General features: G+C 39.0%; 1 protein-coding gene across 1 annotated transcript; it reads left to right on the forward strand.

The window, feature by feature from the left end:
• The first annotated feature begins 4,875 nt into the window (after positions 1–4,875).
• On the forward strand, positions 4,876–54,973 carry LOC149149802 (heavy metal-associated isoprenylated plant protein 12-like). Its single transcript, XM_089442596.1, has 4 exons — positions 4,876–5,026; positions 5,112–5,221; positions 54,530–54,605; positions 54,690–54,973. Exons 1-4 carry the CDS (start codon positions 4,876–4,878, stop codon positions 54,971–54,973), a joined length of 621 nt encoding a protein of 206 aa, XP_089298722.1.
• The last annotated feature ends 17,116 nt before the right edge of the window (positions 54,974–72,089 follow it).

Consider the following 72,089-nt stretch of genomic DNA (forward strand, 5'->3'; position numbering starts at 1 on the left):
TCATATCACTCATTCCGGCATCGGAAAGAGAGTGGAATTCACTCCAGATGCAGTGAACATATATGACCTACATAGCAGCTCCAAAATTGCAATGGGTGAGGGAAACAATGGAGCCAGACTATATACATTTTCTGAATATATTGAATCTGAATCCTCCTTATTGCTTACACATGCTGATGATAGAAATAGGCTTTGGCACGAGAGGTTTGGTCACTTAAATTACAAGTATATGCAGTAGCTAAGCAAGAATGAGATGGCGGAAGGCTTGCCAAATATCAGTTTCTCCAAAGGAGTTTGTGAAGGGTGTGTCCTTGGCAAACATCCTAGAGAAAAGTTTGACACCGGCAAGACTCACAGAGCATCCTCTCCTCTAGATCTGACCCATAGTGATCTCATGGGGCCTTTTCTGCATCTTTCCATCAACAAAGCAAGGTATGTGCTTACATTTATTGATGATTTCTCACGGTATACTTGGGTGTATCTTCTCAGGGCCAAATCAGAAGTTTTTGCGCACTTTGAATATTTCAAAGCACTAGTTGAGACACAGTTAGAGAGAAAGATCAAAGCCTTCCATACAGACAATGGGGGGGAATATGTTAACACAACACTTCGGAACCTTTGCCTTCAGTCTGGCATAGAGTTGCAGTACACAGTTCCATACACTCCGCAACAGAACGGAGTTGCCGAGAGAAAGAACCGATCTCTCAAAGAGATGGCTTCCTGCATGTTGCATGCTAAGTCACTGCCTCATAAGCTGTGGGCTAAAGAACTTAATTGTGCTAACTACATCCAGAATAGATCTCCTCATAGGTCTGTCAAGGATCAGACCCCCTTTGAGGCGTGGAGCGGCACTAAACTAGAGGTCACCCACTTCCGTGTTTTCGGCTCTCAAGCATGGGCCATGATCCCCTTTGAAAAGAGGAAAGATCTTGATCCACAGAGCATTGAGTGCATCTTTGTTGGATACCCTGATGGTGTGAAGGGATACTGACTCCTGATTCCCACTATGGACAAGCTCATCATTGAGCAAAGTGTCAAATTTGAGGAAAGTCTCTCTCATGCACCTCAATTGCCTCATGCAGACACCTTTTATCTACCTCATGTCCGAGATGATGACTCAATACACTCAGATGCAGATACAGAGCATGTGAATGCTGAGGTAGAGCATGCAGATGCAGTGACAGAGTCTTCAGATACAAATCTAGTGCATGCAAATGATTATCCACATCCAAGCCCAGATCGGGCTTCCAACAGTGAATCATATTCCCCTGTCATAAATTAGAGAACGAGGATCTTACATGAGATATATGCACAAGACCACCCAGCTGCTAGAAATGGTCTTGTGGGGGATAATTCTGATCTGCAGAGGACTAGCTCAGAGTTTATTGAGCCTCCTCTTGTCCTCACTGCCACTGAACCATCACCATCTTGGCATTGTCATTTGGTTCAGTCTTCTGATCCACAATCTTATGCTGAGGCTATTGGGCATCCATCTTGGGAGTCTGCCACGGAGGAGGAGTATAACTCCCTCCTCGGGAACCATACCTGGGATCTGGTCCCCCTTCCTTCAGGAAGGAAACTTGTCCGATGCAAATGGGTCTACAGGACTAGAGTGCTACAGATGGGCAAATCACTAGATGGAAAGCAAGGCTAGTAGCCAAAGGCTTCCAACAAGTGCATGGCATTGATTATGATGAGACCTTTGCTCCAGCAGCAAAGATGGATTCCATACGCTTTATACTTGCCATTGCGGCTGCCCAGGGGTGGAAAGTACATCAGATGGATGTGAAGAATGCCTTTCTTCACGGAGACCTATCTGAGGAGATCTACATGGAGCAGCGACATGGTTTCATTCAAGATTCATCCTTGATCTACAGACTAAAGAAATCTCTCTATGGACTTAAGCAGGCCCGAGAGCTTGGTATGCAAAGATTGATTCTTTTCTCTTATAACAAAACTTTGAAAGATGTAAGTCTGAATCGAATGTTTACATGCTCAGGACACATGATTCTCTTCTTATCTTAGTTTTGTATGTGGATGATCTCCTAATAACTGGCAGCTCGACTTCAGCCATTGCTACAGTCAAGAGGGCCTTGCATGATAGGTTATTGATGACGGACATGGGTCCATTACAATTCTTTCTTGGTCTTGAGATCAGCCAGGATGCCACAGGCATCAAACTCTCTCAGGCTAAGTATGCACAGGATCTCCTTGAGAGATTTCGCATGATTGACTACAAGCCAACACCGACTCCTTTTTTGTCTGGGGTTTGCCTTGAGGATGGAGGTGACACTCCATTAGTTAACAGCACTCTCTACCGACAGCTAGTGGGGAGCTTATTGTACGTCACCCACTCCAGACCAGATCTCTCATATGCAGTAGGGGCAGTTTCCAAATACATGCAGGAGCCGCTTGAGCTACACTAGAATGCTGCCAAGTGCATCCTCCAATATGTGCAGGGCACCATCACCTTCAAGATTCACTATGCAGCAGGCACTGCATTGAACCTCCTTGGCTTCACAGATTCTGATTGGGTGGGAGACAACATTGATCGCAAGTCCACCTTCGGATATTCACTCAGTCTAGGATTTGGCCCTATTTGTGGTCGAGCAAGAGGCAAGCTGCTATTGCTCTCTCTTCAGCTGAGGCCAAGTATAGAGGAGTAGTCAACATCATTGTTCAGGCTCTGTGGCTACAACACTTCCTCACTGAGTTGGGCGTCCAGTTCCACCAGCCAATTGTCATCTGGTGTGACAACCAGAGCACTCTCAAATTTTGCAGGGATATAGTACAGCAGCAACGGACGAAGCACATAGAGATCCATATGCACTACATCAGAGACTTAGTACATGATTGGGTCATTGATTCGCAGTTTTGTCCTTCAGCAGAACAGACTGCAGACATCTTCACCAAGACATTCACTGAGCAGAAGTTTCATTCTCTGCGCGATCGTCTTGGCGTGAAGGACACAGTTGCTTAGCAATTGCCTTTTCTTTCTCTTTTCTTTTGATTACATTGTACTTTGAGGGGGGGTTTTCTCCCATGAGGTTTTCCCTCTTTCCTCAATTTTAGTACAAGTTTCACTGTGTTTTGGGTGACCTTTGGCCTTAGTTTCCAAGGTCCATTTTCTATTTTTCCCCATAGTGGTGTTCAGGGAGGTGTTGGAACTACTACACACCTACATGCGGACTCTTAGTTAAGGCATGGGACTACATGCGAGATTCCTTCTGCATGATTTACTCCTTGATTGGCTACTTCTTTAACTCCGCAACTAGTTAGTTCTTCTGCATGATTTACTCCCTGATTTGCTCCTTCTTTTACTCCGCAACTGGCTAGTTCTCTCCGGAACTTGTTGTAGGTATTGAGTCTTCTCATTGATCACCACTATGGTGCATTACCTTGGGATCTTCACCCAGTGATGCTATATCATGAGCATTGTAACCTATTTTCTAATGAATCATTCTTTTGTTCTTTCGATTTTCTTTTAGTGTTTTTGCTTTGCAAAGTTGTGTGTTCAACCTTTACTAGCTAGATTCATCTGTGCAGGTTTTATAACACATTTACAAATACAAAGTGATATTAAATTCAGTAACTAGACTGTAGCCTGACTAGACCGTAGCATGAGATGGTGGAGAACCCGCTTAATTATACGCTGCCGTGGTGGTGGAGAAGGACAGGGCATAAATGCTACTAAAATAATCACTGAATCATAATATAAATCCAAATTAAATGACAATAGGCCTACTGCGAATTCAGCTATGAACCTATTGTTGCCGTACTTAACATTTCACAAGCATGGATAAAGCATTGTTTATGGAGACAGAGGAATGGTTTATGGAATCAGAAGAATTAAATGATCAAAATAGTTAAAATTATTTAGTTAATTTTTTTTTTTAAATTAGGTTTGAATCATATTTTTCATAGTAAAAATAAATTAACATTATTAAAAAAATTTAGAGTATCTAAAATCTTAAAATTTGATAACTATAACTTAAATTTACAAATATCTCTATATAATTTTAATAAAATCTATCCTTTTAGAGAGAACGATAAAAACTCTAAAACCGAGTATAATGAATGGGTGCACATGTTGACTGAATGTCTTTTTTAGTAAAAAATAATTCAATTCGAAATTTTATTCCAATTTTGTCTTAACGACCTCGTCTCGTTTTGGAGTTTTTATTTTACTTAACGTCATCGAGCTCTCGTGCTAAAAGTCCAAAAAATACCAATTTGCTGTCGTTGCTCTAAAAGTCTCGAACTGGCATCGTCTCGTATGGGGAGAACCAAATTTAAATGTCTCGTTGACTTAAACTAATTGGACGAGGACAATCGAAATTTACACGTTTCGTTGATCGACATGCATTATTGGAGCAAAGACGAATGTTTTATATAAATTCAATAAAAAATTTTATTATTAACAAATGTGCTTGGAGTATGTTGAGCACGTTTCATGCAGGGATGTGTGGAGAGTAGAATAAACTCCGACTTCGAGGACTACATCCATAATTCCAACCAGCTCTATATGTTTGTTAAATGTTCACTATTCAACACCAAGGCTACTGTTAGCGTCAGGCTAATCCGATGATGGCGTTCCAAGACAAGTTGGCATGTGATATTGTTGCCGTGCGGAAGAAGCACGGAAAGGAAAATCCCTCCAGCAAGACGAGACCGCGTCTCCCGTATGCGAGAGGGTGAATATTCTAAATATTCGATTGCAATGGAGGGAAACTCCATATCCGAATCGTTCGGCAGGGCTATTTTTTAATTTGCCGATTATGTAATATATATACTCCTCCTGTTCTGTTGGAAGCCAGAGAAGGTTCTCCGTCGAAAAAATTCCCGACGCTATTACTCTCCAGAGGGCTCTGAAAAATGTCTAAGGTAAGCAACAGTTATCGATCTTTCGTTTTATTTCTTAAGCGGTCATGTGACGGGAACTCTGTGCAGAAAATGGTGCTGAAACTGGGTCTACATTGTGAAAAATGCAAACGGAGGGCAATGAAGACGGTCGCAGGGATTGAAGGTAAATTCTCGGTTTATTAATAATTTGGTCGACCGAGGCTGCAATAACTTGTATTAAAGTTTTGCATCTCTGTGCATCTTTGCAGGCGTGGAATCTATAAAGATTAATGCTGAGAATAATACGATCAGTGTAACTGGAGATGCGGATCCAGTAAGGGTCACGGCTAGTCTCAGAAAGTATGGATTCACGGAATTGGTCAGCGTCAAACCATGTAATGAGCGCTGTAATGAGCCCGATAAGTACTTATGTCACCAGATCTTATATCCCGAGAATTTAAGTTATGTCATCCCTACAAGAAGCTATTACCAGGACAGCAGCTACACTCATTACTGGAGTGATGAGAGCCCCAGCACCTGCACTATCTCTTGAATTCAATTTTAACAATTCTGTGAATTTCTTGCTCAAATTAATAATTTTATTGAATAATATTCTACACTGAATTAGAAGTTGGTGCTCGCCTGATCTACATACTAATAAACATGCATACTAATAAACATGCGATGCAAGAAATCCGATTATGCAGAAAGGTTTTCACGTGTATCGTCTAGCACATGCTGCGTATTGGGTAGGGTTTGGCAATTATTTACTGAGAAAAATGTATGGGAAATATTCATGCCGGATCCGTTTCCTTCTGGGAAATATTTACACAATTTGTTTGCTTCTGATGGTCAAGAAGAGATGTTAACTGTGCTATCAATGTAGATGACCCCATCATCTCTAATAACTGTAGGTGCTTGAATATTTCATATTTATTTGAATAATGGTTGTCCACAGTTTCTTTAGCATTGGTCAAACCACCTATTTTCATGCTTTTAGAATTATCATACAGTTTACAGTTAAATGAATTAACAATCCTGAAGGTGCACGTTTATCTCATTATCGTGTACATATATTTTCCTGTAATTGGTGAATGAATTCATACGGAAAAACTTGCACATTTATCACCTTGTCATTTATGTCGAAAACTGTACAGTTCATTTATGTCGAAACTGTACCATATTTTTGGTAATAAAATTGTCCTAGCTTTTCTGAAAGAGTTAACATGTTTCATTTAAGAGTTAACTTCGCTAGATATATTGACTCATTAAATCGCACACTGATTATCGAAGAATGATGTTATCAAAGATAATAGAGTCGATATGATTAGGTTAATCTGAATCAGAAGAAATCCATCGATACATGTATATGTTACATTTAAAAATTATATTTAAATTATATTTTATATTGATTTCATAATTTCTAATAATTATAATTATATTGAGTAGTTTTAGATATATGTCATTTATGCTATAAGGAATAGTAGTAACTAACTAATTTTTCATCATTTTTAAATAGTTCACTTAACACTCATTACATTGAATAATATTCAAAAAATAAATATTTAATAATTTTATTTACTTTTATTTATTCTTTTTCATTTAAAAAAATTGAGCTTAAAGCAACTATCATTCCTCCATTGTTACGTCTTTAACTAAAATTAGACCATAAAACCTTTTAAACTAAACTCCCCATTTAACGGTTACACCGCATCCTCTTGACTAAAAATAATCTTATTTATTTATAATAAAAATATTGTAAGAGTCCTACTCAAATTTATATAATCTCATTCATCAATGTTGTCCATAGCAATATTTCGGCATGCCCCCATTAACGCCAATCAGCATTTTCAAATAAACAAATCGAGGAAGCCAATTATTTCTAATGAAGACTTTAGTGCTTTCTAATGAAAAGTTAAGGCAGCAAGGTTTGTCTTTAATATGAAATTTAACTAATATGTTTAATGCGAATTTTAATTGATAATAGGTATTGACCTTTTATTTTTCGTAAAGATAGCGCTGAACATGTGATAACTTTTATTACTTAAAATAATAATAAAAGATTATGACATGAAAGATGAGAATATATTGGAGAAAGTAGTTTTCAATTTTAATGAAGATATACATGGAAAAAAGAATTGGGCGAGATTCTCATCTAACGTAATAGGACGAAAGAGAATTTTGGTATGAATTTTATTTGTTTTATTCATATTTAATTTATGAACATATGTATCTATTTCCTCTTTAAAATCTTTGTTTTTTTTTTCTTTAAATTAAAAAGGTGTAAGATTTTGTATGGAAATATACAAAGAAGAAAATAAATACATTGAGGACATATAATGGGAGAAAAAATTATAAAACAAGGGTTGGAGGCAGCGGTATTCCCTGCCGGGGAACCGAAGGTTCTGTCAGTTATAATATATAAAATTTGCATCGACCACACTTGCCTTACCACGACAGCAAAGGAGCTGGATAAAATTCGATGGCAAGCAGTTTTATTGAGCAAGTTGAGCGACCTCTGAGCTTCCAACAACTCAGAAAATGAACCATTTGGGGTTTAAGATGCATACTGCTACCATTTTACCCCTATTTATGTATTATTTGTTTGCAAATTTAGCTATCATCTCTCCGGATGTTCTCATCCTTTTACTGTGTTTTATTTGTTTGCAAATTTAGCTGTCATTTCTGTGTATGTTCTCATCTTTTTATTGCGTTTTTAAAACTAGCCCATTGTCAGAATCATGGTACTCATCAACAGAAGAGTTTTACTATTCATTCATATGTTGTGTAGACGTTTGAGGTATGAAGGACACCACCGAGGTTAAGAAATTTATTAGCCAAGTCTTGGGGTCCTTAAGCTTCGTTTTGAGGGTTTAATGGCAGCTTGCAAATAGTAATACAGTTTTACTATTCATTTTGATGGTGTGTAGACCTTTGAGATTAGAATAACACCACAGAGCTTAAGAAATTGATTTTCCAAGTCTTGGGATGCTTAAGCTCCGTTTTGAGGGTTTACTGGCAGCTTACAAAATTAGTAATATTGAAAATATTAACATAGAAGGTGAAGTAAGAAACCCCTTTGCTGTTGCGTTTTCAGCCATGCAGGAAGAATGTTGAGTTTCTAAAGCTTAGAGATACTCCTTTACCATTAACTATACATTTAGCTTGTGTCTGAATGTCGAAAGCTTGGTGAGAAACGAAGAAGGGATTGAGAAGAATGTGTTTTGCATTTATGGGGAATAGAAGAATGAGAAGAATAATGCTGAAATGCTTGTCTATTTGAATTTCCAACCCATGGACAGTTTGACCATGGTGAGTTTGATTTCATATTGATTGCTGGTTGTTGAGAAATTGCTTCAATTCTTACATTAATTGTTTTAATAGAGATTGTAAATTGATTGATGAAGCCAAAATTATCTTTGAATTGCCTCACTGCCGTGCCGTGATGTAGCTCCACTCCATAAGTTAGGTTTTCAAGAGATTCGATCTTGGAAACCCATAAGAAATACGTAAGTTAAGTTTCCAAGAGATTCGATCTTGGAAACCCGTAAGTAAATGCCTAGGAGGCAAAGCGCCCATAGATTAAGCCCCCAGGTTGGCTGTTGAAAGATGTCTAGATTTATCTTGAGCCTTTCCTAATAGCCAGGCAAGTGTATTGCATGCAATAGTTTCTCTAGCATTAGAGAGGGCAGGATGCTTGGTGTAGAAATCGCTTGACTCATAGTAAAATAGCTCTGCTGAATGCAGGGGCTCTCGATCTCGATTTGCTACTGATGAACTGGTCCCACTACGGGTGCAATCAGAGGAAATTTACGAGGTTATTTTTCAAATTAAAAATGTAACACTGGCGAGCCTCCAGCGATACAATGAAAAAACAAGCTAACGCCACCCATGGTTAAGATCCTTGTGCTCTACTAACTGAGGTAGCGCTCTACTAACTGAGCTAGATGGGTTGGTGCCAGTGTCACGAATTCTTTGTGTAGCTGGTGCTAGTGTCACGATTTCTTTTTAAAACTCCAAGGAAACGTAAGTTGTGACAATTAAATTTTCCATGAAAACAAGGTCATCTGTTTATTTAAGATAATAATAAATAGAATCAGTTTACAAATTTAAAATTTACCTGTCTTTCACATATTTAAGTGTTGTGGCACGTTACTTGAAAAGGTATGAAGTATGGTTTGTGGAGGAGATGTATTAAAGTCCAGTGATAAATAAAGAAACAAAGCTGAAACACTAATATTGCACGTAACAACGGGGAGGATAATTAACTGGACATGCTTTGTTAAAGAATGGTGGAACACTCATATATTTCACATAAAGGTGTATGCCTTAATACACACAATTTACATTCATAAATTACTCTATAATATAGAGTTTGTGAGATCTAACTTATTGCTAATTTAATAGAGTTTGTGAGATCTAACTTATTGCTAATTTAGAAGGAGAGGTTGAGAGAATTTCTCAACCATCACCCACAGCTCATAAGCCAACATTACAAATATAAGATGTAAGCATTAACTTCAACTTCCCGTCTTAATGCTTACATTACATAAATTTATTGAAACCAACCATAAACAACAAAATACACAATCATTCTTTAACTGGTTTACAATTTATGAGTATAGGCTCCATCAAGTTGCCTCACAACCTTTGTAAAGGTGTAGTTAGCAAGTTGGATTCGAGTTGCACTCGGGAACTCCCAAATCACAAATTTCCCGAAGTCAATTACTGAACAACGTACCAAACCATCGCATAACCTCATTAGAAGACCACTCCCATGTCTTCAACGAATGAGGGATCTTTCTCTAGATCCACAACTGTCATACTATCTCAACAACCATCCATGTTGTGCCTTTTCACTGAAATGTAATTGTTATAAAAGAGTTTGAAAGGTTCAAATTGGTCATTCACTTCATCATCATTTTACTAACATAGATAACTAAATTTTCCCAACTGATTCAACTGCACCATCACTAGAACTTATTAATTATCCTTTGAACAAAATTATACATAACCGGCTAAAAAACATATTGACAAGCTCACTCCCACTAAATTAATGGACCCTTCAAAGATTTACTCCATGACCTGTCATTCATAAGTGCAACACAACATAGTCCACAACAACGAACTAAAGGAGAACACGACACAAACTTTAAGGTTTACCGTGGTCGTTAATAACATTGTAAGGAAGGATATGTCTGTGTCCGAATTCCAATCAGAATGTTGCAGAATCCGTAGGAATTTCTCACCTACACAAGCCTTTAGAAACACCCAAAGAAGCACCCGCGAATTCACAAGGATGTGATACAGGACTACTATTCTTCACCCCCAAATCCACTTGTCTTAATACCCTCGAAACAATCGATTTCCTTCCATGCTCGATACAACAGTCTGCGGTTCTCTGTGCGGCAAGAAACCATCCTGAGTCTAAAAAAATCTTCACAGAAAAGGTCAGAGAAAGCTATTGCGATATTTCATTAATGATGGTCTTTTTGCAATTAAAAAAAGCTTCAACTTCTTTGTGAAAAATCGCATGCTTTGAAATTCGAACAATCAAAGAAAATTCGTGTGCTTGATCTACGTCCTTCCACCTAAAAAACTTTCTCCACCAATGGATCCACAGTCGCTAGAAGTAAAGCGAAAGGAAACTTTAGACTCGGCTCAAGAAATTAAAAAACCATGTCGCTGCTCCACGTTGGTTTGCAGTTTGACCGTCACTGCTGCAATCCATATGTGGTGAATTTATCACTAGTCTTTACAACAATCAACGCTCAAAAAACCATGTCGCTGATCCACGTTGCTTTGCGGTTTGACCGTCACAGCTCCAATCCATATGTGGTGAATTTATCACTTGTCTTTACAACAATCAACGCTCAAAAAACCATGTCGCTGCTCCACGTTGGTTTGCGGTTTGACCGTCACAGCTCCAATCCATATGTGGTGAACTTATCACTAGTCTTTACAATAATCAACGCTCAATGCAATCACAGAAACATATTCACAAGAACATGCATAGCCAACTTTTCCACTAGTCTTCACAACAGCCTTTGACGTCATTGATTTTCATTGATATGTTCACGTCGATGCTCCACGGTGACCTCCACAGCACACTAGTCTCCAACGCAGCCTCATCAAACATAACTTTCCAATCTCCTACAGCTGACAACGAACATCAATGTTCACAATACGCACAGTACACTGTTCGCGCAACCTCTTTCACAATCCCAACACCACCCACCTTGTGCTCTGATGCCATGTTAAAAGAATTCATATATTTCGCACAAAAGTGTATATGTCAACACACATCTTAGATTCAAATATTACTCTATAATATAGATTTGGCGAGATCTAACTTATTCTTAATTTTAAAAAAAAATTGAGAGAATTTCTCAACTATCACTATCAGCTCATAAACCAACATTACACATATAAGATGTAAGCATTAACTCCAAATTGCTTTGGATTAAATATGAAAGATAGCTGTGACCGCCAAAAGTTACATTCAAATAAAAATGAAGAGCTTGGCAGAGCTTTCAATCATAGCGGGAATTTGGAAGCAATCCGAGTTAGAAATTGTAAACAGTTACAGCTTGGAAGAGCTTTCAATCATAGTGGGAATTTGGAAGCAATTTGGGTTAGAAATTGTAAACCATTACACCTCTTCATTTGGCCGATGGTTTTGGGATGATACTAATTAGAGAATAAGGGAAATGATTAAGTTGTATTTGACTATTGAAATCTTTTGCGGAAAACCATTTAGCTAACCCATTCATTCAAATTCTATCATTGTAATATTAATGGAGACTACACTAACAATAGCCCTTCTTGTAGTCCATTAATGCTATCTTACTTAGGAGAAATAAAATAATCCGAACATTAATGCTATCTTACTTGGAGAAATAAAATAATCATAACACTCTAGGACCGTAGTATTTAAATGGTTGGAATCAAATATCTCTATGACCATTGACGTGGTATTTAAGAAATACTCACAAAATCAAATATTTCTATTAACATTGTTTTGATATTTAAGCAATAAAAATATGTTAGAAGTTGCTAAGTATTTCTCTATATTTTTTTGGATAATAGCTAATATGGGCTGTTCTGGCCTGGTTTATTTTCTTAATCTAAGTTTTTTTGAAAAAAATTATAAAAGGAACTTTTTTGTTTTATGTAAAAAGTTTCTTATATCGCTTTAAAAGTTGTAGATGTATTTAGAAAATATGTGACAAGTTTCTATGTAAAAAATTGTGTCAATTTATGTGTTTGATTATTCCCTTATCTTGTTTATTTGCCATTATTTTATGCAATTTCAATTTATTTGCAGGCTATGCTTTTGCTGCTCAACAAAACAAGTTCTATTAGATCTTTTGGGAAAATTATGTGTTAATGAAGAAGATGCAAAGTGTGAAGTTTGAAATTAAAAAGATCAATGGTAGTAATAGCTTTGACCTATGGAAGGTTAAGATGCAGGATATGCTCGTGTAGCAAGGAGTGGCAAAGTTGTTGTTGGGAAGGGAAAACAAACCAGTGGGCATGGATAATGATGATTGGGACGACATGGATGCAAGAGCCCTCAGTGTTATTCATTTGTGTTTGGCAGATGATGTGTTTTTTAACGTCGTTGGAGAGAAAACAGTTTTAGGCTTATAGACCACGTTAGAAAGCCTTTATACAGTGAAGTTCTTAATAAACAAAGTCTACTTGAAGTGACAATTATACAATTTGCGGATGAAGGAAGGTACAAATATCTATGATCATTTATCTTTCAATACTCTTTTATGTCAGTTGTCTAGTATAGATGTAAATATTGAAGGGGAAGAGAAAGAAATTACACTATTGTGTTCTCAGCCTGAGCCTTGGGATCACTTTGTAACCTCTATTAGTTTTAGTTATACCGATAGAATTGATTTTGATGTTATTGTGGGAGCCTTTTTTTTTTAGGAAACTCTGCAGAAATTTAGCCTTGAAACCTCAACATTAGAAGCAATGGTGGCAAAAGGTCGATTAAAAGAAAAAGATCAGAATTTGAGAGACACATCAAGATCGAAGTCAAGAGGCAAGAAGAGTAAGTTAAAGTGTTGGTACTGTAACAAATCAAGGCATCTTAAGAAGGATTTCTAGAAAAGAAAGGAACAAGCTACTAAAAAGGACTCTACAAAGGAAGCCAATTTAGGTGAAATAAGTGTAGGTATTGTTGATGAGTTATTTTCCACTTCTATTGTTTCTGAACATCATCATAATTGGTTGCTATATTATGGTGTTTCCCATCATATGTGCCTTCATAGGAATTGGTTCTCTTCATACCAATGTCTCGATGATGGTGTGGTATTCATCGGTAATGATGTTACATGCAACACTATTGGAACTGATAGTATTAGGATTAAAATATATGATGGTACTATTAGAACGTTGATAGAGATGAGGCATGTGACTGAGCATAGAAAGAACTTAATATCTTTGGGAGTGTTAGATTTTGTGTACAATTGAAGGTGGAGTTATGAAGGTGATGAAATGCTTCTTGGTAGTCATGAAGGCTAAAAGGTTTGGGAACACTTATACTCTTGAAGGAAGGGCAAAATTAGATCATACAATAGTAGCATCTAAAGGTGCAAGTGACTACTCGTTTATGGCATCAACACTTGGGACATATGAGTGAGAAAGGGCTAAAGGTATTGGTTGATTGTAATTTACTTCCAAGCTTGAAATATTTAAATTTGAATTTATGTGAGCATTGTATTTGTGGAAAGCAATCTAGACAAAAATTTAAAACAGGGAAACATGTTAGTAAATGTCTCCTTGATTACATCCATTCAGATTTTGGGGTCCTTTTGTGTCACTCAACAATGGCTAGTGTAATTTGATAAGTTAACTTAGCCATAATGGGGACCCTACAAAACAAAAAAAATATACTATCTGCACTTAGGCTTAAAATCTATTTGGAAATCAAATATATTAAGAAAACGTTAATACGACCCTTTGCATATCGCATATAGGTAATCACAGAAGCTAGAGCATAGTAGGCATTTAAGTAAAAGTGTGATACGATTTGCCCAAGATTCAACAAAATAGCGATAGGTCTTATATAACTTTAATAAATAGAAAACCCTCCACGCGCACAAAAGTCATAATTGGTAGTGCCAGCTAGCCACGTCATTTATCACAAAAAGAGCAACGCAACAGCTATATCGACATTTCCCATTTGTTACCACAAATCTGACCTCTCGATAAAAATTTTTGCAATATCGCGAGAAGTACCCATTTCATTTTTCATTGTGAAATATTTATATCACATAAAAAACTCAAAATGACTCTTGCCAAGGGAAGTCCCGATGCTATAAATAACAAAACTAGCCATTTTTCCACATATCTTAAAGGTCAATGCATCAGATATCGACAAAAGGAAGATTTCACAAATTAGAAAATATGTGTTCCGAGGAAACTTGTAATGTGAAATGAGTTAGCAGGGCACTGAACTATACAAATAGTGTGTGAACCAACAATTTTTCATTTATGATTAGTTATAACAGTATTGATGTTCTCGGTAATGTAAATGATTTTATTGATCCCATTTAGTGTTCAATATATTACATTAAATTCTTTTTTCATGTTATGGTGGGCATTTTCCCCTTAATTTTATAATTCTAAAATTTCCTCCTTATTATTTGCATTCTCTCTATTATAGGCTAGTCCTAATAAACATAACTCAAGTGAAATACCAAGAGCCACTAAGAAGAACAAGAAACCAACAGTGCCACCACAACCAACTCCACCTACTACAGAGTTTACTGAGAGGCCTCCATTCTTCTTTGATATGACATGCACTACTGAATCTGGGTGTTCTTTTTGGGAAGCAATATATAAACTATTTTAAGAAGAAGAAACTAGAGTAGTTACAAGACAAGTCACAACGCCAAATGAAACTATATCGACTTCAAAAAGCATCTCGGCAGACGTCACCAATTCCCATCTCCATCAAAATGCGGCTCGACCAAACATTATGCAATACACAGATTTGGTCAAATGGATTATTGACGATGTAAACATAGGAGATAGAACCTTCATAACCTTGAGGAAAAGGATGCTAATTGGGTCATTTAAAGTTGAAGAATTGAGAAGAATATATCATCTTCCAAAGCCACAAAAAAACTATAATGCATAGTTTCTTCAAAAGTTTTTCGTAGAAAATGAAGTTCAGTCAGAATCGATAAGGTAGTTGAGGTGCCAGCCAAGCAAGAATAAACATGGAGACAAGGGTATGTATTCTCTTGCCTCCCTTGCTGGTCCTCATTGTCACATTGTTTCTATGATGTGTAGACTATTCCAGTAACCTAATTCACCAAAATTCACAATATAATGGGTTCCCCTAATGGAGGTTGCCTCTGAAGCCTAGATTATGGATTTGGCCACTATCTTATACCACAATCTAGTCTCCCATATCCTAGCCTATCAAAGAAAACACAATATTACTACTAGGATCGTGCCCTCTTTCTACATGAGTGCTTATATTATGGACGTAGGGTTTTTGACCACTAACTATCCATCTATGGGATGGAAATGGACCCTTCAAGGCCCTATATCGATCTATATTTACCATAAAATCCCCTGGGAATCCAATTAACAGCCCCATTTTTATAAAATCTACCATGGAATGATGTTACCCTTGTACCAAGTCATTTTTTATGAAATACCCACTAAGTTTTCAAGAGAAGCTTTGTATTACCTTATAGCTATAGGGAATTGTTTTGGAGAGGAATCCTTCACCTATGTTAGGATTTATGGAAGCCTAGCTGCCCCTCATGTCCTCCCTCTCTATGTACTTGATAGGCTCCTCGCCTGAGAAGTTTCCTATTAGACTGTGGCCAATGGCTTAACCAAATCCCTAAAGGAAGCCAAAAATTCTATTTGGCCACCTTTTCCTATTCGTTGTGGATTTTTTACTTTAGAAAATTTATAGATGAATATAAGTGCATCAGTTTGTTGTGTTCTCTACCAGATTTTTGGGATAGTCTGGTTATTGCAATAGGTAGCAATGCAACTGCCTTGCAGTTTAATGAAATAGTCTCATCCTTGCTGATGGTGGAAATGAGACGGAAAAATATGGAGAGCCAGAATGGTGATGCCTTGTTTGTACGAGGACAGTCCCAGAATAGAAATAAAAATAAGTCATCGAGTGGGAGGTCTAAATCTATAGGGGGATCTATATCTCCAGGAAAACCTGTAAAGGTGTTGTGCTAGAAATGCGGAAAGGAAGGGCACTACAAAAGCGACTGTAAATCTAAAGCTCCTGATAAAGGAAAGGGTTTTGATGATGCATATTCTACAGAAGAGAAAACCACCTCAGATGAAGGTGGGGATGTGTACTTGGCTTCTTCAAGTAGACATGTAGATCACGAGGCATGGTTTATTGACTCAGGTGCATCCTTTCACTTCACTCCCCATAGAGAGTGGTTCTGAAAGTATGAAAAATATGATGGTGGTGATGTATTCTTGGGGGATGACAGGAAGGCTAAAATCGTCGGTTGCGGAAAAGTTAAAGTTGCAAGGTGGAAGGGTTAGAACACTTCCCGGTGATCTACATATTCCTGCATGTTGGCATTATGATACATATGTTGTACTTGATGGCAACCCACTCATCTCAGATAATAAATTATAATGTAGAGAAAATTTCACGCACTTTTATGCAGAGAAAAGTTCATGCACTTTTATGCAGAGAAAAGTTTATTTCATGTAGAGAAAAGTTCACGCACTTTTATACAGAGAAAAATTTATCTCATGTAGAGAAAAAGTTCATGCACTGTCATGCAAGGAAAAGCGCGTATATGTTGGAGAACTTACCTTTGGTCCATGGTAGTTAGTCCTTGGTATTTGAACCTATGGTTTTGGACCATCGTACCTCGTCAGAAGTGTTGATCCCAAGTATTGGGTTTGCGGTATTGGTTTATTATGGTTTTGGTTCGTGGTATTGCATGTAGAGAAAAAGTTCACACACTTTCATGCAAGGAAAAGTGCGTATATGTTGGAGAACTTATCTTTGGTCCATGGTAGTTAGTCCTTGGTATTTGAACCTATGGTTTTGGACCATGGTACCTCCTCAGAAGTGTTGATCCCAAGTATTGGTTCATGGTATTAGTTCGACAATTTTCGATCCTATGGTTTTGGCCCGTGGTATTGCATCCAAAAGTGTTGATCTCACGCACTTTCATGGTTGGTTCATGGTATTAGTTCGACAGTTTTTGATCTTATGGTTTTGGCCCGTGGTATTGCATCCAAAAGTGTTGATCTCACGCACTTTCATGGTTGGTTCATGGTATTGGTCCAACAGTTTTTAGATCCTATGGTTTTGGACCGTGGTATTGAGAAAGGACTAAGGCTATAAAAGAGGAAGGAGATCATTTGACAAAGCATCTTCTGAATTATTAAATATCTGATAAAGTGCTAGATCTGGAATATTGTGATTGGGTTATGGTGCAGATCTGGATTTGAATGAAGAAGGAACCTGAGCGTAAGGAGAAGGATAAGTTCTATTGATGGGTCAAAATCTTAAGGCTGGAATAGTGGTATCTCTATATGATTTTTATATGTGATATGTGGCATACGCTTGATCTATAAATCTAATAATCTGGGTCTGAATTATTGATGCATGTTTTATTTTTACACATGTTATGGTCTGGGTATGTCTGATGTATGGAACAACTGCAAAGTTATAAGGAAATATATGCAGACCTGTATGCGGGTTGGCTTTGGTGAAGTCAGAGATTGATGATGCAATTGTAGTTGATGGTTTTTTTGATGTTCTTGGATTCAGTTTGAAAATTAATGAAAAGTGGTCCTTGAAAGAAAAGAAGTAGGGGGTTGTAGCTCCCTTCCAGGACAGACTTGAAAACGAGAGAGAGAGTTGTAGCTCTCTGCAGGTTGTAGCCTGCGTACTGGTAAAGGACTGCACCAGTACAAAATCATTGTAAAAGGAGTTTCTTATTAAAAGAAGATAGAGACATATTGTAGCAGGTAGTTTTCACCCACATTGGGTTTCCACCTTATATCTGGTATTCTTTTGTGTGACTATTTGCTTTTCTTGTTCTTGCTCATTATTTTATGATTCTGACATACAAAGTAATGATCAATATTTGAAGAATTATTCAAAGTATAAATAAGGAAGATATATTGAAAAGAATTTGATAATACTGATTCACCCCCCCTCTCAGTATTATTTCCAACACTGCATTATCCAGAAATATGATTTCTGTAAGCAATCTGGATGATGCAGGTATAAAAATAGTTTTCAAGAAAGATACCTACAAGATGGTTCGAGGGGCATTGGTATTGATGTGGGGAGTTCAAATTGGAACTCTGTAAAAGCTGTAAGGTAGCACTGTTGATGATGGGTGCAACGGTTCTGTGGTTCCTGAAAGTGGAGTAGAAATTCTAGTGGTCTCTGGAGAGAAGACCATGTTGTGGCATCAAAGGCTTGGACATATTGGAGAGAAGGGCCTTCAAATACTTCATGGTAAAGGTATGATTAATAGCTCTGGATTTTGATTTCTATGAAAATTGTGTATATGGGAAGCAAAATCGAGTGAATTTCGCCTCTCGTGGTAACATGGTGAAACAAATATTAGAGCTTGTGCACAATGATGTGTTTGGACCTATGAAGGTTCCATCAATGGGTGATTCTGTGTACTATGTATCCTTTATAGATGACTTCTCAATGAATACATGGATATATTTCCTTAAGGAGAAATCTGAAGTCTTTGATAGGTTTAAATAATTTAAGGCTCTGGTGGAAAACTAGATAGAGAAGAAGATAAAGATACTAAGGACAGATAACGATGGAGAGTTTTGCAGTAAGGAATTTCAGGAATTCTATAAGAAGTGTGGTATAGCGCGGCAAAATACTACACCATACACACCTGAGAAAAATGGAGTTGTAGAAAGAATGGACAAGACATTGATGGAAAGGGCAAGAAGCATGCTCAGTGGTGTCGGGTTAGGACAAGAATTCTAGGCAGAGGCAGTGGAGACAACATGTTACCTGGTCAACAGATCACCTTCATCAGCATTGGAGGATAAGACTCCATAAGAGGTATGGACTAGTAAGAAACCCTCTCTTTCACATCTGAGGGTATTGGGATGTGATGGATATGTACATGTTCCAAAGGAGAAACGAACCAAGTTGGATAGTAAATCTAAAAAGTGCATCTTCATTGGGTATAAGGATGGTTTAAAGGGTTATAAGCTTTGGAACCTAGTAACAGGGAAGGTTGTGTACAACTGAGATGTGGTGTTTAGAGAGGTGAAAGATTTTATTAAACATGAAGTCCAACCAAAGGAACATAAGAAGATAGAGTTTGAGCTAAAGGAGGAAGAATCAGACTCTACAACAGAGGAGGAATCAGAGATGAAGAACCACAAACTGCGGGTGTGAGAGGATCAGTTCGAGGAAGAAGGCAGCTAGAAAGGTATAGTCCATTTGCTTTCTATTCAAATTTTGCTTTATCTATTATTGATGATGTTCCTAGAACTATGAAGGAAGCAGTAGATTCAGAGGATGGAAAAATGTGGAAAGAGGCCATGGTTGATGAAATGGCATCTTTGCATAAAAATGAGGCTTGGGATCCGGTGGAGTTGCCGGTTGGAAGGAAACCCATTGGTAGCAAATGGGTGTTCAAGAAGAAGACAAATGCAGAAGGAAAGGTGGAGAAATACCAAGCTCGGTTGGTAGCAAAAGGTTATTCCTAGGTGCCGAGAATTGATTTTGGTGATATTTTTTTCTCTTGTTGCCAAGGTAACTTTTATTAGACTACTTTTATATGTTGTTGTTGCTTTTGATTTTGAGGTAGAACAGATGGATGTGAATACATAATTTCTTCACGGGGACATGGAAGAGGAGATCTACATGAAGCAACCTGAAGGCTTTGCAGTGAAGGGTAAGAAAGAACTAGTATGCAAGTTAAAGAAGTCTTTGTATGGGTTAAAACAATCACCAAGGATGTGGTATCATAAACTCGATACATTTATACGGGGACATGGCTTCACCAGAAGAAAAGCAGATCACTGTTTATATTTTAAATTAATTGGTGACCATGTTATTTATCTGGTCTTGTATGTGGATGATATGTTGCTGGTTAGAAATGACAAAGAAATTATCTAGGATTTGAAGACCCATTTGTCCTCCAAATTTGACATGAAAGATCTTGGTGCCGCAAACTATATTTTGGGCATGGAAATTAAAAGAGATAAAACAAAGAGGAAGCTTTGATTAAACCAGAGGAAGTATGTCGAGAAAATATTGCAGAGTTTTAATATGCAGGATAGTAAAACGGTGAAGGTTCCTATTCCTGTAGGTGTAAAGTTATCTACTGAACAGTTTCCCAAGACACAAGAAGAGGAAGAGGACATGTCCCGTGTTCCATATGCAAGTGCAGTGAGTACTGTGATGTATGTGATGGTCTATACTAGACCATGCATTGCACATGCAGTGGGAGTATTGAGCAGGTTTATGTCAAAACCAAGGAAGGAGCACTGGACAACAGTGAAGCAGGTTTTCAGGTATTTGCGTGGCAGTAGTGATTATGGTTTGTGCTACCAAGGAAGACCACGATTGGATAGAGTGTTGGATATCCATGGCTTTGTTGATGCAGATTGGGCTGGAGATCTGGATTGGAGAAGATCTACAAGTGGGTATGTGTTTAACCTATTTGGAGGTGCAGTTAGGTGGATGAGCAAGAAACAATCTGTAGTGGCACTATCAACTCTAGAGGCAAAATACATGGAAGCCACTCATGCAAGCAAGGAAGCAGTTTGGTTGCAGAGATTGTGTTCAAGTATGGGGTTAGTACAGGGAGCTATAAGGATTGACTATGATAGCCAAAGTGCAATTTTTTTGGCAAAGAACCTTGGATATCATTCATACAAAGCACATTGGTGTTTAGTATCACTTTGTGAGGAATATGATAGAAGACAAAAAGGTGTTGCTGGTAAAGGTGGACACTTTGAAGAATATTGCAGATGCATTGACAAAATTTGTGAGCTCTGAAAATTTCTCTTGGTGTAGAGAAACAATGGGTGTTTTAGATCTCAATAAATGACTAAGCTCTCTTGTGGCCTCCTGTGGAAAGAAAAGAACAAGTGGGAGAATGTTGGGTTGTGTTATATTCTTTGCATGACTAGCCCACATAGTTAACTAGGGGGTTAGAAGGGGGGTAAAGCCCCCCCTTCATTGCGCTGATTGCATAGCGAGGGAGGTCACAGGGGGTTTGAGGGGTGCAAGTAACCCCACTCCATGGTGTTCGGGGTAGCGTCACAGAAAATTTTGTTTTTCGACCCTATATTAGGTTGGGCGGACCTACCTATGGTTTTATGCATGGTTTTTCCCACATGGTTTTAGACACGATGGTTTTCGGTCCATGGTTTTGGATGCGATGGTTTTCGGTCCATGGTATTGGATGCTTCGACATGTATAAATATGTATTGTAACATTGAATGGAATATAATGAAAAATCAATCTGGTAGTCCCAGTTTGGGGATCTAGGGGAAAATCTCTATGTATATGTGTTTTATGTGTTATGCTCTCTCATTCTTTATTTTCTGTGATTTAGAATTCATATGCAAGTAATTTCTATATGAGGCTAAAACCTACAAGCTCTGAAATTGGATGAATGCCAAAATTTTGGAGGGTGTTGCAGCCGCTACAGCAGGTTGGTGGAGGAAAATTACATAATATCCATTGGCAGACAATATGCCTACTTCAAAATATCTACAACAACTTTTTCGAGAAGTAGACATTGAGGATAAAAGATTGGATTCTAGAAGAATTAGTCACAAAATTTACAAGGGCAATAATTTTGGCTACAGGTGTGGATGTATATGGATTAAATGTAGCCTTCGTTGGTGAAGTTGTTGGTGGTATTGGTTGAATACATCTAAGCATAATTATCTGAGCTGGATTCAATTTTTATCCAAATTCAGGATGATCTCATGGATCTCTCTTGGTTTTTTTGTTTCAAGGTACACTAATAACAATTTCTTTTCCAATCTAGTTGTTGGACTACTCTATGGTCTATCTAAGATGCACTAGCTGGTTGTTTAACTGGTCTTCTTCGAAACCTTTGCTCTTGTGGATGTTCCTGCTCCTTCTTCGGTTTGGGATTGGTTGGTCAGGGGATTTCCAAGGATCTTAGCTGCCACATGTTGGTATCCTTTGTGATCTATCTGAGATGCACTAGTTGGTTGTTTTACGTGGTATTTCTTCTAAACCTTTTGTCATGTGGATCTTCCTGCTCCTCTCTAGTATATGATTGGTCGATTGAGGGATTTCCGAGGATCTTTACTACTACGTAAGTGCATTCATTTTGGTTGGGTGAGTTGGTAACATATTTGAATTTTGAATTTGAATATGAAAGAGTCTCTTGGGGTCATTAATTGGTCTGAGGTGATATTTATTTTCCAAGTTGGCCATTGATTATATGAGGGACAATCCATTAACGGTTTGTGTCATTGAAGATATTTTTTGATTTTGTGCTTGATGATATTTTTTGAAGGACATTGGTAGGAGGTGATTGGTCAATCTATTGTATTTGAACGGTTTTCATAGTAGATTGAGGTGGTGGCAACCTACAGCAAGTGGGGTCTGTAATTGATAAGTAAAATTAATTTACCTTGTTTACATATTTTATTGAGGTGTTTTTAGACACTAGTAAACAAGGTATTTTTGGTAATGCTCTCTATATTGGTGCACATATAGGTGGGATTTCGAGGTGTTGGCATTGTCAGATGTACAAGTGACCTTTGTATCTCTCAGTAGGATGTCACTTGATATTGAAGGCATCTAGGATGGTGACGTTCCATTACTCGATGCGTTGGTACATACAACTATTCAGGTGGAGAGTCGTGGTTACCCTAAGTTGGGAGTTCATCCTTATCAGACATCTCTTGTAGATGCAGCTACACACATGGATTTGAATGTTTTAGTATCCCCACCGGTTATTGAACCCGAATGTGGTAATACATGGAATTTTTTTTTCCATAATTTAGGGAGAAAGAAGGTAGTTAAGGTTGTTTCAGATTATCCGGAACTCATTTTTTGATTCAATGTTATTTGGGAATGGGTGGTAGAATTACAAAAATAGGTTTTGGTGGGAATGCTGTCTTATCTAGCAATGGATGTCTCTCAAATGGCATCCTAGGTTAAATAACATGGGTACTCTATGCTTAAGTACTCTCCTCTTTTTAGCCTTTTATACAATCAATGGTTCCTCTTACACTTTACTAAATAAGATGATGCTGTGAATATTTTTGGATCGTATTGGGCTCATCACCATGTTTTCATCTCTTTACATCACTGGCATGTGGGATTTGATCCATGCCTAGAATTACCACTAAGGAAATAGGTCGGGTTAAAATCCTTGGTTTATCTGTCATATTTTTGTCATGTGAATCACTGATGATGATCAACAATTTTGTTGGTAAACTTACCTTCATGGAGGAAGCAAGCCTCTTATAGAGAGATAAATGTATCGCATGGATTTTGGTGGAGATGGACTTCACTGCTGGTCTTTGCGCAAAGGCGGAGCTCAATTATGGTGGATTCTCTATTAGGCAACAATTCACTATTGGGTAATTCCTTTTAGATGCTCGGGTTGTAATAACGTTGGATATCAAATTTTTGAGTGCTCAGGTTGTCATATGTTGGATATCAAGTTGCCAAGTGCCCACATAGATTTGGGAATCAATGACATGGAATATCAAACATTGTCTATGATGGGGGTCATCCATTGACATATGTACAATCTATGGTGGCTCAGAAGATTGGTTATATCCCTAGTGATATTAATTCCACTTTCATTACATTGATTCCTGAGGTTTCACATACACCAAGTTTTGTTGATTACTTTTCTATCTCTCTTTGCAACCCCTTACACAAACGATTTCCAAAATCATTGCTAATAGGCTGAAACCTACACTGCCAGATGGTATTGCCTAGGAGAAAGTCAGGCTTCTTCATCAAAGACAAATTCAAGATGTGGTTGCTATTGCACAGGAGACTGTACATACTATCAAATATAAGAAGCCTGAGGTGATTATTTTGAAGATGCACATACAAAAATATTTTGATTGTGTAGATTAGTACTTTGTTTGACTAGTACTACACATGGTCCTAAAGATTTTGATTTTGTATATTATTATATATGGAATCTAAGCTTTGGAGGGAGATCAATTGGTATTATCTGAATATCCTCAAAGAATCTATCCAATTCCATGAACATGTTGTTTTAAAATGAAGGGATGTGTGTGTAATTGTAAGTTGTGTACTATATAGAGTATTGGCTCAACACTACATCTCCTCTTAAATTTTTTTATCAGCTATGTGATATGTTATTTATGTACAAAGAACCTAGCCCACAAGACCTGATTAATAATCACAAATAATATGTCACAACATATATTAACCAAACTTCATTACTTATAGTTGTGAATATAGGAGTAGGATTATTAGTAATGTAGTATGTAGCATTATATACCTTTTACCTGTTGTAGTGCAAAGCTGGGATATCTTCTTTTTCATTGGAATTTAGTGGATGGTTCTTACAATACTTTAGAGCTATTCATTTTTCACATTGTTCCATTTGCATATGAATTTTATAGTGAGATGTTCTTTTCATACCCTAGAATAGTTGGCCTTGTGGACAAAAATCATTTAAAAAAATGGCCAACCTATTAATAGATTAATTTATGTCACAACCTATTTTTGTTCTTTACATGTTGTTTTAGCTCTTCTTCTTCTTGCATTGGATGCCTTTTGGGACATAAATGCAGGGTGAGCTACCTCTATAGAAAATATTGTTATTTAACAGCATGTAATAGTGTCTTCATATATTAGGTAGTTTCATTTTTTAAACTAAATTCATTCTCATCTTTAAGATCCTTTTTCTCTTTTCACCTTCGAACATCAGTCTGTGTTGTTGAAGTATCCACCCGAGTAGCAGCTGGTTCAATGACTCCATTACCTTGTAGTACTTCTAGTTCCACTGAATGAACCGTGTTTGTCATTTCCTTATCACTGTTAGATATGTCTAACTCATGGGATTCTTTGTGCCCCACTTACTGTTGCCTCGATTATGGTTGAATCTCTTTCTTGCTTCTTCCTCGGGTAATTCACCCATCTTGGTGAATGAGACAGTGCCCTTGGAGATCCAATGAAATCTGAAGAGGATGACTCCTTAGAAACTGTCTCTGGATGTTGTGGGTTATCTCTTCCCTATTCAGTTGAAGCTTTGGATCCATTTTTCTCCTTAGGATCCCTCCAACCATAGCCAGAATTCTTAGTCATCTGCTATGAGGAAGCCTCTTTTGGAAAATGACATACATTCTGAAGGTGGTCTTTTTGTTAGGATTTTGACCTCTAAAAGCTATATTTTCATAGTCAAGGGGTTGGAAATACACATTTTCCACCCACTTGAGCTCTATTTTATCTCGTAGACCTTTGTTGAGATCTACATCAATACATATGCAAACATAGGTGAAAATTCCATTTAAAAGTCTTTGATTGTGTACTTTAACCAATTTTCCAATTAAATTGCCTACTTTTTCTAAGATATATGGATGCATAAAGTGAATTGGAAAATTAGGCAATCTTACCCATACCGAGGTAGACATTGCCAACGTAGTGAGAGGATTGAATTATAGAAACTGTGGTTGAATGGATAGACTGGATCATCCCCAAAATCATGAACCTTGTTAAAAACTATATGTTTATCCTTGTGGCATTTGAATACCACCACAAAAGTCTCTTTGAGAAAAATATCAGTTGTAAATTTTGGGTCCAGTTTTGATATATTTAGTCCCCGAGGGAAGATGATGAGGGAAAAAATCCATTGAAGAAAAATATTATTCCCCGACATACAAATTATACCGCAATCATAGTACTTGTTGGGGCCTTCGTTTTGAGATTTTGTGGAGAAAGAAGTCGATGAGAGGTAGCAGAGATGATTGTTGGGGAGTTGTGTAGTTGACAGCTAAGGGAAGACTGGAAACTGAAGAAAGACTGGAAATCACAGAGGAGTGACAGGAAGAAGGAGGGACAACTGAGCATGGAAAGAGTAGAGGCAACAAAGGATGAAGGCAGACAAGCGAAAGGAAAGAGGAACTGGTAGTCTGGGTGGATGACAGGGGATAAAAACTAGAAGAAAGAGCTAAGGAGGGGTTGTTTCTAGACAATGTAGAAAATATGTAATAGTTATAGTATTCCTATGTTGCAGAGTGATGTGAAAGACTCCATTATCCCGTGTGTATAAATTTATGATGTCTGTGTGATTTCTTCTATTAATGGTCATGCCTTGAGCATTATGTACTGAATTATGTTATGTTAATGGAGAATATAGTTCTGGAATAACCTTGTGTCCTTGAGTATTATGTTAACTATTTCTAATTTTTATAAATGAATATGGTTAGAAAATTTCTTGATATAGCATGAATAGATCATTGCGATATGGTTAGTTTGTATGTTAAGCTACCAAATTTTACTCTCTTTCAGTTTATATGATTCCCCTGGCACCTAATTCCACCCTCATCTAACTTTAGTTGCAACAGGCCTAGGGTGAGACTCCTTACCCTCCCCGGGTAAGGTGAAAATGTTAGTGTTTCTCTAGCCTACAATGGACCCTTATTGGCCCCTTGTGCCTGAACCGAGGGTCTCAAGCCTGCTGTCATTTTTGTGCCAACGTTAGTGTTAGTATCCATCACTTTGAGGGTATGGGTGTCTAGTGAGTGCTCAACTACAAAGCTTGGAATTGAAAGATTCTTAAAATTCAAATAGTTGGGACAAATCTTGAGGGTTTCCTTAAAATACTTGGATGTAGTGATAGAAGGATCCTCGCCTCGCTTGGCTCCACCTTTCAACTTTGCGATAAGGGTTTTTAAAGCATCATCTGTAATGCCACAATCACATAGAAGGAATTCCTTTCTTAGTACCCTATATTAATTTTTACAAAAGTTTCAAAAGTGTAGCGAGAATTCCTGTATGTTCCTGGATTTTGATAGAAATCTTTGTTACCTAGTCAGTTGCTGACATCGTAATACAAAGAGTCCCTTTTGACAGATCTTTTACAAATATGGTGAAAAGGGCCAGGTCTGAAATTAAAGATCCTTTCTTTACAAGTTCTATCTATGGGGAGAGAGGGAAAAATGCATGGCTACCCTCTTCATTCTATTGGAAATTTATTACAAACATATTTTAGACATCCACCTTTCATTCAGGGATCCTTCCAAACACTTTGCATACAACTAAAGATCCCTTACCTACCAGACACTCCAACATCAACCTTACCATAATAGAGGAGTCATTAGTGTAGAATGGTAAGATGCTTTTATAATAGAGATGTGAATTATAACATGGAAAAACCATGGGACCACCTATAAATCTGATACACCCTATTTCATCTTGTTCCTTTGACCCATTGCGATGGAAAAATAATCCTTTTGCTCCATATAAAACCTAAAGGCATCTATTCCTGCAAATAGAGCTGAAACAAATCCTAAAATCCTTGTGCCCCAAAATCCCAGGAGTACCAAAACCTAAAAGCCTAAATTCCTTACTTCAAAATCTAAAAAAAACATGTAGCCTGTCATGATTGTTGATTCCCTTTGAATCCCAAATAAGAATATATTTATTATCACTATCCTACATATACTACTACTATTCAGGGTTTTAGGTATTTTGAGGCATATTCCAAATCTTTCGAGACTTTGGGAAATGTTAGAGAAGTGCCATGGCATTGATCATCCTACATATGCTACCACTATCGAGGGTTTTATGAAGGGGAAGAAATGGAACAAGTGGAGGAACTATACCTAGAGATGAGGAGACAAGGTTCAAACTTCTGGGAGCCAACATTTTGTAATTCGATTTAGGGATTTTTCAAGGCAAGAGAGGTTGAAAAAGAATTACATGTGTTTTTCTTTATTCTGGAGAGGTTCAAAATGATTTTCAAGTCGTATAATGTTGTGATCACAGGTTCTGCAAGGTTGCGTAGATGCAAGAGGGCTTAAAGTATTTGGAGAAGATGGTAGAAAGGAATATAATCCCTAATGGTGTTGATGAATGGGATTATTTTTTATAATTATTTTTCTAAAACATTTCAACACAAACATGAAATAATGAGAGAATATATTCTTATGTATTGTTCCTTATGTAAATGCACAAAAGATTCAACAATGATAATTTATTATTATTTTCCATAATCATCTAAACAATACAAGATAAAAAAAAAAAATTCAAGCACTCTCGAGCCAAATCACATGAGAATTATTAATTTTCTATTTTCACCTAAGCAATAGACCTAATATTGATCCTTCTTATCACCTCTATAACACCTCTTATAATCCATGCTAATGACATCTAATAGATAGGGTTTTCCTCTAAAACCAACTTTACTATGACAATATTGATAACTAGTGATGACACACAAATCTATTCTCTTTTTAAACCTTTGTGATCAACTATCTCTAAACTAATTTTTGATAATTAATTGGCTTTAAGATAAATCCTAGAGATTGCATGTGCAAATCCAAGTCAACCCCAAAATATTGTAAAATCCTATTCTATAGTCCCCATAAAAAAAAGAGTAGATTTCCTAACATTTATCATCATACCGATAACTAAATAATACATGTTTAAAAGAATAGTAGATTTCCTAACATTTATCATCATACAGATAGCTAACCAATACTTGTTTCAAATCTATTATAACTTAACCACATCTCTTCTAGTCCCATTATAAAAAATTAGGATGACATCATTGAATGAAAAATGGGACAAGTGACCGAGCTACCAACTCTAATATCTTTAAATGCATTAAATTGTTTAGCATCCAATAGGGTCCTAATCAAACCTTCTACTATAATAAGAAAAAGTATGAGAGAAAGAGGAAAAGTTTGATTTAATCCTCTCTCTTGCTGAAAGAAGGCAATAATGCATTTTCTAATTGAAACTAAGAAAGAAATTGTAGTAACACAATTCATGACTAATTCACAAATGAAATACATAATCCCAAATCAATAAGAATCAACTCCAATTAAATCCAATCCTTTGATAACTCAACCTTTACTACCATAGGTTTTAGCTTTCAATATTTATTAATGTCCTCCTTTTCCCACTCCAATAACCTTTTGAATCTTCCTCCTTTCTATAAAACTAAGCCGTTCACTTGAAATGGACTTTGAAAGAAAACATTTAACCCTTCTTGTAATGACCGTTATAAGAATTTTATAATTTCATCTACATAAATATATAGGTTTTATTCAAAGGAAACTAGGTTATTGAATTCCATAATGAGGGATGTGAAAATCACATTAAATGGTGCTGAGGTCCACTTAAAGGATCTTTATCCATTAACCACTTTCAACATTTCTTTTTCCAGAATTTTTAAAATACTTATTAAAGAAGATAACCATTGTCTACCCATCTAGATTCAAACCTTTGTCTTTTTGGAAACTTTGGAGCACACAATTGCAAATTTTGCTTTGACACCTCTCCCATTAGATAAGTCATTTTTACTTAAAAGCCAAGATGACATCTTAATGTATTTAGTTCTTTCATTAAATTGTTAATTTGTTGTTGGTGTTTTGTTTTGTCTTGTTGCATGCTAAAGCCAATAGTGCATTAACATGCTATTGAATTTTGGTTAGCATACTAGAAAGAAGGCTAGGTTTGGAATACTTGGTATTCTAATTAGCATAATAAAACTGCTAAGAATAAACTTTGTTTAGAATGCATGGTATTCTAATTAACATAATAAAACTTCTAAGAATAAACTTTGTTTAGAATACTTGATATTTTTGTAAATGAACTTTTAAACTAATTTTAATGATTTTTATCTCTCTTCATTCCTTGAATGTGAAATCTCAAACCTCCGTTTAATGTTTTTTTTCTCTCTTCATTCCTTGAATGCAAAATCTTAAACCTCCATTTCTCATCTCGTTATCATTTCTCAATCAAATTTCTGGTAACATAGCTCATACCTAACTGAATAATATAACTTAGTATAATAACAGTGATAAATTCGACTATTGCAAGTTCTTCAGCTAATAGGTTATCGCACATTCACGATTTTCAATTTTGAAAGTTCATAAGAGCAATACAGTTGGAACTACTACACACCTACATGTGGACTCTTAATTAGAGCATGGGACTACATGCAATATCCTTCTACATGATTTACTCCTTGATTTGTTCCTTCTTTAACTCCGCAACTAGTTAGTTCTTCTGCATGATTTACTCCCTGATTTTCTCGTTCTTTCACTCTGCAACTGGCTAGTTCTCACTGTAACTTGTTGTAGGTGTTGAGTCTTCTCATTGAACACCACTATGATGCATTACCTTGGGATCTTCACCCAGTAATACTATATCATGAGTATTGTAACCTATTTTATAATGAATCATTCTTTTGTTCTTTCGATTTTATTTTAGTGTTTTTTCTCTACAAAGTTGTGTGTTCAACCTTTACTAGCTTGATTCATCTGTGCAGGTTTCCTAACACATTTACATGGTATCAGAGCCCACAGGTTGCTAGATAAAAGGCACACCAGTAGTTTATTTTGTAGATATTACAGCTTGGAGATCGAAGATCGATAGAAAAGTGGAGTTTCCCAAAGCATCGATCCTAACACTGTACAACTATCATGAATGGAAGGACCAAATGGCTCGATACCTTCGTCATAAAGGGTTGTACAGGATTACCATGGCTACAGAAGTGGATCCCGCTTCAGCCATAGAGAAATTCAAGTACCTCAACCATATGGATGAGGCCCACGGATCCATATGCATGTGCATCTCTCCAGAGTTGCAGTTTCATCTATCTGCCTGCAATACTCCGAATGAGATTCGGAAAAAGGTTGAAGAACTCTACTAGAAACAGGATGAGATGAAAGGACATCTACTCGATGTGGATCTCTTGTCATTGGATCCATGGAACTATGATATAATTCAAGACTTCTTCACGAAATATAATGATCTATTGTTGCAACTCAAGGGTTGTGGAATTGAAAAATCCAACGAGGAGGGTCGCCAAGTTATCTCTATTTGTCAAAGCTCGGACCAGAATACTCCATCTTTGTGTCTACATTTCATTCAGTAAGGCTCGCAACAGGTAAATCCTACACTATGCCTTCTCTCAAAGAATTTATGGAGTCCCTTATTTTTGAGCAAGATAAACTCATTGGCATGGGGAAAATCAAACCTCGAAATGCGCATGCACTTGCTGTGCATGATGGCAGCCACAATAAAAGTCACAGATCTCATTCAAATCAGAAAAATCAGCAGCAAAAAGACAAGGGAAAAGTGCATTCCCATCCAAAGAAGGAAGGGTACACCAAGCCCTTCAATGGCTCCTCCGACTCGAGAAATGAGAAAGGGAAGAAAGGAAACAGATGCACATACTCTCAAAGAGGATTCCATCCATAATCCACTTGCATGAAGAAAAAAATCGACCAAATGGCAGAAATCCTTCAGAAGCACAACCTTGGAGACCACATCCCTGAGGGCGCCAAGAAGAAAACTGACGACTCGCCACATGGGAAAGGTAACAATTTTCATGCTTTAGTTGCAATTAATTCTTCTCCTGATGCATGGATTATAGATTCTGGTGAATCACATCATATGGCTACTGAAAAGGAAGTCTATTCCTCTTTAGATGCATGCAAAGGACCTCCCATCCTCATGGGAGATGACTCACCTATTGAGGTCACTGGAAAAGGTAGAGTGGAACTTTTACACGGAAGCTTTGAAGATGTGCTTCATGTTCCAAAACTTTCGGTAAACCTACTTTCAGTTTATCAGATCACTCATTCCGGCACCGGAAAGAGAGTGGAATTCACTCTAGATGCAGTGAACATATATGACCTACATAGCATATCCAAAATTGCAACCGGTGAGGTAAACAATGGAGCCAAACTATATACATTTTCTGAATTTATTGAATCTGAATCCTCCTTATTGGTTACACATGCTGATGATATAAATAGGCTTTGGCACGAGAGTTTTGGTCACTTAAATTACAAGTATATGCAACAGCTAAGCAAGAATGAGATGGTGGAAGGCTTGCCTAATATCAGTTTCTCCAAAGGAGTTTGCGAAGGGTGTGTCCTTGGCAAACATCCTAGAGAAAAGTTTGACACTTGCAAGACTCACAAAGCATCCTCTCCTCTAGATCTGACCCATAGTGATCTCATGGGGTCTTTTCGGCAACCTTCCATCAACAAAGCAAGGTATTTGCTTACATTTATTTATGATTTCTCACCGTATACTTGGATGTATCTTCTCAGGGCCGTATCTGAAGTTTTTGCGCACTTTGAATAATTCAAAGCATTAGTTGAGACTTAGTTAGAGAGAAAGATCAAAGCCCTCTGTACAGACAATGGGGGGGAATATGTTAACATAGCACTTCGGAACCTTTGCCTTTAGTTCGGCATACAGTTGCAGTACACAGTTCCATACACTCCGCAACAGAACGGAGTTGCCGAGAGAAAGAACCAGTCTCTCAAAGAGATGGCTTCCTGCATGTTTCATGCTAAGTCACTGCCTCATAAGCTATGGGCTGAAGCACTTAATTGTGCTAACTACATCCAGAACAGATCTCCTCATAGGTCTATCAAGGATTATACCCCCTTTGAGGCTTGGAGCGGCACTAAACCATAGGTCACCCACTTTCATGTTTTCGGCTCTCGAGCATGGGCCAGGATCCCCTCTGAAAAGAGGAAAGCTCTTGATCCACATAGCATTGAGTGCATCTTTGTTGGATACCCTTATGGTGTGAAGGGATACCGACTCCTAATTCCCTCTATGGACAAGCTCATCATTGAGCGAAGTGTCAAATTTGAGGAAAGTCTCTTGCATGCACCTCAATCGCCTCATGCAGACACCTTTTATCTACCTCATGTCCGAGATGATGACTCAGTACACTCAGATGCAGATACAGAGCATGCAGATGCTGAGGTAGAGCATGAAAATGCAGAGACAGAGTCTTCAGATACAAATCTAGTGAATGCAAATGATGATCCACATCCAAGCCCAGATCGGGCTTCTAGCAGTGAATCATATTCCCCTGTCATAAATCAGAGAACAAGGAGCTTACATGAGATATATGCACAAGACCACTCAGCTGCTAGAAATGGTCTTGTGGGGGATAATTCTGATCTGCAGAGGACTAGCTCAGAGTTTATTGAGCCTCCTCTTGTCCTCACTTCCACTGAACCATCACCATCCTGACATTGTCATTTGGTTTAGTCTTCTGATCTACAATCTTATGCTAAGGCTGTTGGGCATCCATCTTGGGAGTCCACCATGGAGGAGGAGTATAACTCCCTCCTCGAGAACCAGACCTGGGATCTGGTCCCCCTTCCTTCAGGAAGGAAAATTATTCGATTCAAATGGGTCTACAGGACCAGAGTGCTGCAGATGGGAAAATCACTAGATGGAAAGTAAGGCTAGTAGCCAAAGGCTCCCAACAAGTGCATGGCATTGACTATGATGAGACCTTTGCTCCAATAGCAAAGATGGATTCCATACGCCTTACACTTGCCATTGCGGCTGCCCAGGGGTGGGAAGTACATCACGTGGATGTGAAGAATGCCTTTCTTCACAGAGACCTATCTGAGGAGATCTTCATGGAGCAGTGACATGGTTTCATTCAAGATTCATCCTTGGTCTACAGACTGAAGAAATCTCTCTACGGACTTAAGTAGGGCCCGAGAGCTTGGTATGCAAAGATGGATCCTTTTCTCTTATAACAAGACTTTGAAATATGTAAGTCTGAATCGAACGTTTACATGATCTTGACACATGATTCTCTTCTTATCTTAGTTTTGTATGTGGATGATCTCCTAATCACCGAAAGCTCGACTTCAACCATTGCTACAGTCAAGAGGGCCTTGCATGATAGGTTCTTGATGACGGACATGGGACCATTACACTTCTTTCTTGGTCTTGAGATCAGCCAGGATGCAACAGGCATCAAACTCTCTCAGGCTAAGTGTGCACGGGATCTCGTCGAGAGATTTCGCATGACTGACTACAAGCCAACATCGACTCCTTTTCTTTCTGGGGTTTGCCTTGAGGACGGAGGTGACACTCCATTAGTTAACAACACTCTCTACCAACAGCTAGTGGGGAGGTTATTGTACCTCACCAACTCAAAACCAGATCTCTCAAATGCAGTAGGGGCAGTTTCCAGATACATGCAGGAGACGCATGAGCTACACTGGAATGCTGCCAAGTGCATCCTCCGATATGTGCATGGCACCATCACCTTCAAGATTCACGATGCAACAGGCATTGCATTGAACCTCCTTGGCTTCACAGATTCTGATTGGGTGGGAGACAACATTGATCGCAAGTCCACCTCACGATATTCACTCAGTCTAGGATCTAGCCCTATTTGTTGGTCGAGCAAGAAGCAAGTTGCTATTTCTCTCTCATCAGCTGAGGCCAAGTATAGAGGAGTATTGAACATCACTATTCAGGCTCTGTGGCTAGAGCACTTCCTCACCGACTTGGGCGTCCAGTTCCACCAGCCAATTGTCATCTGGTGTGACAACCAGAGCACTCTCAAATTTTGCAGGGATCTAGTACAACAACAACGGACGAAGCACATAGAGATCCATATGCACTACATCAGAGACTTAGTACATGATCGGGTCATTGATTTGTAGTTTTTTCCTTCAACAGAATAGACTACAGACATCTTCACCAGGACATTCACTGAGAAGAAGTTTCACTCTCTGCGCGATCGTCTTGGAGTGAAGGACACAGTTGCTTAGCAACTGCCTTTTCTTTCTCTTTTCTTTTGATTACATTGTATTTTGAGGGGGGGCTTTTTTCCCATGAGGTTTTCCCTCTTTCCTCAATTTTAGTACAAGTTGCACTGTGTTTTGGGTGACCTTTGGCCTTAGTTGCCAGGGCCCATTTTCTATTTTTCCCCATAGTGGTGTTAAGGGGGGGTGTTGGAACTACTACACACCTACATGCAGACTCTTAGTTAGAGCATGGGACTACATCCAAGATTCCTTTTGCATGGGACTCTTAGGTCTATCAAGGATCAAACCCCCTTTGAGGCTTGGAGCGGCACTAAACCAGAGGTCACCCACTTTCATGTTTTCGGCTCTCGAGCATGGGCCAGGATCCCCTCTAAAAAGAGGAAAGCTCTTGATCCACAAAGCATTGAGCGCATCTTTGTTGGATACCCTGATGGTGTGAAGGGATACCGACTCCTAATTCCCTCTATGGACAAGCTCATCATTGATCAAAGTGTCAAATTTGAGGAAAGTCTCTCGCATGCACCTCAATCGCCTCATGCAGACACCTTTTATCTACTTCATGTCCGAGATAATGACTCAGTACATTCAGATGTAGATATAGAGCATGCGGATGCCGAGGTAGAGCATGCAAATGCAGAGACAGAGTATTCAGATACAAATCTAGTGCATGCAAATGATGATCCACATCCAAGCCCAGATTAGGCTTCCAGCAGTGAATCGTATTCCCCTGTCATAAATCAGAGAACAAGGAGCTTACATGAGATATATGCACAAGACCACCCAACTGCTAGAAATGGTCTTGTGGGGGATAATTCTGATCTGCAGAGGACTAGCTCAGAGTTTATTGAGCCTCCTCTTGTCCTCACTGCCACTGAACCATCACCATCCTGGCATTGTCATTTGGTTCAGTCTCCTGATCCATAATCTTATGCTAAGGCTGTTGGGCATCCATCTTGGGAGTCCGCCATGGCAGAGGAGTATAAATCCCTCCTCGAGAACCAGACCTGGGATCTGGTCCCCCTTCCTTCAAGAAGGAAACTTGTCCGATTCAAATGGGTCTACAGGATTAGAGTGCTGGAGATGGGAAAATCAGTAGATGGAAAGCGAGGCTAGTAGCCAAAGGCTTCCAACAAGTGCATGGCATTGATTATGATGAGACCTTTGCTCTAGTAGCAAAGATGGATTCCATACGCCTTACACTTGCCATTGTGGCTGCCCAGGGGTGGGAAGTACATCAGATGGATGTGAAGAATGCCTTTCTTCACGTAGACCTATCTGAGGAGATCTACATGGAGCAGCGACATGGTTTCATTTAAGATTCATCCTTGGTCTACAGACTGAATAAATCTCTCTACGGACTTAAGCAGGCCCTGATAGCTTGGTATGCAAAGATGGATTCTTTTCATTTATAACAAGACTTTGAAAGATGTAAGTCTGAATCGAATGTTTACATGCTCAGGACACATGATTCTCTTCTTATCTTAGTTTGTATGTGGATGATCTCCTAATCACCGGCAGCTCGACTTCAGCCATTGCTACAGTCAAGAGGGCCTTGCATGATAGGTTCTTGATGATGGACATGGGTCCATTACACTTCTTTCTTGGTCTTGAGATCAGCCAGGATGCCACAGGCATCAAACCCTCTCAGGCTAAGTATGCACGAGATCTCCTTGAGAGATTTCACATGACTGACTACAAGCCAACACCAACTCCTTTTCTATCTGGGGTTTGCCTTGAGGATGGAGGTGACACTCCATTAGTTAACAACAATCTCTACCAACAGCTAGTGGGGAGCTTATTGTACCTCACCCACTCCAGACCAGATCTCTCATATGCAGTAGGGGCAGTTTCTAGATACATGCAGGAGCCACATGAGCTACACTGGAATGCTGCCAAGTGCATCCTCCGATATGTTCAAGGAACCATCACCTTCAAGATTCACTATGCAGTAGGCACTGCATTGAACCTCCTTGGCTTCACAGATTCTGATTGGGTGGGAGACAAAATTGATCGCAAGTCCACCTCCAGATATTCACTCAGTCTAGGATCTAGCCCTATTTTTTGGTCGAGCAAGAAGCAAGCTGCTATTGCCCTCTCTTCAGCGGAGGCCAAGTATAGAGGAGTAGTCAACATCACTATTCAGGCTCTGTGGCTAGAGCACTTCCTTACTGAGTTGGGCTTCCAGTTCCACCAGCCAATTGTCATTTGGTGTGACAACCAGAGCACTCTCAAATTTTGCAGGGATCTAGTACAGCAGCAATGGATGAAGCACATAGAGATCCATATGTACTACATCAGAGACTTAGTACATGATCGGGTCATTAATTTGCAGTTTTGTCCTTCAACAGAACAGACTGCAGACATCTTCACCAAGACATTCACTGAGCAGAAGTTTCACTCTCTGCGCGATCGTCTTGGAGTGAAGGACACAGTTGCTTAGCAACTGTCTTTTCTTTCTCTTTTCTTTTGATTATATTGTATTTTGAGGGGGGGTTTTTTTCCCATGAGGTTTTCCCTCTTTCCTCAAATTTTGTACAAGTTGCACTGTGTTTTGGGTGACCTTTGGCCTTAGTTGCCAGGGCCCATTGTCTATTTTTCCCCATGGTGGTGTTCAGGGGGGGTGTTGGAATTACTACACACCTACATGCAGACTCTTAGTTAGAGCATGGGACTACATGCGAGATTCCTTTTGCATGATTTACTCCTTGATTTGTTGCTTCTTTAACTCCGCAACTAGTTAGTTCTTCTGCATGATCTACTCCGTGATATGCTCCTTCTTTCAATCCGCAACTGGCTAGTTGCCTCCAGAACTTGTTGTAGGTATTGAGTCTTCTCATTGATCACCAATATGGTGCATTACCTTGGGATCTTCACCCAGTGATGCTATATCATGAGCATTGTAAGCTATTTTCTAATGAAACATTCTTTTGTTCTTTCAATTTTCTTTTAGTGTTTTTGCTCTGAAAAGCTGTGTGTTCAACCTTTACTAGCTAGATTCATCTGTGCAGGTTTTCTAACACATTTACAAATACAAAGTGATATTATATTCAGTAACTAGACTGTAGCCTGACTAGACCGTAGCCTGAGATGGTGGAACACCCGCTTAATTTACGCTGCCGTGGTGGTGGAGAAGGATAGGGCATAAATGCTACTAAAATAATCACTGAATCACAATATAAATCCAGATTAAATGACAATAGGCCTACTACGAATTCAGCTATGAACCTATTGTTTCCGTACTTAACATTTCACAAACATGGATAAAGCATTGTTTATGGAGACAAAGGAATGGTTTATGAAATCAAAAGAACTAATGGTCAAAATAGTTAGAATTATTTAGTTAATTTTTTTTTTAATTAAGATTGAATCATATTTTTGATAAGAAAAATAAATTAACATTATTAAAAAAATTTAGAGTACCTAAAATCTTAAAATTTGATAACTATAACTTAAATTTACAAATATCTCTATATAATTTTAATAATCTATCCTTTTAGAGAGAACGATAAAAACTCTAAAACTGAGTATAATTAATGGGTGCACATGTTGACTGAATGTCTTTTTTAGTAAAAATTAATTCAATTCGAAATTTTGTTCCAATTTTGTCTTAGTGACCTCGTCTCGTTTTGGAGTTTTTATTTTACTTAATGTCATCGAGCTCTCGTGCTAAAAGTCCAAAAAAATACCAATTTGCTTTCGTTGCTCTAAAAGTCTCGAACTGGCATCGTCTCGTATTGGGAGAACCAAATTTAAATGTCTCGTTGACTTAAACTAATTGGACGAGGACAATCGAAATTTACACGTTTCGTTGATCGACATGCATTATTGGAGCAAAGATGAATGTTTTATATCAATTCAATAACAATTTTTATTATTAACAAATGTGCTTGCAGTATGCTGAGAACGTTTCATGCAGGGATGTGTGGACAGTAGAATAAACTCAGACTTCTAGTGTCACACGGAATCAGTCAAGGGTGCGGACACAGCTGACCTTCCTAGAAGTCTAAGACATTCTAATGACAAACAAAACAAACTGGAGCTATCCTTCTCTAAACATACATTATGATATGAGAAATCAAGTGTTTCGTTCTTACCTCTGTCCAAACGCTGTTGTAGAAGTCCAAGCTTTGTTGATCCGGATGAGCTCCTCCCGTTCTCCAAAACCTGCAATCACCAACAGTCAAACAATTAAATAGCACCTGATTATAACATAAAACAAAGCATATTCAACATATAGACCAAGGAGTACATGAAATAACCCATTAACAACAAGCTATTGAGAAGAATGGACCAATTTGCATTAAAGGTAATCAAAAGGAACCATTACAACCTGAGCCTTGGTGTTGTGCAAGCTCCTTCCAGGGTCCACAAGAGTCTTCCTCTACTTTGACAAAGCTCACCCACTTCCAAATAGAACAAGTAAGGGTGACAATCTCTCCTCACAAACTTCTAAATGGGAGTCCTAATTCCTGCAGCATTTACCCTTAGAAATCTATAGCTTTCAACCTTCTTTTCCTTCTGGCTCAATGCCTCTTTTTATAGTGCTCAAGAGGAAGTTAATCAGGTCCACCATCAATGGGATAGTCCCCTCTTTGGATGGGATCACTCCCTTATTGATGGGATAAGTTCCTCTTTGATAGGAGTGCATGAACCATCTGGAGGCGCTCAATATTCATCCAAGAATCTTCTAGAAAGCTCTAGAAGTGACCACAAGTAAGTTTTTGAAGATGAAACTCGCACATTTTAACCTTTTCAGAGGGACGCCCCTGCCCCTTTGGATACAGAGCGTCCTTGGACACAGACCTTGTGAACAAAAGGTGCGTACCCGCAGGCAAGGCTTGAGAGAACCTGCGTACCCAGAGATAAACATATTTCATAAGGACTTTCTCTCTTTCTTGGATTTTGACATGAATAGCAGAGGCCTAAGACTTGCTCAAAAGGGTAGTATGACTGTTGATTGAGCCATACTGACTGTAAATAACCATGGTGACATTTTTTAGTGTAACAGATTGCCCCCTAAAGTGCGAAGCCTGGAATAGATTAGGGTTTTGTATTATCTAGGAAGGGTGAAGCGCTTTATCATTTCGAGGATTATCTCGTGGAGAACCTGGTTGGAACCTGCAATTTTCAACACAAAATACATGGATAAGATTATATCATCACTGAGGTAGGCATTCCCATACTCAGATAAAAACTTTAACTAACAGACTAAACTACTCTGATACAGAAATGATTTTGTAGTACATCATAATCATAGACTTTTGTAGACACAATATGGGCGCAGCCATCTGTTTATGATTAGTCTACTTAGATAATGAATACAAAACTCCTCGCAGCCTGGACGGTAAAGATTTGATCCAGGGTCTTCATTCCTACTTCTCGAATTGGTACGATTCTAGCCATGCGAATAAATGAGTCGATGTCGAACATGGTAGAAACCACTTGATTACCAGTCGATGATGTGAACTGTTAACAAGCGTGAGAGAGACCACCAGTAATGTCAATGGTTCTCAAAGTATCCAGTACAATCCATGAGATGTGAATGAATGAGTTGGTGTCGAACATTTCACGGAATCCTTCGATCGAAAGTCAATGATGTAAACTGACGTCAAAGGCGAGAAACCTGCCATTGATGCATGCAGACTTCAAGGCACTAACGATTTCTAAGTCATCTCTCTAGATAATGTGTTGATGTCGATAGAAAGAGACTCGTTGCAGGCAAGCCCACAATCACGAAATCATTGTTCAAGTTGAAGAAATATTGCTTTAAGGACTGACTCAGGGATGGTCAAATGGATGACAAGTATTTTGCAGATGAAAGTTTTGTTTGCAGACCTCTTGAACACATAACGACACGACAGATGGTTTGGTGCTAAATAACTCAAAGTTAATCCCCAGAACCCGGTTAAAGACTTTCAAAAGTGGTTTGATTGACTGTGAGGTAAAAGATTTCCCAACCCAGGTGAATGAAAAGTGTCGTGTCCAAGAGTGGTAATAAAGTTTCTTTTGAGACAAAAGGTAACAAATAGGCTCATTCTTCTCTCTTTTCCCCCGCCATTTCTGGCAAGTACCTCTTTATTTTTAACAAGCTTGAGGAGGATAACATATGCTTGATTATAAGCCCATCCTTCGGACGAGTCTAACCTAGTTTTGATTCGAACCCTAGGAAGGAGTGGTTCGTTCCTGTTTGTAATTGAACAGGCCCTTTACTGTGAAATGTTTAACAAGCCCAGTATAGGAGAAACTCGGTGTTTTTCAATTTTAGAGAGTCTGAAAAACTTAAGGAAACTCCAAGTTGAACTTTTTCGTAAATTTGTGTCCCTCAAGCCCGAAAAAGTATAAAATAATACCTGGGGGAACCGCTTGATCTTGCGACCAAGGAGTACTTTCATAGTTAGTGTCATTGACCTGAAAAGTAAAAAGCGATCAAGGACACGTCGTTTTATTTCCATATCGAGTTTGAAACGACAAAAACACGGCAATCTTTTCCTGATTTTACGGTCAGAAAAGAGCTATAAGGGGACCGTCTTTTAATTCCGTTTTAACGAGTGTAAAAGAAACGCTCGGCAATCTTTTCATGTTTTAGGAGTCAGAAAAGGGCTTAAAAGATGACTCTGATATTTTGTTTGTGAAAAATTACAATTTTCCCTCTAAGTCCCTTTGTCCTGCACAAAAGCGACACATTACTCATACCTGTTTAAGATAGGCAAAAATTCATCGAAAAACATCTTTTCATGGTGAAAAATGAACAAATTAATCCAAAAAACCTATAAAAAGACTTTTTACCATGTCATTTTTACCGTTTGACTGTTGAGGTTGAAAAAGGAGCTTTTGACAAGAAACTTCCCGTGGTCGCTGCGGAAAATCTGACCGTTAGAATCGAACGCCGTCTCTTCCAGGTATTTCACAACATCCTCCTTGTCAATTTCATCCGTTTAGAATTTTGTTTCAAGTTTCATTTTTGATTTTTAGGGGGTTTTGGGTTTTGGAAACCGCCCTGCGGGGGACGCAGCTTTCCTAAAGGTTGACCTGCATCCCCCGACTTTTTCCTACACAGGGAAAAGGTCGGGGGACGCAGGTTGCCTTCAGGCCACCTGCGTCCCGGCGCACTGTGTGCCAAACGTGGGGTGCGTCCTCCGCAAAACGCGGGTTTTGAAACCCCAAACTCCCAAACCACCCAATGAAATTTCTCAAAACTAATTTTAATGCCTGTGTAATCATGTGTAGGGCACTTATCATGCTGGATTGGAGAGAAAGAGAGCATGAGGAGGTTGATGAAGCTGCAATCAATCATCAACCCTCCCTCGATGCCCTAAGAGGATGTGGTTTATAAAAATACTGGTCCATTCCCGGTATGAGAGCTCAGGTAAGGTTCTTGGAGTGGCTGGTTGAGAGATGGAACGTTCAGGAACAATGCTTTTATATCGGCGGGCAAAAACTCGAGATAGAGCCTGCTGACATTTACTTTCTTACTGGCTTGCCGAACAGAGGTGAGCAACTCAATCTGGCTGGGACTAGGCCGGGTGGCCAATCCCTTGATAGTCTCCGAGCAGATTGGTGCCTACCTGATCGAGAGCACAAGAAAGGCATAGAGATCAAATATGTCTCTCAACGTGAACTCATGGTCTTGGCTTTCACTGTGACCAGAATTTGTGGCTCAGCCACTTTACATATTGCTACTGGGTCTCAATTTCGGATGGCAATTGATTGTCTCCAAGGCACCATTTTCAACTGGTGTGATGCACTGTTGGCTAACTTGAAAGTCCAACTGACCAAGGCAAAGACCGGCAGACTAAAGACTTTTGGATATGGGCCTATAGTCGTGAGCTTTGCCTTAGAGAGGGTACCAATGCTGATCCCTCAGCATCTCACTGTTGATATTTCGGGTCCTCAGGAGCCAAAGCTGGTACGATGGGTTGCTGTGATGGCCCGACATCCGGACGAGGGTGCGGCAGTTGTTCGATTCACTGACAGTTATTTTCACTGGTTAGAGGACCAGGTGTTCGCGATCCAGGATTTTCCGTATGCCGGAATAGATTTTCGAGGTGATCCGGACATGGTTCTTCCACAGGGAGAACAATGGGATGACAGAGGTACTTTATTTTTCACGAGTTTTCAAATTATGTATTTTTTTTTTTTGTTTTTTATATATATCGTCTCAAACTGACAGTAAAATTTTCAAAATGCAGATGTTGGTCCACAGCGTCCAGCCAACCTCCGGCTTTTTGAGAGCCGACATCCAGTTGCACCACTACTGGCCCCACAGGACGCGGCGGCTGCGGAGGTACTGACTGAGTTGGAGCATGATCTACAGCGTCTGACGGCAGATATACCAGAGACATCTATGGATGATATTACTATCAGACTGCAGCGCTACGTAGTCGCGGTCCCTGGACCGTTGAGGAGATTTTTGCGCAAGGTAGCTCGTGCAGTGGTGTCGTACAGGGAGCACCACCAGTGATTAGCTAGTCACTTGTGGACACATGTGACATTTTGACTTTTTGTACTTATCATTTTGCCGATCATAAGGTGTTTTTCAACCTATGATCGAAGACGATGTATATTTTTTGACACACTCTTATCTATATATATATCACTATTACCGGCTTATCTTGTTTAACATGTATGATGAAATGTTTTTTAAATTTACTTGCATGATTATCGTAAATGTCTGTCCAACACTCGAGAAGCAATTGCATCTGCTAATGTATTTAAGGACCTTGGAATATGCTGATATTCAATGTAATCAAATTCACGTTCCAAGAGACGCACTCTCAAAAACAACCTTAATAACACAGGATTTCTAATGGCATAAACTCTATTAAGCTGTAATACAACAAGTTCAGAATCTAACCTCACTATCAAACGTCGAATTCCAAATGAAATAGATTCGGATAATAATTCAACCACTGCACTGTATTCTGCAATGTTATTCGTTGTTTGACCGAGGCTTACCCCATGCATAGAAACTAACTCGTCAGAGGGTGAATAGATAACCCAAGCTGCGGAAGAGATATTCCGTGTACTACGACAAGCACCATCAGCGAATCCAATGTATGTTTGGAGGGGCGTCGACATCTACAATATCAAGAGCAAAACCAAGATAAGCCATAATAACGACGAAACACACTCATTAAACTAAGCACACTGACTAACTAACAATCAAACTAGCTAGAAAGAAAACCTAACCTAACTAAAAAATCTCCATACCCACCATTTAAGCATAATACCTCTTTAGGTAAAGCCCATTTCTGGGTTTATCCAAAGAGTCCCCATCAAAATCTACTAGCTCATAAGCCCCTTTTGCTAGCTTTCGCTTTACAATATAGGGTCCATGCCACATAGGAACGAATTTTCCAGCACCTAGCTTATCGTTAGCTTGATCATATAAAAGCACTAGGTCTCCCTCTGAAAAATTTCGAGGGGTCACATTTCTATCATACTGAGCTTTCATTCGCTTCGCGTGAGTCTCGATTGCCAATGTAGCGTCACGTCGAGTCTCATCTAATTTAGCTAAGTACAATAAACGTTTCTCCTCTTCGGAAGTAGCTGGAAGTAATTCGACAACCATTTGAAGTGATGGGATTTCACATTCAATGGGTAACACTGCTTGTAAGCCGTAAACTAGCTGGAAAGGAGTGAACCCTGTTGAGGTTTTCACTGAGGTTCGGTATGCCCATAGCGCCGAAAATAACATGTTGTGCCAATTCGACCGATGAATCCCAATGGTTCGTCGGATCATGATAACCAAAACTTTGTTGATAGACTCAACTAAACCGTTGGCTTGCGGATAATAAGGAGTAGAGCTGTCATGGCGCAAACCAAGCTGGCTTGTAAGTTCAGTCATCATGGTGTTTCGAAAATGGCTTCCATGGTCAGTAATAATTGCTTGTGGGACACCAAACCGAGTTATTATATGATTGAATATGAAAACTGCAGCTGTTTTGCCGCTTGCGTCGAATGTAGGCATCGCCTCGGCCCATTTAGTGAAATAATCAACCGCGAGGATGATATACGCATGCCCCCCGGCCGAGTGATGGTTACAAGTAATAAAGTCGATACCCCATTTGGCGAATGGACCAACGGCAATTATAGGGTGGAGAGGAGCAGGTGGTGCGCGCATCTTTCGATCAAACACTTGGCAGTTGTGGCACTTCCGGACTGCAATGATACAATCCTTAAACATAGATGGCCAGAAGTAACCCGCGCGCAACACCTTCTGAGCTGTGGCATACCCAGACATATGACCGCCACATGCTCCAGAGTGACAATCATTCAAAACTCTCTCAGCCTCTTCGTGAGTTAGACAACGTCGAAAAACTAAGTCTGCCCCCCGGCGATAAAGTGTATCTCCAATAATTTTATATTGCTGGGATTGAAACCTAATTTTCCGCCATTCCTCTTTGGAAGCTTCAGGCCGAAAGGTTTGGGTTTGGAGATAGATGATTATATCCCCGAACCACGGATCTAAAGTACTGATAAGAAACAAAGATTCGTCCGCAATGGACTCTTCTGCCACAGTCTCCGTGTCAGTACGCGGGAAATCACACATCAATTCCGCAAAAACTAAAGATTTCTTAGACTTGGACTTCTCGAACTCCAAGTCGAACTCTTGCAGGATAACGATCCATTTAGAGTACTTGCCCCCTAGCAATTGTTTTGTCAAAATGTAAATCATAGGGTTGCAATCCGAAATGACTGTAGTTTTACGGAGAAGAATGTAGTGACGAAAACGCTGGACAGCTTGAACGGCTGCCAGGGCCAATTTCTCCACATGTGAATATTTTAACTCAGTGGGATTTAAGGTTTGACTAAGATAATATATCACATGTTCAGCTCCGAATTCATCTTCTTGAACTAACACCATCCCAATGGTGGAATGTGAAGCTGCGAGGTATAAGAAGTAGTCCTGGTTGTAGTTGGGAGGATGCAATAACGGTGCATGGGTCAACGCGTGTTTAAGTGCATCAAAAGATTGTTGGGCAATCTCGTCCCAAAAGAATTGAACGTTCTGTTTCAACAACCGTGTAAAACCTTTAGTGACCTCGGCGTAGTTTGGGATGAATCGACGTAAAAAGTTCGCTTTCCCTTGCAAACTTTGCAGTTGGCGCAAACTCGAAGGAGGAGGCAATTTGATGATCGCTTCGACTTTCGAGGGATCGACGCGAATGCCGGCTTTTGAAACAACAAATCCCAGCAATCGACCTGTTTCTATACAGAAAACACATTTGTGGGGATTCAAACGAATTCGATAATGCCTACACCTCATAAAGATTGCTCGTAGGTGGTCAAGGTGATCAGCTCGTCGTAAAGAATGAGCAGGCAAATCATCGAGATACGGTTGCACAATGTGCTTGATGTCATGAAATGCGTAAGACATCGCCCGTTGAAAAGTGGCTCCGGCATTCTTAAGCCCAAAAGGTAATTTGCAATAAGCAAACGTTCCCCATGGACAAATGAATGCCATTTTTGGTTGGTCGGCAGGTAGAATATTGATTTGATTATAGCCCGAAAAACCATCCATGAAGGAAAACATTTCACTTCCAGCACAATCATCAATAATTTGATCGATATAAGGCGTAGGATAGTTGTCTTTTGGACAAGCTCGATTGATATCCCTATAGTCGATACAGATTCTTATTGTTCCTTGTTTCTTATTGACGGGAACAATATTCGATACCCAATCCGTTAACGGGATCGGATAAATGAAACCTGCTTTCAACAGCTTTTCGACTTCTGCTTTAATCGCAGCCGCTTTTCGAGGGTGAATCTGACGCAACCGTTGCCGAATGGGTTTAGCATCCGGGTAGGTTTTGATTTCATGAACAACAATGGCAGGATCGATTCCCGGCATTTCCTCGTAAGACCATGCAAACACATCGCGGAATTCTTGGAATAGGGCCTTGTAAGTTTGGATTTCTTCTTCTGTACATGAGGCACCTATATGAATGTTCTCCTCAATTCTGGGTTTCACTGAAATATCAATGGGAATAGTACGAGAAATATTCCCTAGATTCAACTCTGAATCAGAATGTTTCGTTGGATCTTGAGCGTCTTTGACATATTCAGCGGTAAAGATAGATGAAAAATCATTTTCAAATGCATCATCCTTAGGTAAAAACGAAGATCTGTGATGGAGATCCTCCCATGGTAGATTGTCTACACTGAGGATTTCACGAAGTTGTTCGTCAGATGGCACGACTTCGGGAAACGCTATCCGTTCTAAGGTTGAGGTGAAAAGTGACTCTTCACTGACCACATTCATTTGGTCGACTTCGGTTGAATGAAAGTCGGTAAAAGACATAAGAGCTTCATAAGCAATTTCATACGGACTCAACGGCATAACATCGCCGAATGAGTCTAACTCAGAGTCAGATGGAACATACCAAGGATCATCATAAATAATGTTTTCTGACGTGATCATATGAATTGTTGCAAATGAAGGTTCTACGCTGAGTGGAGGGAGAGGAAAAGTTCCCAGTAAACCGAAATCCTTAACTAAATACGTCCCTATAAGGGATTGTCGTCTTACCGACATGCTGGATACTCTCTGAAGAGGCTGGGTCGGATGAAAAGTATGTCAGCTGATCAATTGTCACGATCTTACCGTTGTGTGGAAATTTAATTACTCTGAAGACCGATGAAACGACTGCTGTCATAGCATATGACCAACTTCGACCCAAAAGAAGGTTGTAGTCTAGAGGGGCATCAACCACTTTCACATCCAGACTAACGGTTTTACCTTCTACCCCTATAGGCAATTCTTGTAAAATACCAAACGGACGGAACCCACGGCCATCAAAGGCCTTAAGGATGGTGGGGGATTGGTTCAACGAAGGAGAACCAAGGGATCTCCAACATTGAATGGACATAATACACGTAGAAGCTCCCTCATCAATCACAGTGCGATGAATAGGCCTGTTTTTGACTATCACTGGAATTTTGAAAGCCATTTGATGGGGGAGTCGTGGTGTACTATTTTCTAAATCGAAGATCATTAGATTCGGATCCTGAACGTCAACAGCTCCTATAGCCGACAAAAGCAATTTTCGTTGTGCTGGACATGATTGCAGCACTTCTAACGCCGACATTGCTGAGGGTGAAACAACTAAGTCCTCAACAATGTTGTAATTCTGGGCCGCTCTCGCATGTGGATTGAAAGCAGACCTTCAAAGTACACCCTTGGCGGGCGGTTTAATTACTAAGTCTGGGTTAGGTTTCTCGATCTGTAGTGGATCGGAACCAGGAGCTGAGGTTGATGGGTTAGAGTGAGAAGATTCTGGTTCCTTGCCATCAACAGGATTCTTACTACCATAATCTTGCGATCGAGTCGCAATCCTCACATGAGACATCATCAAAATGGGTTCTTCACTGGCATTCTAGGAAGAACCTATCATCTTATTCTCCTGCTCCGGAAATGGATTTTTTAACACAGCAGGAGTGGGAGAACCTTTGACTATTTTCACTACCTCGGCCCGATGAGGGCAGTCTCTCGTAAAATGATCCTCTTCACAAATGAGACAAGGATATCGAGGTTTGCGCTTTTCGTCATTGGTTTCCGACTTTTCAGTTTTCTCCTTTGGAGCCTTGTCTGCTTTAGCCTTCTTCTTTCCTTTCTTCTTTCCACCGTTTTTTTATTTGGCCGTAGATGACTCTACAGCGTGAATATCGGCGGTAAGTTCAGGAGAAGACTCTCCTGTCGGGGAATCGGGCAAAGTGATAATAGGAGTAGTTGAAGCCTTGGAAGACTTCTTCTTGCTCTTTGTATTCACGATACCAATCATACCATCAGCGGCATGAGATCCCGAAGGAGCAGCAGCGATTTGGTTCGACTTTGGAAGATCCGGAATCTTCTCGTGTAATGTACCCGACTGCGTGTAAACTAAGTCAAGGTATTGTGCCTGAGCAATGACTTGCTCCTCAGTAACTACTCCGGCCTTAGCTACATCTTCAGTAATTCTTGGTAATAATGATTTAACAAACCATTCAGCTAAGATTTGGTCCGGGATAAAAACTTTCCCTAGCCTTCTTCGACGTCTCCACTCATGAATGTGATCTGAAATATACGTGGAGGTTGATTGTTTTAGTGAAGTTAATAATTTGTACCGTTATCGTATCTGACTGGTAACTGAAAATGAGTTAAGAACGAAGTAGCTAACTGGCTAAAATTGTAAAAAGAGGCCCGTGGTAACTCAATGTACCACTTGGCCGCGAGACCAATGAGTGTACGCTGAAAAAGACGTAAACGGATCGAATCATCCGAGATGGAATTTGAAGCACACCAGAGGTGGTAAGTCATCACGTGATTGGACGGGTCCTCTCCAGACTTACCTTCGAACTTGGGTATATCGCTGGGCAACTTATTTGGCATTGACGGCCAGAACGGAAGATATTGAATTGGATCGTTCGTTAGGCACGTCAAGTCGGGTAAATCCAAAGTTGCGATAAACGGTAACTGCCGGTTAGGATCTCTAAAACTCTGGGTCACAATACCGGCCCCAGGAGGAGGATATCCAGGATAACTAGGAACAGGAGTCGCATTTGGGATATTATATCCTCCTGGAAAACCAGGATTAACCGGACCGTACTGGGGTTGTTGAGGTTGTTGATAAGTGTACCCAGGATACGGTTGATACTGGTAAACCGGTTGTTGGACAGCTTGCCCAGGTTGATACTGTCCCTGGTACGGAGGTTGAACAAATTGAGGTTGAGTAGTAACAACCGTACTTATACCAGGTTGGCCTACAGGCATCTGGACTGTGGTTTGAATCGTAGATCCAGACAACGGTACAGATGTCTGAGGAGTGGTTACAGGGACAGTAGAAACCGGAGCCGTCGATACTCCAGAAGTAAGTATGGTAGATGTGGCGGTAGTTTCTGCAGCCGTTTGAGATGGAGTACTAGGTGCAATTGGCGGCTGAGTAACTACCGAAGTTACAGGGGTCTGAACACTTGACTGGACAAGTTGCGGTTGCTGGGGTGGACCAGGAACTACAGGTTGTCCTGCTTGAGGCACCGACTGTATACTTGGTTGCAACATCTGTTGACCCTGTGACGGATCCCACACTAACATTCCAGGGTATTGACCCATAACAGGTTGAGGATACTGAGATCCATAGCCGGATTGAGGATAGGGTTGATAATTGTAAGGTGCAGTCCCATATGATTGCCCTTGAGGTGGTTGATAACTTTGACCTGGGTATTGACCCTGAGGTTGATAACCTTGAGGTAAATACGGGTACTGGGGTTGACCTTGACCTTGAGGTTGGTATCCTTGAGGTTGATACCCTTGGGGTTGATACCCTTGGGGTTGCCATCCTTGAGGTTGCCATCCTTGAGGTTGATATTGATACTGAGGTTGACTTTGGGGTACATATTGAGGCTGGGTTGACCTTGAGGTATGTATTGCCCCATAGGAGCGTACTGACCTTGAGGTTGCCCCCCAGACACGAATGAAGTACCTTGAGGTTGCCCCCCAGGCATTAACGAAGGCTGCCCCCCAGGCGGTAATTGGCCACCTTGAGGTTGGGTAACGGGAACTGAACCTGACATCATGTAAATGTCTCCTACACTCAATGGTACATTACCACTGTTTCCAACTAATAACCCATGATCAATGGGTTGAGGAGATGCTCCCGCAAAAGTACCAGAAAGAGATTGATACCCAGTAGGAACAGAAGGACCGCCATGTAAAAAAGATTCAGGACTTTGTGTAAACACAGATGACTGACCAGACATATTTACAGGAGTATGAATTCCTCCAGGTGGAAAAGGAGTTCGAGGTGTAGAAAAACCTAGCCCAAAGTTGTCTAAATAATTGGTTAACGAAAGGTACCAAGTGGTACTTCTAGGAGGACTGTAAAAGATGGATTCACGCTCCCTTAGATCAAGGGTAATTTGATCTTCAGGATCAGAGACGCCTATTTCTTCCTCTGGAACAAGTTCTTCTATAGCAATCAAACCAAAAGGAAGATTTTCGGTGATAATTCTTTCTATTCTCGGTGAATCAGGAACACTAGGAGTCGGAGTAACAGGTTCGGATATTTCTGGTTCTTCGCCTGTATCGCTAGCAGACGAAAAAATACCAACAAGTTCAGAAACTGTAACAGCTTCGGGATTATAACCTGTCTCTAAACTTTGGTAATCTGGATGGACTACCAAGGAAGATTCTCCTTCTTCAGGTGAACCTACTCTACTGCCACTAGGAGGAGTTACAAGGACCTTTAAACCTTCTAAATTACTGGGGTCGTCTCGAGGAGGTTCACCCCTAAGTCTACGGGATCTTCTCAACAATTCGGCCACAGAAACAACTTCAGGAGACTGGCCCCGAATTCTACGGGACTGTCTCGGTAATTCCGCCACAGCTAAAAACTTTTAACTACTACACACGAAAACAAAATAAAATTTCAAATCAAACCACCTAAAGCCTCTAAAGAACCAAACAAATTGAATCACACGCCTAAAGAATCTAGAGCGTCAAACCAAACACAAACAGTATCTTCCGGACCAAAAGCGCTAGTTGGTGATTAGGTCCAACCTCGCAGGATTCAGTACAGAAATGGCGGGTGGAACAGTTACGCCGACAACCTGCTTAATGAATAGACTGGACCAAGTTCCTCCACTTTAACCGTCTCGAAGTGAAGTGAACCCCCCAGAAAATCCAAGTGAGTATAGCCGACGTCTGCTCCAGGTACAGTGGGACCTTCCCTCCACCGTCACCTTGGGTAGAATCCTAGAGATTATGGTCACTAAGGTTACCAACGGCCACAAGTACACCTCGGGGAACAGTCTAAACTCCGACAGCACGCAAGGGCAGAGTAGCAAGCTCAATCCCCTTACCGGCTCCTTGACAGTAATCCAAGGTTTACCGATAAGTGACCCCTGGCTCCTCGACAATGGTTAATCTGAGGTTTACCGTTTGTAATACGTACTGCCTGGCGTCGTTCCCAACGAGGGGGGAATGATCCCCTCACTGGTTCGGACACGAGCTCGTGCTTCTCCTTTAAGAGGAGCTTTCCCAGAGTGTAAATGTAAAAATTGGATTTGATTCTATCACAAGATCGACTACTTGTTTGTTTTACTGCCTTGGAGAGTTAAGTACTCACCTACTCCAAGACACTAGCCTAAGCTATGTTGGTGCTTTAGAGCCCTAGAAAATAAAAATTACTAGTTCAATTTTACTTTAAGCGTTACTTTTAAGGTTGTTCTTTAAAGTCACAAGGTGATGGAAGTGAAACCAATGGTGTATAGACTCGACTCCAACCACTATAAAGATGCACCTAAGATGATCTAGACTACTTTTGCTTTTTCAATGAAAATCTTTAACTAAAAGAGTTGAGAGAATGCAATTTTTAAAGAAAACAACTTCTTTAGAAAAGACAATCAAAGAAACAATTCTCTTTTTCTTTTTGAGCACACAAACATAACCACTCTTTACTTGCACGAAAAACTCTCTTTCTTTCAAAAACTTTTAAAGCTACTTGAAACAAAACTATTCAAAGGAGATATTTTTGTATTTTCTATTTTCAATAAAGCATGTAAACCTACCTTTAACAAAAAACAATCCCAAAAGCTATAAAACTATGAAATTTTGACTCACAAGCAAACCAAAAGAGAGATTACTCTAAGTAAACCTAACAAGGCAAAAGCTCATAAAGGCGATTCTAGGATGTTTTACTTGATCAAAAACAAATCAAGGGCTAGCTAATGCAGAATCAAAAGACTAGCCAAAACAAAATTCAAATCTTTTTGTTCTTTTCGTAAAATGGAATTCAAGACTTAAATAACAAGCACTTCGAAAATGGCCCAAAAGACAACTTGATGGTAAGTTACTTCTATAGGTAGACTTTTAGAACAGGTCTGACTTCTTAGAAAGTTGACAAAACCAAAGAGATCTAAGGCTTTGACAATTCCTACCGCTAAAGTCACTACAAGACCTACTCAAAATCAAACCCTAGGGCTTACACTTCGACGAAATCCACTAAAACACTTAATACTAATGAAACCAGTTCAGGTGAAGATTCTGGACAAGGGACTGATGAATCTGGGCAGAAAAAACTAAGAAAAAACAAAATCTAAGAGCAAAAAGGGCAAAAAATGGAATTTTCTTAAATTTTGGCAGGGGACGTAGGCAACCCGTTAGCACAGGTGTGGGCCCGCTCTGTGCACACAGCAAAAGTGCGTCCAGGGACGCACTGTGCAGCACTCAGAGGGTGCGTCCTACTGAAAAACTCAAGAAAACCAAAAATCAAACTAATCCTAAGCTAACCCACCCAGAGACAAGATCACAAAGCCAAAACCAGAAAAAGAAATCAATTTTCTCAAAGCAAAGTTCAAACAAAAGAATGGACTCTTTTCATTAATGGAAACTATCCCCAGCGGAGTCGCCAATTTGTCACACGGAATCAGTCAAGGGTGCGGACACAGCTGACCTTCCTAGAAGTCTAAGACATTCTAATGACAAACAAAACAAACTGGAGCTATCCTTCTCTAAACATACATTATGATATGAGAAATCAAGTGTTTCGTTCTTACCTCTGTCCAAACGCTGTTGTAGAAGTCCAAGCTTTGTTGATCCGGATGAGCTCCTCCCGTTCTCCAAAACCTGCAATCACCAACAGTCAAACAATTAAATAGCACCTGATTATAACATAAAACAAAGCATATTCAACATATAGACCAAGGAGTACATGAAATAACCCATTAACAACAAGCTATTGAGAAGAATGGACCAATTTGCATTAAAGGTAATCAAAAGGAACCATTACAACCTGAGCCTTGGTGTTGTGCAAGCTCCTTCCAGGGTCCACAAGAGTCTTCCTCTACTTTGACAAAGCTCACCCACTTCCAAATAGAACAAGTAAGGGTGACAATCTCTCCTCACAAACTTCTAAATGGGAGTCCTAATTCCTGCAGCATTTACCCTTAGAAATCTATAGCTTTCAACCTTCTTTTCCTTCTGGCTCAATGCCTCTTTTTATAGTGCTCAAGAGGAAGTTAATCAGGTCCACCATCAATGGGATAGTCCCCTCTTTGGATGGGATCACTCCCTTATTGATGGGATAAGTTCCTCTTTGATAGGAGTGCATGAACCATCTGGAGGCGCTCAATATTCATCCAAGAATCTTCTAGAAAGCTCTAGAAGTGACCACAAGTAAGTTTTTGAAGATGAAACTCGCGCATTTTAACCTTTTCAGAGGGACGCACCTGCCCCTTTGGATACAGAGCGTCCTTGGACGCAGACCTTGTGAACAAAAGGTGCGTACCCGCAGGCAAGGCTTGAGAGAACCTGCGTACCCAGAGATAAACATATTTCGTAAGGACTTTCTCTCTTTCTTGGATTTTGACATGAATAGCAGAGGCCTAAGACTTGCTCAAAAGGGTAGTATGACTGTTGATTGAGCCATACTGACTGTAAATAGCCATGGTGACATTTTTTAGTGTAACATCTAGCACTACATCCCTAAATGTTCACTATTCAACGCCAAGGCTACTGTAAGCGTCAGGCTAATCCGATGATGACGTTCCAAGACAAATTGGCATGTGATATTGTTGCGTGCAGAAGAAGCACTGAAAAGAAAATCCCTTCAGCAAGACCAGACCGCGTCTCCCGTATGCGATAGGGTGAATATTCTAAATATTCGATTGCAATGGAGGGAAACTCCATATCCGAATCGTTCGGCAGGGCTATTTTTTAATTTTCCGATTATGTAATATATATACTCCTCCTGTTCTGTTGGAAGCCAGAAAAGGTGCTCCGTCGAAAAAATTTCCGACGCTATTACTCTCCAGAGGGCTCTCAAAAATGTCTAAGGTAAGCAACCGTTATAGATCTTTCGTTTTATTTCTTAAGTGGTCATGTGACGGGAACTCTGTGCAGAAAATCGTGCTGAAACTGGGTCTACATTGTGAAAAATGCAAACGGAGGGCAATGAAGACGGTTGCAGGGATTGAAGGTAAATTCTCGGTTTATTAATAATTTGGTCGACCGAGGCTGCAATAACTTGTATTAAGTTTTGCATCTCTGTGCATCTTTGCAGGTGTGGAATCTATAAAGATTAATGCTAAGAATAATACGATCAGTGTAACTGGAGATGCGGATCCAGTAAGGGTCACGGCTAGTCTCAGAAAGTATGGATTCACAGAATTGGTTAGCGTCAAACCATGTAATGAGCGCTGTAATGAGCCCGAGAAGTACTTATGTCAAGAGATCTTACATCTCGAGAATTTAAGTTATGCCATCCCTACAAGAAGCTATTACCAGGACATCAGCTACACTCATTACTGGAGTGATGAGAGCCCCAACACCTGCACTATCTCTTGAATTCAATTTTAACAATTATGTGAATTTCTTGCTCAAATTAATAATTTTATTGAATAATATTCTACACTGAATTAGAAGTTGGTGCTCGCCTGATCTACATGTCGGCACTGTTTTTCCTTTTATGGATACTAATAAACATGCGATGCAAGAAATCTGATTATGCAGAAAGGTTTTCACGTGTATCGGCTAGCAGATGCTGCGTAATGGGTAGGGTTTGGCATTTATTTACTGACAAAAATGTATGGGAAATATTCATGCAGGATCCATTTCCTTCTGGGATATATTTACACAATTTGTTTGCTTCTGATGATCAAGAGGAGATGTTAACTGTTCTATCAATGTAGATTACCCCATCATCTCTAATAAATGTAGGTGCTTGAATATTTCATATTTATTTGACCAACCTGTAATAGGAAATTAATAATGGTTGTCCACAATCTCTTTAGCATTGGTCAAACCACCTATTTTCATGTTTTATAGTGTTGAAATTATAATTTCAACTGCAGTGAACAGAACAGCAGCAGCTACTTTATTCATTTGTCGTGATACGGTGCCCCACATTTTTTCCCGATCTTTTAAATCACCGCCATTACCATCTTTTCACTCTTTAATTATATTTGTGTTTCCAGAAGGAAGAAGATAAGATCCAGCGCTACACCATTACTTTTCAACAATTGTATTAATGAGCAGAACGACTGAAAGAGAAAAGAACCAGCCTCGAGCCGACGTAGCATTTATCAGTCATAGATTTTATCACCACCGACTCAAGAAATACAGCAAAAGATCAAATCTATTAATCATGAGGAGTAGAGACTTCATCAGCAAGTTAAAACGGTGAAGACCCTTTCCCGCACTATAAAATGCAGACACAACAATGTAGAAAAATATAGATAGATTGAAAGTCCTTTTGTAACACACTGCAGTATAGAACAAGAGAGTTTTTTTTTGTATTGCATAGCAGTGCTGAAATTTTCTGAGATAGTTGTTTTGTGGAACTGAAGCGTTCCTGTTGTAATCACTCTGTCAAGAAGAAGATGCTCTTTAGCATAATATTTTGTGAAGATCCCTCTACATGAGGAAGACTTATTTTATCAGTTAGTTTATCGTTCATAAATAGAAGTTTTTTTTTGCCTGTTGTTGTTACACCGTAAGTCGAAAAATACTTGACGTTAAAAATCCCTGTTGTTGTTACACCGTAACTCAAAAAATACTTGACGTCAAAAATTTACGTTGCTGCAACACCACGAACAGCGTTGCTGCAACAAAAGTTACAGCAACTGAAAAAAAAAACTGTGTTGCTGCAACACCGTTTCCAGAGAACGAATTTTTCTGTTTTTCTGAGTTAAAAACAGAGTATTTTTCTGTGTCAAAAACAGAGTATTCTTTTGATCAGTTTTTGATCCTGAGGCAAAGTAAAGTATTATTTTATGCTCTGTTCTTGTGTTTTTGAATTATCAGAAAACAGAGTATTACTCTCTGTTCATATTTTTGTTCTTTCGGAATTTATTAGAAAATTCTCAACAGTGGAAACAGGAGGATTTTTCCACTGTATTTTGTTTGGAATAACCAGAAATTCCCGACATGGTCTCAGAGCTTGTCCAGGCTCTTTGAAGACATCAAAGAAGCTGAAAGAAGATTTGTTGCTGAGGCAAAGTAGAGTATTATTTTATGCTCTGTTCTTGTGTTTTTGAATTATCAGAAAACAGAGTATTACTCTCTGTTCATATTTTTGTTCTTTCGGAATTTATCAGAAAGTTCTCAACAGTGGAAACAGGAGGATTTTTCCACTGTATTTTGTTTGGAATAACCAGAAATTCCCGACATGGTCTCAGAGCTTCTCCAGGCTCTTTGAAGACATCAAAGAAGCTGAAAGAAGATTTGTTGCTGCAGCAAATTATCCAGCAGAGCGAAAACGCTGTCAAGGTATTTTTCAGATTAGTTTTTTTGTGTAGCTGCTAAAGACAATTAAGTGATTTTTTTTACAGTGAAGTATTAGAAGAATGGCCAACACCAGCGTGGGTATGTTTAATACCCAGCTCCCACAGTTCATTGGAAAAAATTATGACTACTGGGCAATAACCATGAGAGCCCTGTTTGCCTCACAAGATTTATGGGAACTTGTTGAATATGGATTTGAAGAACCAACAAATGAAGAAGAGTTTATTGGATTAACTCGGGTAGAGAAAGAGCTGTTGAAGAGCAATAAGAAGAAGGAATCGAAAGCCTTTGTACTTTTATATCAAGCAGTGCATGAGAGTGTGTTTCCGAGGATAGCAGCAGCCAAGACATCCAGAGAAGCATGGCAAACTCTCAAGACAGCCTATCAAGGCATGGAGAAAGTGAAGACAGCAAAACTACAGTTGCTGAGGAAAGATTTTGAGAACCTGCGTATGAAGGAGTCAGACAATATTGACTCATTCTTCACACAAGCAATTGGTTTGGTCACACAGATAAGGTCTCATGGAGAAACTCTTGAAGAAAGGAGGATTGTGGAGAAACTATTGAGGTGCCTACCCTCAAAGTTTGATGTGATTGTCACCACCATAGAAGAGACAAAGGATCTCTCAAATTTTTCAGTTGATGAACTTCATGCATCACTGATAACACATGAGAAGAGGTTGAGTAGAAATGAAAACTCATCTCTAGAGCAAGCCCTCAAGACCCAGATGTCATTTGGAAGAGGAAGAGGTCAAGGCAGAGGAAACAAGAGAGGAAGAGGCAGAACCCAATACAGAGGCGGAAGAAACAGTCCAGCAAACGTTCAAGGAAGAGGCAACAATCCAAATCAGAACCAAGGCCATGGCAGCAGTCAACAAAGTGGACAACATCATGCTCAAGGACAAAGGTATGAAAAATCCAATGTCCAATGTTATTATTGTAAAAAATATGGGCACTATGCAAATGAATGTAGGAAGAAGCAGCATGATATGAGTAATAGATCTAGTGCAAATATCACTAGAGAAAATATCAGTCAAGATAATGTGTTGTTAGTTTGTAATATGGCTGAAACAAACAGTGAAGATATATGGTTTCTAGATTCTGGTTGCAGCAACCATATGACAGGAAACATAGCCCTGTTTTCTGTTTTAGATCAGAGTGTGCAATCACAAGTCACACTTGGGATTGATAGTAAAATTTCTGTTATGGGAAAAGGAGAAGTTAAAATATTTACAAAGAAAGGTGAAAAGAAAACCATAGCAGATGTCTATTATGTTCCTGGAATGAAGTGTAATCTCTTGAGTATTGGACAGCTTGTTCAGAAGGGTTACAATGTTTTCTTTAAGAATGATGTATGCACCATCATGGACAGATTACCCAGCAAACGTTGTATTGCTGAAGTGAAGATGACAAGGAACAGGATGTTCCCTCTCAGAATAAAAGCAGATTTGAAAAATAAAGAAGTAATTGCAGCAGTGACATAAGAGGCTCTCCAAACCGTACCAAGGATGAAAATTGGTTGTGGCATTTGAGATTTGGACATCTCAACTTTGGAGGTCTTAATTTATTGAGTAGAAGAGGAATGATAAGAGGATTACCATTGATAGAAAAGCCAGACAGCCTTTGTGAAGGTTGTATATTGGGAAAACAACACAGAGAAAGTTTTCCAACTGGGAAAAGCATAAGGGCAAAAGCACCTTTAGAAATTATCGACTCAGATTTATGTGGACCGATGCAAGCTCCATCACTTACAGGTAGCCAATATTTTCTAACATTTATTGATGACTTTACTAGAAAGACTTGGGTTTATTTTCTGAAGAATAAGAGTGAAGTGTTTCCAAAATTCCAAAATTTCAAAGCACTTGTAGAAAATCAAAGTGGGCTGCGTATCAAGGTTTTGAGAACTGACAGAGGAGGTGAGTATATCTCCAAATAATTTTTATGTTTTTGCAGAGAAAATGGAATTCATAAGCAATTCATAGCAAGGTACACCCCTCAGCAAAATGGAGTTGCTGAAAGGAAAAACAGAACAATCATGGATATGGCGAGGAGCATGTTGAAGGCAAAGCATTTGCCAAATGATTATTGGGCTGAAGCTGTACACTGTGCAGTATATATTTTGAATAGATGTCCTACAAAAGCAGTGATGAACAAAGTGCCAGAAGAAGCATGGAGTAGGAGAAAGCAAGGAGTCACCCACATGAAATTTTTTGGTTGTGTGGCTTATGCACACATTCCAGATCAGTTAAGGAAGAAATTGGACAGCAAAGGGGAGAAATGTATTTTCATTGGATACAGTGAAGAATCCAAAGCTTACAGGTTATATATCCCATCCACAAAGAAGTTTTTTGTGAGCAGAGATGTTCAATTTATTGAAAAGGAAGCTTGGGATGGAAGCATAGAGAAAACAGTTAATGTTAAAAACTGTTTGTCTCATGATGATGATGATGAGGAGTTGGCTGAAACACATCCCCAAACAACAGCGCCAACAACAGAACAACAAGAGACACCCTTGAGGAGAAATGAGAGTGCTTCTCCAAGCACACCACAAGGAGGAAATTCAAGTGCATCTACAAGCACTTGCACACCGAATGAAAGAGGTAAGAAATTCAGAAATTTAAGTGATATTTATGATGAAGGAATGAATTCTTTGTTTGCCTTGTATTGTCATTTTGATGACCCTGTTCATTTCAAAGATGCAATTAAAGATAAGTAATGGATAGAAGCTATGGATGAGGAGATGAATGCCATAGAAATAAATAAGACATGGGATTTAGTTGAGCTACCAAAAGGTAAAGAAGTCATTGGAGTTAAATGGGTCTACAAGACCAAGAGTAATGCTGAAGGCAAGATAGAAAGGCATAAGGCAAGACTTGTTGTCAAGGGATATAAGCAGCAATATGGGAGAGATTATGAGGAGACTTTCGCACCGGTTGCAAGAATGGAAACCGTGAGAGCAGTGCTGTCCATAGCAGCACAAAACAAATGGAAAGTTTACCAAATGGACGTGAAGTCAGCATTCTTGAATGAAGTATTAATGGAAGAGGTTTACATCAAGCAACCTCTAGGCTATGAGAAGAAAGGCCAAGAGCACAAAGTCTGCAGATTGAAGAATGCTCTTTATGGGCTGAAGCAAGCGCCAAGAGCATGGTACAGTAGGATAGATTCCTATCTACTGGAAAAAGGATTTGAGAAGTGTGAGGGAGAACCCACTGTTTACATAAAAGAAAAGGACTGTAAAATTTTAATTGTTGTGTTATATGTTGATGATGTGATTTTTACAGGTAATGATGACTACCTCATTGAAAATTTTAAATCAGTCATGAAAGAAGAATTTGAGATGACTGACATGGGTTTGCTGAGATACTTCTTAGGAATAGAAGTAGAAGAAAATGAAAATGGAATTTTTATTTCACAGGCAAAATATGTAAATGAAGTGCTGAGCAGATTTAACATGCAGGACAGCAAGGTAGCAATCACTCCCACAATGATGGGATTAAAACTCAGCAAAGAAGACAGTAGCAAAGATTTTGACCCTAGTGTGTACAAGAGCATAGTTGGCTGCCTCATGTATTTGACTGCAACTAGGCCAGACATAATGTATGCTATTAGTTTAATTTCCAGATTCATGGAGAAGCCAAAAGAAACAAATTGGCAGGCAGCAAAGAGAATTCTGAGATATGTTAAAGGTACAAAAAGGTATGGCATATTTTATACTATTTCAGAATGTTCAGATTTAGTTGGATACACAGATAGTGATTGGGCTGGAAGTGTAGATGACCAGAAAAGCACATCATGTTACATTTTTCACATAGGTTCAGGAGCCATTTCATGGGCTTCCAAGAAACAGCCAATTGTGGCATTGTCTACAGCAGAAGCAGAGTATGTGGCAGCTATAGCAGCAGCATGTCAAGCGGTTTGGATGAGGAGAATGTTGAGAAGTCTATGCCAGGAGCAGGCAACAGCAACTGTTATTTTTTGTGACAATAGCTCAGCTATTGCATTATCCAAGAACTCTGTATTCCACAAGAGAACAAAACACATAGACACAAAGTTTCACTACATCAGAGAATTGGTGAACAATAGAGAAATCATTTTACAACATTGCAGGACTCAGGAACAGGTTGCGGATATTCTGACAAAGCCATTGGATCAGAAAAGTTTTGAGTTTTTAAGGAAACTTCTGGGTATGACTGATAACCCAGCATTTGAAATTAAAGGGGAGTGTTGAAATTATAATTCCAACTGCAGTGAACAGAACAACAGCAGCTACTTTATTAATTTGTCGTGCTCCGGCGCCCCACATTTTTTCCCGATCTTTTAAATCACCGCCATTACCATCTTTTCACTCTTTAATCATTTTTGTGTTTCCAGAAGGAAGAAGATAAGATCTAGTGCTACACCATTACTTTTCAACAACTGTATTAATAAGCAGAACAACTGAAAGAGAAAAGAACCAGCCTCGAGCCGACGTAGCATTTATCAGTCATAGATTTTATCACCACCGACTCAAGAAATACAGAAAAAGATCAAATCTGTTAATCATGAGGAGTAGAGACTTCATCAGCAAGTTAAAGCGGTGAAGACCCTTTCCCGCACTATAAAATGCAGACACAACAGTGTAGAAAAATATAGATAGATTGAAAGTCCTTTTGTAACACACAGCAGTGTAGAACAAGAGAGTTTTTTTTTGTATTGCACAGCAGTGCTGAAATTTTCTGAGATAGTTGTTTTGTGGAACTGAAGCGTTCCTGTTGTAATCCCTCTTTCAAGAGGAAGATGCTCTTTAGCATAATATCTTGTGAAGATCCCTCTACGTGAGGAAGACTTATTTTATCAGTTAGTTTATCGTTCATAAATAGAAGTTTCTTTTTGCCTGTTGCTGTTACACCGTAAGTCGAAAAATATTTGACGTCAAAAATCCCTGTTGTTGTTACACCGTAACTCAAAAAATACTTGACGTAAAAAATTTACGTTGCTGCAACACCATGAACAGTGTTGTTGCAACACAAGTTACAACAACTGAAAAAAAAAGTGTTGCTGCAACACCGTTTCCAGAGAACGAATTTTTCTGTTTTTCTGAGTTAAAAACAGAGTATTTTTCTGTGTAAAAAACAAAGTATTATTTTGATCAGTTTTTGATCCTGAGGCAAAGTAGAGTATTATTTTATGCTCTGTTCTTGTGTTTTTGAATTATCAGAAAACAGAGTATTACTCTCTGTTCATATTTTTGTTGTTTCGAAATTTATCAGAAAATTCTCAACAGTGGAAACAAGAGGATTTTTCCACTGTATTTTGTTTGGAATACCAGAAATTCCCGACATATAGAATTATCATACAGTTCACATTTAAATGAATTAACAATCCCGAAGGTGCACGTTTATCTCATTATTGTGTAGATATATTTTCCTTTTAATTGGTGAACGAATTCATAGGGAAAAGCTTGCACATTTATCACCTTGTCGTGTAGATAGATTATCATCTGGATAAGTTGATGATATAGTTCATTTATGTCGAAACTGTACCATATTTTGGTAATAAAATTGTCCTAGCTTTTCTGAAAGAGTTGACATGTTTCATTTAATATTAAACAATAGATTTCCTTAAAAAACGTAAAATCTATTCTGAGTTAACTTCGCTAGATATTTTGACTCATTAAATCGCACACTGATTATCGAAGAATGATGTTATCAAAGATAATGGAGTCGAAATAATTAGGTTAATATGAAATCAGAAGAAATCCATCGATACATGTATATGTTACATCTAAAAATTATATTTATATTGATTTTATAATTCCTAATCATATAATTATAATTATATTTAATAGTTTTAGATATTATTTTTTTGGATTTAACTGCTTTAAATAAGTCATTCATCCCATGAGGAATAATCATATCTGACTAATTTCTCATAATTTTTGAATAGTCCATTTAACACTCATTACATCAAATAAATACACACAAAAATAAATATTTAATACTTTTATTTATTCTTTTTCATTTAAAAAAATTGAACGTAAAGCAACTCTCATTCCTCCATTGTTACATAGTCTTTAATGTCTTTACCTAAAATTAGACAATAAAACCTTTTAAACTAAACTCCCCATTTAACGGTTACACCGCATCCTCTTGACTAAAAACAATCTTATTTATTTCTAATAAAAATATTATAAGAATCCTACTCAAATTTATATGATCTCATTCATCAGTGTTGTCCATAGGAATATTTCGGCATGCCCTCATTAACGCCAATCAGCATTTCAAATAAACAAATCCAGGAAGCCAATTATTTCTAATGAAGACTTAAGTGCTTTCTAAGGAAAAGTTAAGGCAGCAAGGTTTGTCTTTAATATGAAATACGAATTAATACGAATTTTCATTGATAATAGGTATTGAACTTTTATTTTTCGTAAAGATAGCGCTGAACATGTGATAACTTTTATTACTTAAAACAATAATAAAAAATTATGACATGAAAGACGAGAATATATTGGAGAAACTAGTTTTCAATTTTAATGAAGATATACATGGAAAAAGGAATTGGGCGAGATTCTCATCTAACGTAATAGGACGAAAGAGAATTTTGGTATGAATTTTATTTGTTTTATTCATATTTAATTTATGAACATATGTATCTATTTCCTCTTTAAAATATTTGTTTTTTTTTTAAATTAAAAAAGTGTAAGATTTTGTATGGAAATATACAAAGAAGAAAATAAATACATTGAGGACACATAATGGGAGAAAAAATTATAAAACAAGGGTTGGAGGCAGCGGTATTCCCTGCCGGCGAACCGAAGGTTCTGTCAGTTATAATATATAAAATTTGCATCGACCACACTTGCCTTACCACGACAGCAAAGGAGCTGGAGAAAATTCGATGGCAAGCAGTTTTATTGAGCAAGTTTGTTAAAATAATAATTTCAACTGCAAGTTTATTTGCGATGCGATCCATCGTAGATCGCAGATCGCTGCCCCCTCCAGTTCTTGTCCCATGTGTTGCGATGACGAATGATGATGCGATGCGATCCTATCGCATATCGCAGATCGCAACATGTGCGTGTGCCCCAATTTTGTGTTCCGACCAAATGGGATTCTGTGATGCGATTTAAATGAAGTCAATGGGTGAAGTATACGCCAGCATTAAATGAAATTTTACGTGAAGTAAAAGTTTTACTTTACCGCCAGTAAGTGTCAGTAAAACAGTAAATGCAATTTACTGTGGTTGGTAAGTTTTGATGAAGTTTTTAATTTTGTTTGAGCGGGAGTATGGGCACAAGTAAAGGCTGGTAAAAATCATTTAATTTTATTGTTTTTTTTATTTTACGGAAGCATGGCAAGTGGAAATGTATGTAAGTCCTTTTGTTTTATTGCCATATATATATATATATATATATGTAATGTTTTTTCGTGTATTGTAGAAGAGGAAGGTAATGCACAGCAGTGCGAAGTAATGAAATTGAAGAGTGAGGCACAGCAGTGCGATGTATTTGTAACCCACTCAGCAGCATGAAGAAAATTCATGTAGTAGAAGTCTGTTTTTACAGCAGTGAATGTAAAAGAGATCTTTACACACAGCAGTGTAGAATCTCAGGAGAAGACAGAGTAATTTTTGTTAAATGTTCTTGGTGAATCCCTCTGAGAGAGAGGAAGAAGTTTGTAACAGCAGTTGCTTTTATTAATGAATAGAAATTTGTTTGTGTGTGTAAACTCTGTCATCTGCAAGTAATTTTTTTTTTTTTTAAAAGTTTCCGTTGTGTTAAAGATCCTGTGGAGGTAAAAGAGCATTGTTCTCTGTTCAGTTTTTTTTGTTTTTGGGATTTTGCCAGAAAAATCCCCAACAGTGGTATCAGAGCTAGTCTAGGCTCTTTGAAGGGTTCAAAGAAGCTGAAGGAAGGATTCTTACTGTAGCAACTTCTCCAGCAGTGTGAAGACTCAGGCAAAAGAATCCAAGGTATTTCTCAAGTTTTTTTTTGTGTTGCTGTTGAAGACAGTCTGTTATTTTAAATACACAGTGAAGTATTTGAAGCATAGTTAAGAGTGCAAAAATGGCTGGCACCAGCACCAGCAATAGCATGGGTATGCAACTCCCACTATTTGATGGCAAAAACTATGACTATTGGGCAATAACAATGAAAGCCTTGTTTGCTTCCCAAGACTTATGGGAAATAGTTGAGGATGGTTTTGAACAACCAGCAGATGAAAATGAGTTTAATGCATTAACTCAGGGAGAGAAGGATCTGTTAAAGAGCTGCAAGAAGGAGGATTCAAAAGACCTTTTCTTCTTGTATCAGGCAGTGCATGGAAGTGTGTTTCCAAGGTTAGCAGCAGCTAAGACATCCAAAGATGCATGGCAAACTCTCAATACAGCCTATCAAGGCATGGAGAGAGTGAAGACAACAAAGCTACAGTTGCTGAGGAAAGATTTTGAGAATCTATGCATGAAGGAGTCAGACAATATTGACTCATTCTTCACTCATGTAATTGGCCTGGTCACACAAATAAGATCTCATGGAGAGATACTTGAAGAAAGGAGGATTGTGGAGAAACTATTGAGGTGCCTACCCTCAAGGTTCCATGTGATTGTCACCACCATAGAAGAGACAAAGGATCTCTCAAACTTTTCAGTTGATGAGCTTCATGCATCACTGATCACACATGAGCAGAGGTTGAGTAGAAATGAAAACTCATCTCTAGAGCAAGCCTTCAAGACCCAGATGTCCTTTGGAAGAGGAAGAGGTCAAGGCAGAGGAAATAAGAGAGGAAGAGGCAGAAGCCAGAACAGAGGTGGAAGGAACAGTCCAGCGAATGCTCAAGGAAGAGGCAGCAATCCAAATCAGAACCAAGGCCAAGGCAGCAGCCAACAAGGAGGACAACATCATGCTCAAGGACAAAGGTATGAAAAACCCAATGTCCAATGTTATTATTGTAAAAAATATGGGCATTATGCCAGTGAATGTAGAAAGAAGCAGCATGATGTGAGTAATAGCTCTAGTGCAAATATTACTAGAGAAAATGTCAGCCAAGATAATGTATTGTTAGCTTGTAACATGGCTGAAACAAATAGTGAAGATATATGGTTTCTAGACTCCGGTTGCAGCAACCATATGACAGGAAACATAGCTTTGTTTTCTGCTTTAGATCAAAGTGTGAAGTCACAAGTCACACTTGGGACTGATAGCAAAATTTCTGTTATGGGTAAAGGAGAAGTTAAAATATTTACAAAGCAAGGAGAAAGGAAAACCATAACAGATGTCTATTATGTTCCTGGAATGAGATGTAACCTTTTGAGTATTGGACAACTTGTTCAAAAGAGTTACAATGTTTTCTTTGAGAATGATGTATGCACCATCATGGATATTCCACCCAGCAAGCGATGCATTGCTGAAGTGAGGATGACGAGGAACAAAATGTTCCCTCTCAAAATAAGGGCAGATTTGAAAAACAAAGATGCAATGGCAGCAGTTACCCAAGAAGCTCTCAAAAGTGTGCCAAATGATGAAAATTGGTTGTGGCACTTGAGATTTGGACATCTCAACTTTGGAGGCCTTAATTTGTTGAATAGAAAAGGAATGGTAAGAGGATTACCATTGATAGAGAAACCGGACAGCCTTTGTGAAGGCTGCATATTGGGAAAACAACATAGAGAAAGTTTTCCATCAGGGAAAAGCATAAGGGCAAAAGCACCCTTAGAAATTGTCCACTCAGATTTATGTGGACCGATGCAAAATCAATCTTTAGCAGGCAGCCAATATTTTCTAACATTCATTGATGATTTTACAAGAAAAACTTGGGTTTATTTCTTGAAGAACAAATCAGAAGTGTTTGAAAAATTCCGAAATTTCAAAGCACTTGTGGAAAATCAAAGTGGGCTGCGTATTAAAGTTTTGAGAACAGACAGAAGAGGTGAGTATATCTCCAAAGAATTTTTATGTTTTTGTAGAGAGAATGGAATTCACAAGCAATTTACAGCAAGGTACACCCCACAGCAAAATGGAGTTGCTGAAAGGAAGAACAGGACCATTATGGATATGGCGAGGAGCATGTTGAAGGCAAAGCATTTGCCAAATGATTATTGGGCTGAAGCTGTAAACTGTGCTATATATATCTTGAATAGGTGTCCTACAAAAGCTGTAATGAACAAAGTGTCGGAAGAAGCATGGAGTGGGAGAAAGCAAGGAGTCACCCACATGAAAGTTTTTGGTTGTGTGGCTTATGCACACATTTATGATCAGCTAAGGAGGAAGTTGGACAACAAAGGGGAGAAATGTATCTTCATCGGATACAGTGAGGAATCTAAAGCTTACAGGCTGTATATCCCATCCACCAAGAAGTTCTTTGTGAGCAGAGATGTTCAGTTTATTGAGGAGGAAGCTTGGGATGGAAGCATAGAGAAAACAATTAATGTTAAAAATTGTTTGTCTCATGATGAAGATGATGAGGAGATGGTAGAGATACATCCCCAAACAGCAGCGCCAACACAAGGACAACAAGGAACACCTTTGAGGAGAAATGAGAGTGCTTCTCCAAACTCACCACAAGGAGGAAATTCAAGTGCATCTTCAAGCACTTGCACACCAAGTGAAAGAGGTAAGAAGTTTAGAAACTTGAGTGACATTTATAATGAAGGAATGAATTCCTTATTTGTCTTGTATTGTCATGTTGATCCCATTCATTTCGAAGATGCTATTAAAGATAAGAAATGGATAGAAGCTATGGATGAGGAGATGAATGCCATAGAAAGAAACAAGACATGGGATTTGGTTGAGCTACCAAAAGGTAAAGAAGTCATTGGAGTCAAATGGGTCTATAAGACCAAGTGCAATGCTGAAGGCAAAATTGAAAGACACAAGGCAAGACTTGTTGTCAAGGGATACAAGCAGCAGTATGGGAGAGATTATGAGGAGACTTTCGCACCGGTTGCAAGAATGGAAACCGTGAGAGCAGTGTTGTCCATAGCAGCACAAAACAAATGGAAAGTCTACCAAATGGACGTGAAGTCGGCATTCCTAAATGGAGTGTTAAAGGAAGAGGTTTACATTGAACAACCTCTAGGCTATGAGAAGAAAGGCCAAGAGCACAAAGTGTGCAGATTGAAGAAAGCTCTTTATGGGCTGAAGCAAGTGCCAAGAGCGTGGTACAGTAGGATAGATTCCTATCTACTGGAAAATGAATTTGACAAATGTGAGGGAGAACCCACAGTCTACATCAAAGAAAAGGATGGTAAGATTTTAATTGTTGTCTTGTATGTTGATGATGTTATTTTTACAGGTAATGATGACTACCTCATTGAGAACTTCAAATCAGTCATGAAAGAAGAATTTGAAATGACTGACATGGGTTTGCCGAGATACTTCTTAGGAATAGAAGTAGATCAAAATGAAAATGGAATTTTTATCTCTCAAGCAAGATATGTAAATGATGTATTGAGCAGATTTAATATGCAATAATGCAAAGCAGCAAACACTCCCACGGTAATGGGATTAAAACTTAGCAAAGAGGACAGCAGCAAGGATTTTGATCCTAGCTTATATAAGAGCATAGTTGGCAGCCTTATGTATTTGACTGCAACTAGGCCTGACATAATGTATGCTGTTAGTTTGATTTCCAGATTCATGGAGAGGCCAAAAGAGGCACATTGGCAGGCAGCAAAAAGAATACTGAGGTATGTCAAAGGCACAAAAGGATTTGGCATTTTGTATATTTTTTCAGAAAGTTCAGATTTAGTTGGCTACACCGATAGCAATTGGGCTGGAAGTGTGGATGATCGGAAAAGCACATCCGGTTACGTTTTTCATATGGGTTCAGGAGCAATTTCATGGGCTTCCAAGAAACAACCCATTGTGGCGTTGTCTACAGCAGAAGCAGAGTACGTGGCAGCTACAGCAGCAGCGTGTCAAGCAGTTTGGATGAGAAGAATGTTGAGGAGCTTAGGCCAAGAGCAGGCAAAAGCAACAGTTATTTTATGTGACAATAGCTCAGCTATTGCGTTGTCCAAGAATTCTGTGTTTCACAAGCGAACGAAACACATTGATACAAGGTTCCATTACATCAGAGAATTGGTGAACAATGGAGAAATTGTTTTACCACATTGCAGCACTCAGGAACAGGTTGCAGATATTCTGACCAAGCCACTGGATCAGAAAAGCTTTGAATTTTTGAGGAAATGTCTGGGTATGATTGATAACCCAGCAGTTGAAATTAAAGGGGAGTGTTAAAATAATAATTTCAACTGCAAGTTTATTTGCGATGCGATCCATCGCAGATCGCAGATCGTTGCCCCCTCCAGTTCTTGTCCCATGTGTTGCGATGACGAATGATGATGCGATGCGATCCTATCGCATATCGCAGATCGAAACATGTGCGTGTGCCCCAATTTTGTGTTCCGACCAAATGGGATTCTGCGATGCGATTTAAATGAAGTCAATGGGTGAAGTATACGCCGGCATTAAATGAAATTTTACGTGAAGTAAAAGTTTTACTTTACCGCCAGTAAGTGTCAGTAAAACAGTAAATGCAATTTACTGTGGTTGGTAAGTTTTGATGAAGTTTTTAATTTTGTTTGAGCGGGAGTATGGGCACAATTAAAGGCTGGTAAAAATCATTTAATTTTATTGTTTTTTTTATTTTACGGAAGCATGGCAAGTGGAAACGTATGTAAGTCCTTTTGTTTTATTGCCATATATATATACATAATGTTTTTTCGTGTATTGTAGAAGAGGAAGGTAATGCACAGCAGTGCGAAGTAATGAAATTGAAGAGTGAGGCACAACAATGCGATGTATTTGTAACCCACTCAGCAGCGTGAAGAAAATTCGTGTAGTAGAAGTCTGTTTTTACAGCAGTGAATGTAAAAGAGATCTTTACACACAACAGTGTAGAATCTCAGGAGAAGACAGAGTAATTTTTGTTAAATGTTCTTGGTGAATCCCTCTGAGAGAGAGGAAGAAGTTTGTAACAGCAGTTGCTTTTATTAATGAATAGAAATTTGTTTGTGTGTGTAAACTCTGTCATCTGCAAGTAATTTAAAAAAAAAAAAAAAGTTTCCGCTGTGTTAAAGATCCTGTGGAGGTAAAAGAGCATTGTTCTCTGTTCAGTTTTTTTTGTTTTTGGGATTTTGCCAGAAAAATCCCCAACAAAGTTGAGCGACCTTTGAGCTTCCAACAACTCAGAAAATGAACCATTTGGGTTTTAAGATGCATACTGCTTCCATTTTACCCCTATTTATGTATTATTTGTTTGCAAATTTGGCTATCATCTCTCCGTATGTTCTCATCCTTTTACTGTGTTTTATTTGTTTGCAAATTTAGCTGTCATTTCTGTGTATGTTCTCATCTTTTTATTGCGTTTTTAGACCTAGCCCATTGTCAGAATCAGGGTACTCATCAACAGAAGAGTTTTACTGTTCATTCATATGTTGTGTAGAGCTTTGAGGTATGAAGGACACCACCGAGGTTAAGAAATTAGCCAAGTCTTGGGGTCCTTAACCTTCGTTTTGAGAGTTTAATGGCAGCTTGCAAATAGTAATACAGTTTTACTATTCATTTTGATGGTGTGTAGACCTTTGAGATATGAATAACACCACAGATCTTAAGAAATTGATTTTCCAAGTCTTGGGATGCTTAAGCTGCGTTTTGAGCGTTTACTGGCAGCTTATAAAATTAGTAATATTGAAAATAGTAACATAGAAGGTGAAGTAACAAACCCCTTTCCTGTTGCGTTTTCAGCCATGCGGGAAAAATGTTGAGTTTCTAAAGCTTAGAGATACTCCTTTACCATTAACTATCCATTTAGCTTGTGTCTGAATGTCGAAAGCTTGGTGAGAAACGAAGAAAACCTGTGTGGTGGGATTGAGAAGAATGTGTTTTGCATTTATGGGGAGTAGCAGAATGAGAAGAATAATGCTGAAATGCTTGTCTATTTGAATTTCCAACCCATGGACAGTTTGACCATGGTGAGTTTGATTTCATATTGATTGCTGGTTGTTGAGAAATTGCTTCATTTCTTGTTGGAATGTTAATTCCAACTGCACGCAGCAGGCGGACGTGGGCAGCCGACTCAGCAGCCATACCAACGCCCAAACCGCTGCACCCAAAACCGCCAGAACGAAACCGCCCGGTCTCCCCGCACCACCATTCGTAGAAGGCGGTATCCGTAGCAGGGGCCCCGACACAATCAAACTGCGCCACGCGTCCCTGGTACCACGCTGAAAACCGCTCTCCCCGGACGCTAAAGTCCGTTTCTTTTGCCCGAGGTTGGTGTGCGAACCTCGTTGGATCAGCCAAGTGATCAGGGCGCCCGATCTCAGCCGTCAATTTCCCGAAGGTGCACGGGCCCACGTCAAATCACATTTTTGCGTGCGGTAATGGTTTTTGGTTTGACCGCCGGATGGAAGAATTTATGGAATTTAATGCTGTTCGTAGTTTTTTGGTGGAGGCCTTTTTAATATGGTTATGGGCATATATTATTATATATGTTTTTTTATATACGTTGTAGAGTAAAGGCTACGTGCTGTAGTTTTTATTTTTTTGTATGTTTTATATATAAAAACGTTGTGTTGAGCCCGTATGTATATGCAGTAAAAAAAAGGGGCCGATGTGAATTAGTTTTTATGGGTATGGTGCTTGCACACGGTGGAGTGCGTGATTTTTTTTTGTTGTTCACGAAGAACATAACAATGTAAAGAATGTGTTGAGGCTGCGCAGCAGTATTGATCAGGGAACAAAGAACAGAGCACAATGAAGCCTGCGCACAGAGATTGAATGGGGAACAAGAGAAGAACGCACAGCAGTGCAAGGAAAAAGAAAACAGAGGAGCATTGTAATGGTGGTTTGCCATTGTAAGACACAGGAACACCATGAAAGTTTTTTTTGTAATACCCACAGCAGTGGAAGAACGAGAAGAACAGAGACAGAGTCTGTCTTGTAAATCCCTCTCTGTGCAGAGGATGAAGTTTGTATCAGTTTTTGTTTTTAAGCAATAGAAAATGTTTTTATACTGTTGTAATGGACTGTGTTATGAGTTAATTTTTTTTAAAAGAGGTTCTCTGCAAAAGATCCTGGACAGAGTAAACAGAGCATTGGCTCTGTGGTCTTTATCTGTTTGGTTTTGGTATTTTCTCCCATTGAAAAATACCCAAAAGTGGTATCAGAGCTAGTCCAGGCTCTTTGAAGACT

The sequence above is a fragment of the Pinus tabuliformis genome, chromosome 9, assembly GCF_031772625.1.
Source record: "Pinus tabuliformis cultivar Carrire ecotype Pingquan chromosome 9, CPIR1, whole genome shotgun sequence".
In the NCBI taxonomy this organism is placed as follows: Eukaryota; Viridiplantae; Streptophyta; class Pinopsida; order Pinales; family Pinaceae; genus Pinus; species Pinus tabuliformis.

Coding starts and splice junctions, on each gene's coding strand:
- LOC149149802 (XM_089442596.1), top strand. CDS start 4,876: ATGTCTAAGGTAAGCAACAGTTATCGATCTTTCGTTTTATTTCTTAAG. Junction 5,027..5,111: donor GACGGTCGCAGGGATTGAAG/GTAAATTCTCGG, acceptor GCATCTTTGCAG/GCGTGGAATCTATAAAGATT. Junction 5,222..54,529: donor AGTATGGATTCACGGAATTG/GTCAGCGTCAAA, acceptor AACTCTGTGCAG/AAAATCGTGCTGAAACTGGG.